Genomic DNA, 72,089 nt, shown 5'->3' on the forward strand with positions numbered 1-72,089 from the left:
ATATGATAAAAACCCGAAGGAAAGGAGCTTTCAGCCTGGTGATAGAGCCATAGCTCTCTTGACAATACCACAAAATCTTCTTCAGGCCAAGTATTATAGTCCCTACACAGTTGACAGGAAAATAAATGATTTAAATTAAATCATAAAGACTCCTGGGAGGCGTAAACAAAAATTCTGTCACACAAACATCCTAAAAGAATATATTGAAAGAGATACCAGGTTAAACATGCAATTAATGTAGTTGTACCTGTCCCCCTCACTGAAGATTTAAGTGAAGGAATATCATCGGATTCTATTGAAATTGGAGTGACGAATCTTTGGAATTCAGAAATTATGAAAGATCTGGACCAGAAACGTTCACATTTGCAAGAGCAAGAAAGAAATGAAATGAAACTATTATTATTTGAATTTGAGCACTTATTTCCAGATGTTCCTACAAAAACAAACAAAATTTTCCATGACGTTGAAATTGTAAATTCCAAACCTGTAAAACAACACCCGTACATGATGAACCCTCTCAAACAGGAATACTTGAAAAAAGAAATTCAGTATCTTCTGGAGAATGATTTAATCGAGTCCAGACAAAGAGACTGGACTTCACCATGCATACGTGTTCCAAAATGAGATAAAACTTTTCGCATGTGTACTGATTATAGGAGGGTGAATAGTGTGACAAAAACAGATTAATTCCCAGTACCAAGAATTGATGACTGTATTGATAAGATCGGGGATGCCAAGTATGTTACCAAACCTGACCTTGTGAAAGGATTTTGGCAAATTCCACTAACGGAAAGAGCAATGGAAATGTCGGCATTCATGACTCCAGATGGTCTTTATCAATATAAAGTGATGCCATTTGGGATGAAAAGTTCACCAATTACTTTTCAACGATTAATGAATATGATCGCCTCCAGTCTAGATAAGTGTGATGCTTACATCGATGATGTCAACATCTACAATAACACCTGGAAAGAGCTTTAGCGACAATTTGGAAATTCTTTGACAGACTCACTGTTGAAGTTTGACAATTAATTTATCCAAAAGTGAGTTTTCTAGGACATATCGTGGGACATGGACAAGTTAAACCAATAGATGATAAGGTCAAGGCTATCTTTGAGTTTCCCGTGCCTGTAAATAAAAAGCAACTGATGCGAGTTTTAGATATGGCTGGATACTATCGGAAATTTTGTTCCAATTTTTCTATAACTGCTGAACCCCTGACAAATGTATTAAGAAAAACAATTTCCTTTGGACTGAAAAATGTCAGGAGGCTTTTGACAAGTTAAAAGCCATGCTTAAAAGCGCGCCAGTTCTTACAGCTCCAAATGTCAGCCAATCATTTAAACTGTCTGTTGATGCTAGTGATGTTGGGGTTGGAGCAGTTTTGATTCAAGAAGATGAAAATGGTATTGATCATCCAGTGTGCTATTTTTCTAAATAAAATTAAAAAAACATCAAAGAAATTACTCAACAATCGAGAAGGATTGTTTGGCTTTGATATTGGCATTACAACATTTTGAAGTTTACTTTAGTTCAGTTCCTTCTTCGACTATTGTGTTCAGGGACCACAACCCCCTTACTTTCATCAGCAAGATGAAAAGTAAAAATCAAATACTTAGGTGGAGTTTGTTGTTACAAGAATATATTCTTGACATCAGGCACATCAAGAGAAAAGATAATTTAATAGCAGACGCACTTTCCCGTGTATAACAATGTATCATTTCATGTACACTGTGTGTAATTTGTAAGAGTTTTTTTAGCCTAGTGTAAAATTAGTCTGTGGAAAAAAGAAAGCTTTATCATATAAATCTTTGTTTTTTATGGGTGGGGGTGTTATGTATATCTGATTAAATTTGTTTCTGATTTAATTGTTTGTAAGTTTAAAAATCTTTCTATTTTTTATTATTTTATTATATGTCAAAATAATGTAGTTCTGTTTACTAGGAACTCCTACTTTTTCCAGAAAATAGTTTGACTTTGACTGTTCATTTCTGTAAACAAAAGGCTGACCTGGTTCCCAACCGTAACTCAAATTTAGTAACAATCATGTCAACAAGCGCTTTTTTTATTTATTTTATTGAGGGACTAATAAGAGTGAGATTGATGCTGTATTGGATACGTGACCCCAGGCTTGTAAATAGTTTTTAGGGAAGTAAACAACCTTTTTTATTTTATTCTTAGAGATTGGCTTTGATCAAGTTCTTACTGTAAACATGATCACGTGATCCTGTTTCATAGTTCAGGCATTTCCAAATTGCGCATTAGTTAGTGTTAATAAGTGATGCTTAGAGAGAATTTAATCAGTCAGGGCTTAAAAACGCTTGATGTCAAGTTGTTTCCTACTGTTGAAGCCAGTTTTCGATTTATATGTTAATTTTTCTTCAGACTATTTGATTCAAAAGGATTAATTCTTTTTTCCTGGAAATATATGTGTGCTCATACAGAATTCTTGAACAAAGATATTTCTATAAAAAAAAATATTTGGATTTCTAAACCAGAGGATTATTTATTATGTTTCTACAAAGAACTGTAAACAACAACATTGAACAGGATACAGCATACATCATCGACTTCCATCTTAAATTCTTGGTCGGGACTCGAACTTGAAATCTTCAGAACTTTTCAATAATTCTAAAATTGTATTCTTGGATTATTTTTAGATTTGATTCTTAAAACCGTAAGTTCTTATTTTTTTCATTTTTACAGTATTTTTCCTAGGAAATAAATAATTTGTTAAATTCTTTCAAAGCTTGTTGTTTTCACTCTTTCTTGTTTTACTGTTTATTCGAGCCTAAACACGTACCATTAGAATATGAATAGGAGAGGATAAACTAACCCAAGGGATATAATTTAACGAGTCTGTGGTACAAATCTCACTTGCTAAGGATACGCTGTCCTCGCCCCCTCCCCCCCCCCGAAGAGTCTTGATTTTATTCATCTACATACCAGAAACAAGTCATATATATATATATATATATAGAGAGAGAGAGAGACAGAGAAAGAGAGAGAAAATATCCATGTAAGACCAAAACCCAATGAGACCAATTAGATATTTTGCTTTTGTAAGGGTTTTTGGTTTACTTAGCTTTAAAATTTCAACTGAAATTAGATGGAATCAGTTATTTGCCTTTAGTCACCAGATGCTGTGTATACCAATTGTCTACCATTTGTTTTATCAATTAAATGATCTGCTATCTACTGAAATTTGTAATGTATTTACACTTATTTTGTTTCAACACATACATTTGCAATTTTTAATTTTTTTTACATGGATGTTTATTTTTAGTCTTTGCAAATATGTCAAAAGTCAGGATAAGAGCTTGGTTTTAATTTTTAATTAGGATTATTAATTAGGTGTATAAAATAGATGCCTGGCAAAGAATCTCCTTTAATTTGCCAACCATTGGCATTATATTGCAATTAACTTTGCAAGCTGTCACTTCAGTCTCTTGTAAAGACTAATGATTAGCTTACTGCTAACACTGGCTACAGTCATTGTCATTGTGAGTTCTGGACTTTGTTTTATTTCATCACGGCCCTATGCTATTTCTGGATACCTAGTGGATCTCAAAACTATGACCTGGCACCAAACTGGCCAATTTTCACATAAGTTTTGGTTTTATTTTGTTTATTTCTATTTAAATATGAAACTTGTAATTCAAAATATGTTTAAATTTTAGAGTAGAAGGATTTTGGTGTAGTGGATACTTTTTACGGAAATTGCAAAAAAAAATTGAGACCAGAAACAAAACATTTTTGGTTATAAGAAGATTTTGGATTAGTGAACATTTGATCCTGAGAGGTTTCACTGAATATGTCTTTGCATATGCAATATCTTTCCACAAAACATATAGCAAAACATTAGAAGACTGCATACAACTTCTGGTTAACAATATATGCATAGACGATGTCAAATGATTGCTAGCTCATCAACTTATCTACCCCAAGAGTAAGACCAATTTATCTAGAACAGGAAACAATCTGAGCACTGGAAGGTGGAGGGGAAAAAAAGAGAATTTTCTGATATAAATAAAGAAGAAATGATAAAACATTGATGATTTATTAGGTCAGCTTCAAAGGCATATGCTTCAAATTACATTTTCTTTTCACTTTTATTTACAATATATACAATAGTATTAAAATTCCATTCATAAAACTATTTTACAGCTGGTTACAAAGTATCATTAATTAACATCTACAAGTTTGCAAAATATCAATTAAGGAATTTAACATTTTGTACCAAGATGTACAGTGGCATTTATGTGTCTGCATATCAGAGCATCCTATCATGAGCTTTGTTCTCTTATGATATAAAAAGAATGTTATGAAACATAAAATGGTATAGTCTGCATATACCTCCTTGTTTGTACCCCTTACTCATTTAAAAGATGAAAAGCACAAATGAGATTAAAGACAGAAAGAACTTAGTTCATTTACTCATTTATAATTTCAAACCTGATTATGACCAGGTGGGCCCCTAACACTGTTAACGTTCTGCATGTTTGATTCAAAGTGAAGTTTTCAGTGCAAAAGATGGCCTTCCTGGACACGTCAATTTGCAGCAAAGGGTGTATACACAACTACACATGTAAGCAGAAGGAAAAATAATATTTTATCGGCTTCTGATAATTACAATGTCGAATCAAGCAAAGGAAAAGAATGACAATTACAAATTTGCCTTTCATGTGGACTTAACAAGTGGTGTCATTTCTATGTACATGTTTGCAAAGAAAATAACTCAGACTGACAACATTATGATAACTGACGGAATTAACTGGCAGTTACCTAACAGGATGAACTAAATCATAATGTCTGAAGAAATCAACTTGCTCAGTGTACACAACATGGTACCATGTTAGTATGGAAAGTCCAATAAGCATGACAGGAGCAGAGAATGCCAGTATTAGGGCCACTCTGGTCACATTCAGGTCAGAAATTATAAATGAATGAGTGAATTGACTAAATTCTGTGCACTTTTTATCACATTTAAGTTTTCCATTATTGAAATTGGTATGGGGTACAAAAAAAATGGGGAGGTATAGTCAGACTATAAAGATTCATAGTTGGCTTGAAAAAGTTTAGCGTTTTTTTTTTTAAAAACATTTTTTACACAGACCATTTAAAAATAGTTTCATTTATAAAATGTCTTATCCAGTCCAGTTAGATCTCAAAACATGAAAAAAATCAAATAGTTGACTTTTTTAAAAGGAAAATTTAATGATAATGTGAACATGAGATCATTATCATCTGTTCCTAAGTATAGACTGTATTATCAGCTTTATCTGATAATCCATTAAAAAATCATCATCAACAATTTTTTGGGTAATACTGAAATTCTGAAATGAATATTCCTGTACTTGTAATATAAAACCCATGATTCTTACCTGACCATTTTCAGACCATATCTACGTTATTGGGTGTATGTATCAACTTCAACAGGAGATACTAAGGTGTGATCTAGTCAACCCAGCTTTCATCTATACAAGAACAGCTTTTACGACCAAGATTGTAAAATGACCAGTAGAATTATAAAGGATAGGAAGCACATGTTATTTTTTTAAGTTGGTGGAGCTTCAATATCTCACATATTAAACAAATCAACACCATGTTTAATACCCAACACCAACTATCTGATCTACTGTTACTCCAAGTGGTACTTTGAGTTGCAAGTTAATCACCCTCTACTGTGATATGGATATGATATCTAATAGGTCTCAAGTTTCAACTGTCAATCATGGTGTTAAGTAGTGAACAAGCCAATGAGATCTCAATATGAAGCAACTTTCCTTGATGACAGCTAAGTTCACACTGACCCAAGGTTAAATTTGCTCCCTTTATGGAGTAGTCACTTTCTTTAACACATCAAACATAGAGTGTAACTAAATGGATTTATTTAGATCAGATCTGTTAATTTGATGAGGAATTATATAATGTTTTAAAGGGTCATGAATTGAGCCAGATTTAAGAGTCTTGACCAGAGTGGACAAAATACTGCCCATGCCTAGTTTTATCTAAACTTACTTCATAGGGAGTGGCATTAATAATCACTTATCTAGCCCGCACTGGGTAGAAGTTGTGCAGGTCTAGATTATACTTACAAGAACAGTTAGGATGTACGATGGTACTTGCTTGGAAGACATCTTTGGGAAGCTAATAGTCAAATTCCAAAACTTTGTATACTGCTGTGGAATACCCAATGAAAAATGTACAACTATTGTGCATAATAAGGCCAAACTATAATAATATATATATATATATATATAGTTAAAAACCAACTACTTATGAGTCTGTCTTTATTCTCCTTTTTCCCGGGCTATTCCAAACAATTAGGAAGACAGTGATATGCCACAATGTGTATGTGGATTTTAATACATCATTATTAAACCACCCATTTAAGTTGCACAACGTCACAACTTATCCGTGTCCATCAAACCTGGACTAGAAAAACCTCATTGCTGGGCAAGTGACATTTTGTGTTATAGGACCAATTTTTACCTAGAAAAAAGAACAAAACTCCCAGTATAATCCATGCAGAGCTGGTAGGTAAAAATTGGGATTGTTGCCCAAAGCAGAAATTGTTTAACAGTTCTTGAAAGGTCAACTACCCAACTTTTAAACTTTCTGTATTTTCACATGACTGATCATTTGAACTGGACCACATAAACAAGTGCCCATGTAACAAGAGTTTTCACAGCTGGCATACAATAGTCTTTGGGTAATCACCTGAAGAGAGAAGATATGTTCTGTGGAACATAGTGTAAAACTTGTTAGTGTTGTTGTCATGACATGGCAGCACAAAGTTTAACTGAATACAGCAACCGATTCAAAAGATATATTACTTTATAAAACTTTAACATAGGAACAACAATTGATGCCACTCAGAAGTGACACATACCAATGGCAAGTCCTTCGAAGCAAAATAATAATGGGGCTGCTTCAAGTCAATGGTAGATTCTTATTTTGATAGAGCAGGACACAAACTTCTAAGTCAAATAAAATTCAAAATTCCAAAAATAATCAATTCAAGGGGATCAAATAAAAACATATTTTTGAGAGCTGTAACTTATAACTTTCAGCTGGTTAAAGACTGTCCAAACTTGTGAACTATGAACTCAAATTTGAATACTCTACAAATTTGGAGAAAATTGTGCTGCCTTTTGATGCATTCATTTTTTTATAGGACAGGTTAATTTGCTTAGTGTACTTGGTGCTGGAAGACTAAAATGAAAGCAAATTCAATGAATTTTAATCCCCTGCCTAATTTGGTGATGTCACCAAATGTATATCAATGAAATCTTGATGTGATCTTCGTGGTTTGGTTTGGTGGATTTAACGCCATTTTTCACCACATGATAGGCTATACATGGTGGCCAGTATACTTGGTGAAGAAGAACCTCTGACCCACATGAAGCTACTGGAAAGCTTTCTCACACAGCTAATGAGGTATGCACTACACCTTCTAATGATAATGTACAAGTATGCCAAGTTTAAGTCCTTATTCTCAGATAGATCAAAAATTATAAAGCAGTATAAAAAGTGTAACAAAAACTTAAATTACATTGACATTGTTAATTCCATTAATAAAATGAAGTATTTCATGGCACTTGAAATATTATTAATCTAAATTCAAAATTATAAATATATGTCAACATTTTCCAGGTTTTATATATATATATATATATATATATATATATATATATATATATATATATATATAGACTACATAAATAGTAAGAAGAAAAAAAGGTTCAAGATCCAGTCTTCATAGTACATTGTTGCAATTAAAAGATCAGTGCACAAAAACAAATTCTATTACAAAAATTTAGTGCCTACAAGCTCTCTGTTTCACAAACACTATGTTTTCAACAGATAGTAACAGCTGCCACATAGTCCAACCCTGTGCTAAAACCTATATACAGTATGTGGCCCCTTTCAAAAATCCTTGACTCCCACATTAAATGACATTTTTTTTCCTTCAAATTACGTTCATCCTCAAAAGTATTTAGGTGTATCACTATGTATTTACCAATATTTGCAGGTAAACAAAGGGATTTAAAAATGAAATGTATTTTGGTTATTTAATAGTGGTTTAAAGATTGTGATCAAATACATGGACCATAAAAGATTTAGAAAGGTTAAATCACCACTGGCATCCATTACATAAAGATGTGTCCAATTTTGTCATAGGTTTTGTTATCAATATGCATTTTCATAAGTTTCTTTTTAATTTCCTATGGAGTTGTATTTTCTATAATAATAAACCATTTGGACTGATGGGCATATATATATATATATATATATATATATATATATATATATATATATATATATATATATATATATATACACATACACATATATATATATAAAGAATGAAATGTTCTTATCCAAAGTCTGCACTTAAGAACACTAGCTTACAAAAGATACATCAATCGAAACATATTGGGAATAAAAACTTCAAAACCTGCTCCACTTTTAAGAGACAGTAAACTAATCTCATCGGATGGGTGTAAACATACAACAGCCTGTAAAATCATGTATTTACTTGCAATCAAGAACTTAAATTAGCATATCAAAGAATAGAATCATGCAGCTTTGCATCTTCACCCATTTAAAAAATTCTTTACATTCTGTGTATGTACAAAAGTATATCACAGACCTGTGTATGTTTATAAACAATGTATAAATTAAAAAAAACATGCACACGTAAGCATTCCCAATATCCAATCATACAGTAAGCATTTATACACAGTGTCCAGTGGCATGAAAAGGATACAACAAAATGACAGAAAGTAATTGGAAATTTTCAAGTTCATAATCATGTCACAGGTCCTGCAAAACTTAAACATGAGAAATAAGGAATATTTTCCAATATTCACAATCAATGTGTTTTAGCACACAAAAAACATGACTCTTAAAAATACAAACTGTCCAGCACAATGGTAATCAAACTAAACTTCATCCATTAACAAATATTCAAAGCACACTATATGAAACGTTTGCATACACATATGTTTCTCTTGTTTATTTTCAAATGCACCTTTAATTAATTAGACAAATTAACATGTTTGACACTGGGAAAATTGGTTTGCAGTATTGCAAAGTTTAACAGTGTGATGTTAATGATTTCTGGAATACAAATGTTCAAACTTTGGAATTCTCGGAGAAATAACTTATAAATAGAAAATGCTCCGAGCACATTGTTGTCATAAATCTGAGCATACTGTCTATTGCACATTACTTGTATTTCCTTTGCATTATTTACAAAACCATGTAATGTGAACACCATTTCTTCACTATGTGGCATTTACAACTGTAACAAATCAAGCCTCAACAAATGTATCTTCCAGCCAGCAAAGAAACACATGCATATCATTATGAAAGCCCATATTCTGTACTGAAACAAAGGACTTGTACAAAGTACATAAACCTTCCCAGGACTAATGAGGAGTTTCTACTAACATGGCAATTATCTTCTGTTGCCAGGCAAAATAAAGTGTGGATGGGGTGCATTATCATGGTCAATCAAGGGCAATAACTCTAATTATACCCCCACAAAAGGAAAACCCTGAAGAATGTCAATAAACCTAAAGAATACACATTATTAAAGAGATAAACTTTGAAGCAATACAGGCAAAATGTGCTCATCTTTAAATGTTTTATGATAAAATTTTACATTAAATCTGGTTGAAATCTATTAGAACAATGTGATGTGCTAACAAGCCTGTACACTGATGGATGGGCAGAAATATTTGCAGCTGGGGAAGAATTTTTGTTTTCAATCAGCATTAGAAACTATTGCAAATTTAGTGAAACCTGTGCAATCTTGCTATGAACTAAATCAGACAGAACTGTGAACTTTAATATTCATTGTTCAATTCAAGATTGCATCTGAAATGCTGAAGCATCCTGAAAACATGCATGATTGGAATGAACTGATTCCCCTGCATAAAATCAGAGGGCTGTTGGTTGAAATCTTGTCCAGAACAGTCTGGGTTGGCCACTATTGAGTGTCCCTTGGCAAGGCACTTTACCCCATTTGCCACAGCACTTAATAGTGTTTCAAGTGCCACATGTCAATGCACACCAATGAAAAACAGTTAAAATCTATGGCATGAAGCAATTTTGACATTTATATCTACAAAAATATAGTCATACTGGGCAAGGATGAGTATCATTTCAATATGAACTTTCATCATTTCTTAAATCATATATGCAATGAAACAAAATAGAAAACACTGTTATGTCACTTATACATTGTGTAAGATTAATCTTCATATATATTCACAGAGATTTTGAACCAAAATTCAATTCACCTGCAATTATAAAGTTGAGAGATAGGAAAATTCCACCCAAAGGGTCGGAATTTACAAGCACAGAGTTTCTGCTAACAAAGTGTAGCCTTGGCCATGAGGGTGGGGTTTATCTATTCCACACCTGTGCATATAATGTATTAATGTTCTCTCTCATTTCTCAGCAAAAGAAGCATTCTAACATAAGCTGGTGAAATACAGGCAGGGATGCAGACCAACAAATACAGTACACCATCAAAACATTTTATGCCATTTGATGGAGCACAATAGATTTGATTTACAAAGTGTTTGTTATACCCATTTAACACTACTAAAACTGCCAGAAATTTTGGGAGACTCCAACAGGCAAGTGCTGTGATCTAGTGTCAGTAAGTACCTTTACATGGACAAATTACATGTTGCACAGAAACAAAAATGAGAAAATTTAAATGACTTCCAAAGACTTATGCTGAAATACTTCATTTGAAAAAAAGGAGGGAAAAGAATGATATTGCAAAAATAAATTGGGATACAAAATTAGTGATTTACATTGACATAAAAAGAAAAAAATCATTTGAACATTTTAAGTATTGTGTGTTCATTTTCCACTGTTGATAATAAATACCACTAGCACTAGGTGTCTGTAGAAATATGTTCTGTGCATGATAGTGTTTGCCATGAAAATGCTTGTAAATTAATGTATGTAATGGTTTACAAGTCAAGTCTGGCTTCTAACTGCACAGACCCAGGTCTGCTATTGCACAAAGTGCTGGCAGATCAGGCTCTATGCAGTTTGTTAGGCATCAGTAGTAGAACAAACAAAACAGACCCTGATTTGCTGGCACATTATGTAACAGCAGATCAGGGTCTATGATGCTTGCAGTTACATCTGACTTATAAGTACAGAAGGTATTGAAAATTCATTTATTTTTGTGGATATCATTATTTTTGCATTTGTGAAAAATGATATTTTGGGGTAACTAAAACTCATGGATTGGGAAGAAGTTCAATTTCTTCCACAGAATGATCACTGGTCACTGTATCTTGAAAGTCATTGCTTGAGGCAACTAAGAAATCCATGAAAATGTCCACACAATAAAAAACAATAAATTCATGATATAATTTCAAGATATTACAATGACTTAAGTTAGGATGATGTAGTACAAACAGTTTGGCTTAAGCTTTATATATAATACTACATCTGTCTGTATTTGACAATGAAGGCAACAGTGAAACTTGAGTGAAGCCTCTGGAATAATAACGCACATCTTTTGTCTAAACAATTCACCAAAATTAGTAAGAATGAAAATAAAATATGCTTGAGGATGCAAGACAATAAAATGTGTGATTTCCTGAACCTAACATGTAAACAGGTGCTGCAACACCTGGTAAGACCACATCAGAAAAGGAATATATCTGAAAATGCAGGTCTGCAGTATTAAGTTCAACATAACTTGCTGTGGAATGATAATGGCATCATATCCATCACAAGTGAAGAGGCCATCACAAGTTATGAATTTAGTTTGTTAGGCCACTCCACTCCACTTCACTGTTGTCCCTAAAGAAGCCATGCTGCTAAAAAAAAAAAAAAAACTATTCTATGTCCTGAATTAATAAGGTATAATGTGAAATTGTCAAGCACTTCTTTGAGTATCCCACCACCGACACCAATTGTGTCCTGTGAATCCCTGAATCAATTTGATATCCCATAAACTATGTTAATGTGTGTGTTAAGATGGCTGTAGTTGATCTAACTGTGCTAACTGTGAAGTGTCCTTTATTTGATCTAGAACAGAGACCACATAGCCAGCAACATCCACTTCCTCTTCCTCTGCACACTTTATAAATGGATGCTCCTGAAAATATTTTAGAAAAAAAGTGAAAGATGCATTAATGAATTCATGTATACATTTCAAACTGTGCACAGCTACTTAAGGATTACAGCCAGGTGGAATTTACATGAAGTTGTAAGTCAAATAGGTGAATGAAATGGAGAGAGAGAGAGAGACATAGGAAGTCCGATCAATACATGGATATACAGCAGACAGGTAAGACAGGCAACCCTATATAATCTCTGGTTGCTGTATATTTATGAGAAAGCAGTTGTACCTAGTCACATGAAGCGTGTGGTCACTATGTGCAAGCAAATTTTATAGGAACTGTTAAGCAGACTGAATGGTTCAGTGGGTATATATTTCCTATATGCAGGTGGCTGCTAGGCCTGGTTTGGGTATCTATTTTTTTCAATGATCTAATAAACACATAGCTTGGAGGATTTACAAATACACCTGCCTGGCTCATGTGACAAGCTCAAATTTAGTGTGGGCAAGCATATGGTTGCAAGTCACTTGCCCACAGGCTAGTCCAAAAATTGAGACGGCTACAAGATATAGAAAATTTTATTTAACACTGGCAGTTTGGGTAAAATACAGTTCTGTGGAAGTTATTTTACTGACAAAGGGTCCTGTTTGGTTCTTAAAACTTTTTACTCTGCAAGATTCATACTACGATATCTGGTCACAGTGGTGCATATATCAGCAAATATTTTTATAGCATCTATGTGGCACATTCTTCCTCTGCTAGTTTCTTTAATCTATTGTACGTCATTTCCATCTTGTAATAAATGTCAAGGTCAGTCTCACATTTTCTCATGCAGACAAGATAATGTGAATATATACTATATAAAACAAATTTTGATAAATAAGGAATATTTATATTTTAACTTTTAAGTTACTTTCAACTGTAATATTTGTACATATCCAGGACTTGATAACTTTCAGGTCCAATGTTAGCTGCAGGCAGCTTGTCAGATTGCCAACTCTAAACAATCAGCTTTAAAAAGATTATTTTGATGCATGTCTCTGCTTTTTGTGGTGAGTAGGTGTCAGCTGCTAATAATACAAGTCTTGCGATTTCTTTGACAAGTGTGTATGGAAATAAAAAGCACTCATTTCTAATGATTATCTATCAAGAAGAATTCGTTCAAAATGTGACTGATGTTACAAAAATGTACCACCCACAAGCGTTGTTTATGATACATTGTTTATATGATAAATAAGATTGATACATACTGCTTGGCAAGGAATTAAATGGACAATCATCAGTGTTCTCAAATCATTTTCAAAAGTCTGATTCTCAAACATTTTAAAGCACGTTGCTGATTTCAAGGTGACTAGATGATAACTGTTAAGTAAATAGATAAAACAAGTTTTCACATATCCTTCAGTTAGAAGTATAAATAAATAATTACAAATAGTCAAGCTTTGTTTATTTCTCTCTCTCTCTCTCTCTTACTTAAAAATGTAGCTATTTCCATACCCTTTCTACTTTTGCTCTTCTAACTATATCTGCATTCTAACTCTTTCTAATTTACATATTTATTTACATGCATTATTTACATATATACTTTTTGAAAACTTTAATTACTCACTATGGTTTTAAGATACCAAAAGAGATACAATGAAAAAGAAAGCTTCAATAAATATAATGCAATTTCTTTGAAATATGCCATATGTAACTGTTTTACTAATATTCAGGGCAAACTCAAATTTTCTGAGTTAAAGCCTCCAGTCAGCTTTCCGTGAACATTTATAAAATCTGTAAATCCGTACAACTGAAAAAGAGGAAAACCAAAATGTTCCATCTCATATGCTCTTCTAGTACATGATTAAACAAGAGGTTTTGGGTCTGGAATTGCTCATCTGGATGACATCTTCCTATATGCAAAATGTAAGGGCGGATGGCTATGCAAACTGGGTTAGTATAGTGCTTTTTGACATTTAAAGGTTTCTGTTTCAGAATCAATTGTAAAAATTTTGCAAGGCCTTCTCATCAAGATGCTTTCTGTAAAATTTAGACTACTCTGTGAAACAGTTTGTGAGAACATTTTAAAATAAAAATATTTTTTTAATAATGATGGTCATATCTGACATGTCAATATCATTGGTACAAACCTGACATGTCTTTATGCCAGGATACTTTCTGTCAATTCTGTTTGGCAGTTTAAGGTTGCTGTTTTTCTATACACAAGTTTGGTTGAACCTGGTCCAGTAGTTGTTGAGCAGCCAAACACAGCAACTGTTGCCAAGTGATTGACAATGGAAGTGATTGACAATGGATGACGACCGACTCACTATGCACTCAAGATGCAGGATCATAATATAAACTCACTTGACTGTAGGACCAAGTAAGCTAACAGCCTATAACAGTCACTAGCATAAAAAAAGGCCACAGTCGGTAAACTATTTTCAAAGGTGATTATTCCCATTCTCTGAGATGTTTGTGATTACCAGTCTTTGAAATGTTTGTGTTGGTCAAGTTTGTTGACTGTACAAGTGTCCTTGTAAGAAAACGAGCTAAATTTAAAACTGTAACATAATTGCTAATTAAGAAACAATAGGTCCTTTGACTATTATTGCCGTCAGTAATCAATAGTCCTTACGAGAAATGAATCCACTCAGTTCATAACTAGATATATATACAAAATTTAAAGACACAGATTTACACAAGAAACTTCAATGTTGACATGTGGGCAGAAAAGCAACACATATTTCCCACTTATATGTTCACAGTTATAATACACATAAAAATTTATCTTCACAAATAACACTGGACTTTAGGATAGAGGAGGTAAATAATGAATGGATGGATGGACAGAAAACATCAGTGTTCCCATTCACACAAAAAAAGTACGTGAATCAAGCAATAAAAGCATTTGCCAAGTACAAAACAGTGGATATGTACAGTTCATGTGCAGAAATTAAAAACTGACAGATGCACTAAATTAAGTTTAAGAACTGTGTTTGCAGTTGGGTATTGGTGTTGCTCAATATCTACCAATATCTCAATGGCAGCAAAATAACCCTCCTCAAACATGGCTGATACATTTCTGTGCCCAGTAGAGAATACAGAAATAAACATGGAGATAAATTCTGGAATTGTACATGTAATTTTTGACTTACAAATTAATGGATGCAATTCTAGTTCGTAGTTTTTTTATTTAAGGAAAAACAGGAATAACTTCATTCTGTGTAAAACAAGAACACAGATGTATGCCTGCCAAATTTGTGTACATTAAGTACTTTTTACACAATTTTGCCAATAAGCTTCTACTGGTGTTGGACCAGTGACGGACAATTTTAAATATGTTTTTGATCCGTTCAATCTTCAAAATACCGATATGAAATTTATTTCTTACGACAACAAACCTGGCCATATTATGAGCCTAAAATGTAATGAAAATGTGAAACATACTATAATAATAACTTAGTAACAGGAATAATATATTGCTATCAAATTCAGTCCATGGTGTCCAACTCAGGATAAGTAATGGTCAATGCTATATCTATTGAAATATATTCATACATATAAATTTCTTGCAAATTTGGGTAAAAATAAGTGTAAACTACTTTCTCACTTGATCATTTAACAAATTATATTTTAAAATCGCACATAAACGTGTTATCTCTGCAGCATTTACAATTCTCTTTCAAAATAGCGCAATATGGTCATTGCGCATATGCTTTTGACCATGCCACAGTTTGGTAAAGAGGGTATATAGGGGGTTTTTGGGCACAAAAGGAGACTTTCCATCAATCTTAGATCACCTTCGTGTATCAAACTCTGAAAACAAAATCCCATCCTTCAGTAACACTAATTTTTTAAAGAAGAAGATATCATTTCACATTTAAGTTGTATAATCTATTATGGTACCTTTTAGGAGTCTTTTGCGATATGGTTCTAAATTTGCATTTACAAGATAATGATAAACATTTCCAGTTAAAGAATAAAATATATTACAATTATGCGCTGCTAACATTATGTTTGATTTTTGCATATATTTATACCTAATCCATTATATCTGGAAATGTTCCATTGTAATTATGTTTATTTATGAGGCTAGATCCCCCCAATATACTATTATTATTATAATTATTGCCTTTTGATTTAGTACATACTATTCAATGCTTCAATATTTATTTCATTATTATTTTTTTCCTTTTCTTTCCCCCATTTGCCAACAAGTAATAACAAAAATAATAAGTCAAATTATAACTCAGATAAGCAATAATTTTCAAAGAAAGAGACCCTGAAAAACTAGCAACAAAATCAACAAGTCAGGTACAAACATAACTAAGCATACATTAAAAAAATTCAATTAGTGACATTTGCTTCTGAAACATTACATGGACATTTACAACAGAATTTGATTTTTTTTCTTCTGTTATATGATAAAAATGAATTCAACATGAGGCTTTACCTGCTTTTAGAATGCAAATTTATTAACCTGCAGTCATGTTTCTATTCATCTTTATTAAATGTCCCGTTATTTCGGAAGAAATATATTTTATTTACAAATACCAAGTTTAATTAATATTAATAACCAATATATATTTATCACTTCACATTTTTACACAGCACAGTTTTCACAGATGAAGTAGGATTCAATAGCATCATCAGCACCTTCAATGCCCATACAGACCTGATAGTACCACTTGCTACAATTGTCACATTCTATCCGGAGAATACCTCGTCTTTCATGCCCGATAGTATTGGCTCCTCTTGATTACAGCTTTTGCAAACATTGTTATTTTTCATGTTGTTTCTCAACTCCTGTGCCTTTCTCTGTTTCTCTCAATTTTGATTTCTTTGCCTTTTCTGTTTCTTTTTCCTTCATCCTTTTCTCCTCTCAACTTCAGTTTTCTCCTTTTCTCCTTTTCATCCTTCGCTTCTAACTTCTAAAAATCATCTGTTGTAACAAGCTTCCTTTTGGCTGATACTGAAGGAAATATGTCAGAGAGTGATGGTGGAATCAGGCCTTCTTTCACTAGAGGGTTGCCACCAAGGAAAGAACCACATGTAGCACATGTTTTTATTGCATCCACAACCTTAGGCTGAGTTACTTTTGTGGCTGAAGTGCATGGTATATTTTCAGATGGTGACTTGGCAAAGTGTAATTTTATCAGCTGTACTTTGTCAATAGCATCTGGATTAACTGGGTACATTCCTGTTTTTCTGAATGCTTCCTTAATTCTTGCTGGTGAAAACAACTGATCAATTACATGACTTAAAACCATGGATATTTGTCCTTATTCAAGATCTGATTTTTGTGACTAAAGCCAAGATTAGTTGCCAATGTGCTAAATTTATGTTTCAGTGGACCATTAATGCCAACATCAAGCAGGTGTAGGATGTGTGTTGTATGTGGAGGTAGACCAAGCATTTCAACATTTTCACATGCAACCTTTACCAATTGTTAGTTGATGTGACTGTTGTGATTCTGACTCTTTTTCAGCGAGTTCTCTGTGTCTCTCAGATTTTTTTCGGAACCACCGATCAGATCAACCTCTGTTTCGACTGAACAATGTCTCATGTCCACTTTTTCTAACTAATGCTATTACATACTGCCTGACTATCATCCAAGACATTAGAACGCATTGTTGGGTCATATATTCCAAGTAGTGGACCAATGCAGTCTCCTCTTCCTCAGTTATCATCCTCTTAGGTCCATATTTATGGATATTATTTACACCTCGGACATTGCTCCGGTGGGTTTGTGGTTAGAGCATAGGCCTCAGATGTGGGAGGTCGTGGGTTTGATCCCCAGTCGAGTCATCCCAAAGACTTACAAAAATGGTACAAACAGCTGCCTCGCTTGGCACTCAGCATTAAGAGGTTAGTGTTAGGACTGGTCGGCCTGGTGTCAGAATAATGTGGCTGGGTGGGACATCATGCTACATGTCTGCGGCATGATGCACCAGTGCTAGACATCACTATAAACTGTCACACTGCAGACATCATACCGACATGACTGAAAAATTGTTAAAGCTACATTAAAAATCCAAATCACACACACATACACCTCGGACATGATTGTCAATAGTTTTCCAAGGGATCCCTAAATCCCGGGAAGCTTGAGTTACTGTCAATCTGTCTCTCTTGACTTCAGAACTAGCAGCCTCAAGCTCATCCAATTCATACCTATGCCATTTTTACATTCTGTTTTTGGATGGAAAGAAAACGTAATGTGTGAGATTTCACTTCATTTCAAATCTTAAAATATAGGTGTGTCTTATTTTATTTATTGGTATATGATGCTGAATATTAATAGTTCACTGCTTGTCATAACTAATTCAATGGCTCCAAAGAAGAAAAACACTGGCATTCTTTGATTTACTATTTCCGATTTGTTTGTACCTACATAAAATTTTAGACATTTGTGTATAGACTGCTACATTTTAAACTGCATACATAACTTTATTCTGTGTAAGTCTATCCACAGTGTTACTTGAATATAAATTGTTTGGATATGAATTCATGTCTGCGAGTTTGCAAAGAAGTATTTCAGCAAACTTTGGTAAAGTTACTGATGGATTACCATGGTCATTTGGACATAGTATGTGCAAGGGGAAAAACTCAAACAGGTAGAAGTTAGGTTTTGAAAAGGGACAATACTCAGTATCAAATAATGAAAAAGACTATAGCACAGGAAATGATGCAATTAGTACACGCAAATACAATGTTACAGAAGCAGACAGCACGACAGTATGTGACATAGGAATTTATAAGAAAAAAGACACAAGTGTCATTATTTACTTCAGGATATGGCATGATTGAAGGTAAGAAATTTATTTATTATGTTTGTGCAGGTGGACAAATGATATACTATTCAATGTGACAACTGCAAAACATCAAAGATGGACAAGCAGTGTCAAAAGTCATGACCCCCCATGACAGGAAATATATACAGGGAATAGGGTTCAAATTTTTCTCTTTTTTTCAGCTTACCTGTTGAATTTGGAGCATATATTTATTATTTCAGCACCTGTTTCTTTTCTTCTTCTAAAAATTACCAATCGGAAGTGACGTAATGCACGCGTTCACTTAAAAAATGAGATTGCCCGTCACTGGTCCGATGCCAGTAACTGAAGAACAAAGAGAGAGATGGAGAGGACCAAAAAATGATGTCCTTCTACAAACATTTAGGGCATAAGCATTGCTTACTTACCAAAAGCTTGTTATATTTTGGTCTCTGTCTTTCATCCTTTGTTAAACTAAAAAAAAAAACAAAAGAAAATTTTCAGAAAATAAGCAGGGCATATAATACAAAAATTGCATACCGGTAAGATATTACCTGCTGCACTCCATGCAAACCACGGGATGAATAACAAAGCCAACATCATAAATGAAATATAATTAATGTTAAAATTATTAAATACATTCTGTTGAAAGAATATTTTGCCTGCAAAGCATGTTAATTTAGAATTAAAAGAAAACTAAGTGCTTGTGACAAAATGATTTTATCAAATGTAAAATCTGAATATAAGAATGCCTGCGTCTAAATACGGAAAGAAGCAGAAGCAGAAAATACTATTTAACCAATGCATAAAATTACTACAAGTATGCAGACAAATAAATAACCATAAATTTACAATCCTCTAAATGGACTGTTGAAATTATGTTTATAAAGTGAGTGGCAGCATTGCGAAAATCTCTCCTTCTAAAACTAGAAGAATTCAATTATATGTGCCAAAACCTCCATGCACATTTTGCACTGGTAATCAACCAAATGTGACCAACTTCACAACTATCAAGATATATAATTAAAATTATCAGGCCACATTTTAAAAAATGCTTCTTGATTGGAATAAAATCTGGGTATATAAGGAAATTCACTTAGAATAATAAGATTTCATCTTCATTTAAAGCCAAGAAAGTATCAACATTCAATGAAGGGCGAGTTATAGTTTTAAAAGGGGCATGTAACATATTTTTGAGGTTAATTTCATCCAATGGCACAGGAGATTTATTTTATTTTGAGGCTGAAATAATGGCAAAAGAGGTTCAATTCATGCAAATACACAACTTGTCATTTAATTAAAGATTTGTAAGTTTCAAAAGAAAAATAATTCAGAAAACATAGGCATTTATTATAATAAATGCTGGTAAAAACTAAAATGTACAGAAAGAAAAAATGAGAACAAAATCTTGAATAGAAAATTACATCATGCAGCTCATTTCAGAATAACAAGATATTCAAAAATATTAATGTTGTCTTGAGTTATCTGAGCACATCAAAAAATATTTATTTCAACAATATAAGTATCCAAGGAAAATATGACAGTACAGTGCAGACCACAAATTTAGGGTGGCAAAACTGTTGAAGCAAATAAAATTATCTCATTTTTATAGTACTATTTATGCTTCCATGTACCATTATTTTCTTTGGTCCCTTTAAAAATACTGCATGCCCCCAAATCTGAACTGTGTGGGACAGAGTGGCCTGTACCTTTAGGAACATATCTGCAACACTTCATTCTTCATCAAACACATAACCCAAACACATTAGCATTAGGAAAATATTTAAGAAAATGAAATGGACAAATTATCCTCGAGAAGATATCATGACTTTGGCCCCAATGTGAAGGATAAAACCCCTCTCCCAATGAGAGGCAGCAAAACTAAATTTAAGTGACAAGAGGCTTTACAGAAAAGATAACAAGAAACAATTGGTGTCTTCTTAACAAAGAAAAGTTTCTGGGCAAATTAAGCAAAAGTCAAAAATCCAATGTCCTTAATGAGTTTTGTGTTGTATTAATGAGGTCTAATGACGGTTGTCTAATGAGTTTTGTGTTGTGTTAATGGGGTCTATTGACGGTCGTCTAATGAGTTTTGTGTTGTGTGAATGGGGTCTATTGACGGTTGTCTAATGAGTTTTGGGTTGTGTTAATGGGGTCTATTGACGGTTGTCTAATGAGTTTTGGGTTGTGTTAATGGGGTCTATTGACGGTCGACAAACGAGTTTTGGGTTGTGTTAATGGGGTCTATTGATAGTCGTCTAACGAGTTTTGGGTTGTGTTAATGGGGTCTATTGACGGTCGTCTAATGAGTTTTGTGTTGTGTTAATGGGGTCTATTGACAGTCATCTAATGAGTTTTGTGTTGTGTTAATGGGGTCTACTGACGGTCGTCTAATGAGTTTTGTGTTGTGCTAATGGGGTCTAATGACGATCGTCATACGAGTCGTGAGCAGCCAGCATCAGAGCCATCAGATTCAGCTCCCTTCTCTGTGCTGCAAGATCAGAAAGGTAGAAGCTTTAAAGATTTTACTTGCATGCAAGCTGACAATCTCAACAACACCTCAGATGAAAATGTTTCATTGAAATGCATCGCTTGCAGAGATGGTTTTAACTTCATTAGCAGACATATTCAAGAGGTATATCTGATTAAGTGAGATTTACAGTCTTGCTTCACGCCAATGAAGAATCATTTCTGTTCCCCACAAATAGCTTCCAAGTGCCTGAAGTAGCACCTTAGAGCACAAACCGGGACATGCTGAGCCATATCTCTCAAAGAATCTATCAAGGTGGGAGGAATGAAGGGAGATTGAGACAGAGACAGAGAGCACAAATAATCACTTTCTGGTTACTCACAAATGGCAACCTGTACTTGGCTATAAAACTAAAATGCATCATTATAACAACTGAACCATCTGAATCAAGCTGGAGACACAACTCATGCAATTCACTCACCCTGCAGGCTGATCAAAGGATATTTTAAAAAATAACATTTTCTATGTTAGTTGCTTCAGTGATGTTCTGAATAAGGACTAGAACTCAGATCAGAGATAGGTCAAAACCAATGATGCATGTCCAACAGGTGAACAAGGCAAGTGAACAAGGCCATATCAGATAATAACTGGCCAGCAGGTCTGAAAAACATTCAGTTTCCTTCATATGTCTTCAACATAAATGGCTTTCTAGCTTGTAAGATCCTCTTCAAAATGGAAGTGCTATGTCTTTACACAAGTCCTTCCTGACATGAACCAGGTGTGAAGAGGAAAGCTTGTCTGGACAGGGATGGAAAACCTTCAATCATGCTGCTTAAGAATTTTGGCCTACTGGAGTTTTCCTGGGAAAGTCTCAGAACTGATGGGTTAGATCAATGACCTAGGATATGTCAATTCAGAGTGTGGATTAAAACTTTGCAGGTTTCACCCATTATCTCCTAAATTAGTCTTTAACAAGGCATATCCCCAAATCTTGCCCCAAATGATCCAATCCTCTAGATCTGAATCTCAAACTGAAGAACATCTGGTATTCAAGCTGTCACCTCACTGTGACAAGGGGATATAATTATAGTGGGATATTGAAAGAGTTATGCCCCATATATACTATTTTTAGACTCTATACTGTATACTATTTTTTGCATCTATACTTTATGTAATCATAAGGACATAATTTTTTGACTACTTGGGTGGGCTAGATCTGGCAGGCAGAAGTTAATTCCCAATGTTAGTGTGAATGAGTGATATATTCCACAGAAATTACCACTCAAGTGTCATTCAGTAGATTCATCAGTACACGGACAAAATGTGGTTGGCTTCCACCCAAAATTACACTCTCATGCATGGAACTGTAGTGTTGGACCCAACCATTGCACCAATTCACCCTCAAAAAGCACATGGTCACTATTATTAGACTGGGTGCTACTGATTTAACTCAAACTTTAAAATTGTCCAATTACATTAGCTTTTCATTTTTTGGGCAGTAAAGTCATGCAAAATGCTGTTTGTTTTTCTGGTTTTAATGGCACATGTAACAAATTATTGGCTACACGGAAAGAGATGCTAAGTGCCTTTCCCACAGTCACACCTAATCAGCAGACCCTGTCTGGCCTGGTCAGGTAACGAGTCGGACACTCTAGCAACTAATCTATTGTGGATCCTCTGCAGCAAAGAGATCTCTAAACCTATATCCTGCCATCTACTGAATCTGAGCCAGACAATAAAATTATGGGTGAATGCATCAATAGTTTATAAACTTTACTGAAATAAATTATAAAGTATTAAGGTTCATTTAAAACACTTACCATGTATTAAGGAAATTAACAAAATCTTCAGAGAACCTGCCACTCTCTATTTTGAGCCTTGGAGGTGGTCCTTGAACAACCTGTGTGAGCTGGTCAAAGACACTATTCCATTTGGGATATGGAAATTTCCCTGTTGCTAACTCCATCTTTTGAAGAAACAAAAAACATGACGAAACAATATTGATGAAACATAGTTAATCTGATTTACTCAAAATAGGAAATCAGACAGATTCTCCTTTAACTGAAAAAAAAAACCCAACTCATATTGATTATTTATCTAGGGACTGGCACTCCAATGTCCAAAAAGAATGTATAGGAATATCCAATAAGTATGTTTCTTCCCTTCTTTTATTTTTTCTTGTTGCTGAGCAGTGAAACCATCCCAGATGATTTTTTGAAAAACTCCAATTTACCCAATTTGGTATTTAAAAAATATTTTCATTTATGTTCAAGTTAACATGTTCACAAAGTAGCACTGTTTAAGTTCTTTTTTATCATGGCCTTTGACCTTAAACCTAATACCAAGGACAGAAGGTCAGTGAACTTTTCTCAGGGTTGTTCCATTTATATATTTATTAAACATACATGGGTGTCGTTTTCTTTTAAAATGTATATGCCCAGACTTTAATTACTCAGTTGATAAGACAATGATAAAAATGTTTAAATTGCATCAGATAAAAACCAAGGTCAAGGCTGACAACCTTGATATTGATGTCAGAGTTGGTCAAAATTCATTTGTATATGCTCAGTATTCATCAGCAAATGAAGTATAAATATGCAAGCTGTCTGGTTCTCATACTTATAACTGGTACCATATGAAATCGCATCGAGTTAGCAACATCAGAATAAACATGTGTATGTGTGTGTAATTTGTTGTTGTTGTTGTTGTATGGTTTAACGCCATTTTTCAGCACAAGATAGGCTATACATGGCGGCCAGTATAATTGGTGGAGGAAGAACCCTGGAAAACCCCGGGAAGAACCACCGACCCACGAGAAGCTACTGGCAGGCTTTCTCACGTACCCACGTTAGCCGAGCCTGAGACTCGAACTCACGCAGACAGAGGTGAGATGGCAGTGATCCGTAACGGTGAGCGCTTTAGACCACTCGGGGCCCCGTGTGTAATTTGGACTTTTAACGTAGCTTTTAACAATTTATCAGTCATATCGCTACGATGTCTGCAGTGTGGCAGTTTATAGTGATGTCTAGCACTACGGCATCATGCCACAGACATTGAACATGATGTTCCACCCAGTCACATTATCCTGACACCAGGCTGACCAGTCCTAACACTAAGCTCTTAATGCCGAGTGCATAGAATAAATCATTACCAAACATTAACATGTCATCACATAAATGGAGATGTATTATTTTAAAAGAAAGTCGGTTATTTTACTTGACGACATCTGGTGGGGTGGAGAGGGGAGACTTGCCGAACAATTTTATGTAGAAATAAAACAATTTTATGTAGAAAAGTCTCAAATAAACAACATCAAAACCGATAAGGAGATTATTCCACATCAGTGGGAAAATGGAACAAATGGAAAGAGAATTATATATGTACAAAGATTAAAATGACATTTTTGAATGGTTTTGCAATGTGCATGACAATAATACCCGCTCATGTCAAGAATAAGAACTATTAATGTATATTTAGTTGAAATAAGTCTATTATTATGACAAGAAGAACCTATTAATAATTAATGCTACTTTTAAACGAAGATATTAAATGCTCTGAAGTATGTCGCTTTCAAACTACGTACATTATATATACTTCTCACCAAAAATTTAGCCCCCCTCTGGAAAGGCTACCTGTTTTATAAGGCCACTTTCCCGGTGCAGAAGGGGTGGCTGTATATGAGGGGGACACTGTACATTTGACGCTGGCAAAGACTTTACATTGTAACTCAGTACACTACCAAAGAGGGGGACACTGTACATTAGACGCCAGCAAAGACTTTACATTGTAACACAGTACACTACCACAAACCTTGAATTTTTGGATTACAAAATATCTTGTTTTAAAATGGATATGAAGTGCCATCTCTCAGTTCTTATTGCCTATAAAATCTTTAGCTTTTGCTAGCACCAACATGTATGTGATTGGCTGTGCAATAATGATCGAAGTAAGCTCATTATGAATTCTTTTTCCTCATTAAAAAGCATGGAGAGGTCAAGATCTGCAGGGACCCTGGACAACAGAAAGTGGGAGACCAGTGACCCTGTGCTCAAGGTGCAACAATGGATGTTAATATACCCACAGTGTAATTTTCATGTATGTAACATGTGTAACAATACCTAATGATTTCACAAAATATGTCATAAGGTCATGTAAAGGAAAGCAAAACAACCCTGGCATCTGAATGAATTTCAAAGTCATTTCGTTACACTATTATATGGTTTGGTAAAATAAAATCACTGTTTTTCATAATGCAATAAACAGAATCTTACACATGTAGTCATTTCAAATGAAATCTATGAGACATCTTTAACTGCCAAGGCTCACAAAAAATAGATATTAATGGACTCATTTTATCCACTTCATTCATTAGTAAGTGTGAGGTATTACAGATATACCAGTTTAATGTGATATATTTTTCTGGTGATATGTGGCATTGTACTTTTTCCATCAGTAATGAATTTACAAAAATTCTTGCTACAAATTTAATGCCATCAACAGTATGTTTTTGTTTTACATGACAAATAAATTTTAAAAATTTATTTTAAATCGTATCTGTCACAAATTAATTTTGAATAAACAAATATAATTATATTCATGATCCTTTTAACATGTTTTTAAAATGCATAACATATGCGAATGTGGTGGCTAAATGGGATCATGTTAAAAATATTCACTTCAAATCCAAATTCTGGGAAAAATTTATGATTGTAAAAGAAAAATAAATGTAAATTTTTCAGTAATTGTCTAGCATATGGTAATGTGTTAAGGATAAATATTCCTTTGTAGGACTGCAAATCATCCTATGATTTTCAGGAAGGCTATTGTTTTCTGTTTTAATTTCATGAAATTTCTCAAGACAACAAAGTATTCTCTCATTTCTTTGTGTAACTATGTTTTATGTTTACTGAACCTCTCTGATATGTATCTTGATTGGTTGGCCTCCCAAAGCTTCCCTAATATTTACATTTGCCAATTATATTTTACAAAATGAACCTTAACAGCACTTCTTTCCAGTAACTGTTTGACCCTCTTACTTACAAGTGTGATCCCTAAACTCCATACATCTGACCTGACATCATATCCACTACTGGAAGCTCTTGGATCTATTCTTTCCGGCTATCAAAAGGAAAAGACAAAAAAGATCCAATCAATTAAGCCTGAACTGGTTTACTCTATCGATTGTTACAAATGATAAAGAAATAATTGGTATCTTTGAGAAACAACTAAAATAAAAAAAAAACATGCTAAGGACAGAAACTTAAAAAATCGGCCTAAGTGAATCTGATTGATGAGACAATAAACCATGTGTACTGCAATATTATATCACAGATCATGCATCAGGTCCAAAAAAAATGAAGGGAGAAAGAGGCAGATTTAGTTTCAGTTAGACGATTAGACTGGATTAAATGAGTACAAATGAAAAAGATTATTAAAACAAACAAAAAATGAGTCAATCAACATACATGCAGATATTTAAATTGAACCAAGAGTCCCTCAAAGGGACTATTGCTCTGCTGGCTGAAAAGAATTTCTCAGGATTCCATGTTTAGTCTATTTCTTCTGAATTTATTTCTTTTAACTAATGAGAAGTGTATCCATTTCATATATTCCTGAGAAATTCCAACATATCAGATTCAGCAACAACTGTGTTTGTAAAACATGTCCTCACTGAAGATAACAAAAGTCAAACACGGCTCTAGAGAGGCTGAGTATATGTGTATTTTATAATGACAATTAGAGGAAAAATGCATAAAAAATTTTTTGGATCCATACAAACAATGCAAAACTGCTTAACTGTGCACTGAGTCCAAAAGTTTTCAGCAGATTGCTCCTGCCATTAGCATAAACCACTGTTGGATGGAGTGTTTGATTAAAATGAACTACGTTATATGAATGAGTTCCAGATATTCTGTACACATCTGAAATGAAAGTAGCTGACCAGTGTGTGAGAACAGCCACTCAACTAAAGCCATATAATCAACAACACCCTGAACTAGTCTTGGTGACTAAATCATTGGACATATTAAAAATGGCATGATTAACACTTTATGATTAAGACTCATTCTCATAGCTTACATTGTGTTTCTCTGCATTCATAAAAGACCAAATCAGATTTATGAAATGCAGTAAGTTTCAAAGCTGGAAGTACAATATACAATTTATTAAATTCTAATCTGACCTTCTCATCCAAGTCCCAAACAGTTCATAAATTTAGGAAAAACTTTACACACTCCGCCAATGGCATGAAATCAGATCATGTATATATGCATACAAAGCAAATTTCATTTGTGTACCATAAATTGTCATTGCTTAAGAGGATTTTGGTCAACAACAAAAAAAATGTCCATGGTGGTATAAAAGTGCTCTGACTTATCCCGATTGTCAATTTGGTTTCTAAGATTTTTCAAACTTTAAGAAGCTGTCAAATCAACACCTCAAAATCAAAAACTTTTCAAGGTTGTACAAACCATGACATTTCTCTAAATTAAATATATATTATTGTAAATACTTACAGCCATATATGGTCGACAGCCTGCATCTCGGCTTTTGGCTATGGAATCAACCAGCTGTCCACTAATTCCAAAATCACAGAGTTTGATATTTCCTCGTCTGTCAAACAAAATGTTGGAAGGCTTGACATCTGGAATGAATAAAAGAAAGATTTTTATGTAACATTAGACACAAAATAGATATCTTTCCCATAATAACTTACAATGGATACAACTTTATTCTGTATACTTTTGTTTCTAATATTTGTAGCTGGAGATAAACCGAGACAAAAATTTACATAATAATTTTATATCTAAGCATCATTTAATATTTCTTGATGGTCATAGACTGCTGACATATTTTTACTATACCAAACATTTCTTGGGAACAAAAAAAACACTGAAGTACAGTACTCCCTCACAAGGTGCCACTTTATAAGCAGGTATGGTCGTGGACTATTCCACTGTAAGATTACGTTACACAACATAAAAGGCTGTTCATTTATACGACCTTTATAAGCAGCATTATAATAAAGGAATACTGTAATGTGATCTGGAGGGTGGTATCATTTCAGAGGAGAAATTTGCTCTTTACCAAACCTACACGAATTAACCAATTGTGGCTAAGTTGAGGGTGGGGGTGAACTTATTTAAGAGTTTGTTTTAAGATGAGGTGTTATAGTACATGATTTTTTTCATAATCAGAGAGACAGTTTTCAATTTAAAAGAAACTGAGAAAATAAAATATAACTGTACAAATTAAGAATACTGCAATTTTTAACTAGGTAGAAACTGTAAACAGACAATTTCATTACTTATTTTCAAATTAAACATCCCATGACCTTGAGATCAGGCCCATCAATTGCCAAGGTTTATTCACATGTAATGACCTTGAGATCTGGCCCATCAATTACCATGGTTGGTTCATATCTCATGATCTTGAGATCTGGCCGATCAATTACCAGGGTTGATTCCTATCTCATGATCTTGAGATCTGGCCCATCAATTACATCTCATGATAAATGCAATAAAGTATGAGTTTACAGTTGCAAGTAAAAACAAATCTTAAAAAGGGGGGAGTGAAGTGTGATCTACACAGATCAAATGCAGATGAAAAACAAAGGATGATGCACATCCATGTTTCCTTTATTTAAAATCCACAGACAATTACATCACACCAGTATGGAAATGATTTATTGACGGACATCTAAACTCTGACAATTTTTATGGGGATTGGTCTTCATCAGTACAACATAACAAAACTATGTCACTCCTGCCTTGCCCTTAGAAGCAAACAACATATTCCAAGCTCTCCTGCCTTATCAAGATGGTATATGAAAACTTTCACTTTGAAATGAACCTGACCTTTACCTTGCTTGTGGTTCTCAAGTAGGGCTGAGGTGCAAGAATACTGAAGGACAGTGCTGACTGATTCTTCTCTCAAATATGATATCTTTTCCAGGGTTCAGGACTTCTGATCATACAAAAACACTTAAACCAAAATCTCAAACAAACATTCCAATGTTCCTGACCTCATCAACCTGTCAGATTGAGGGCTGAGGTCTACAGATATGAGGGCAGTGCTCCCTAACTCCTCAGTCCATGTATGATAACAAACCCTACCAGGGAATGGGGCTTTATATGGCCATGCAGAAAAACTCTTAACTGAAAGCTTTGATCAAAGATTTTCAAATGCCCTTGACCTTGTCTGGGGGTCAGTGCAAGGGCAGAGATTACATAGTCTAAATTATGACAGCAATCCCTCTCAGCAGCAAATTACGACTATTAAAAAAAACTTTACTTAAGCATTCAAGACATAAAACATGTAAATGATATGTCACATGGATGCATACATTTTTTTTTAAAATATATTTCTAAATATCTCTTTTAAATTACAGGATTAATTAAATAAAAATTAATGGCATACACTCAGTGAATTTGCAGATTACAAGAAAAGCACAAACATAACCAAATGACTCACCTCTGTGGATAATCTTCAATTTTTCTTTTAAGTAATTTAAAGCTTTCAAAGTCTGAAATCGAAGAAAGGAAACAAAATGATGAAATAAAACTATAACAATTTTAAATCTAAGATATTAACTAGCACTATTAGTGATGAATGCATCACAAGCTCACTCCATTTGCTTGGTAGAGTTTAAACAGAGAAACCTGTGCTGCAAAACTAAAGTTTGGAGAGTGGGCATTTAGGGTATATAACTCCTCCAAATGATCAAACAGAATGCTAGAATTAAATTCATTCAAAGTTTCATCAATATATGGAGCCATAGTAGCTCTGTTAGTATGGCATCTGACACATAATTCAAACGATGCAGGTTCAGTACCTGACCAGACCTGCCTTAGTCAGCTGCCTTGGTGTGTCCCTGCGAAAGGCATTTAATTCCTATTTCCTCTGCGAGATAAAGCCAATAATATGTTAAAACAAGAACAACAACAATGAAAAACTCATCAATATAAAGGTAACTGCTAAATCTGGTTGAACTCCAGCTTTCCTTGGTATACCTATGATGCAGAAATCCAAGTTAAGGTGTGAGGCAAAGGGATATAACTCTTACAAAAATGAATGAAATTAAACTCACTCCAGGTTCCATTAATATAAAGCTGAATGTCAAATCTAACCATCCTTGGTAAAATAGTGCTGCAGAAATTAAAGTCTAGTTGTACAGAGGGCATACCTCTGGAAATTAAGTCTTGAAAAGCTGGAATTAAAGTCTTTTAATGAATTACAAATATAAATCTGCCTGCCAAATCTGACGAAAATCCCCAAAACTTTGGTAAAGTTATGATGCTGAAACCAAAGACAGTATGCTGGACAATACTCCTGTACTTTGCACCACAGAATACTGCAAATCAAAATCACAATTTGTGACCAAAAAAAAGCTGCATGTCAAATTTGATAGAAATCCAATGAACTTGTTAAAGTTATGCTGCACAAATTCAGTAAGAAGGGAATCAGGGGTCATAACTCTTGTAAAATGTGGAAAAAGCCCATAAAAAGCACATCAAGGTCCACAAGACTACCTACCAAATGGCATTTAATTATGCATAAGGTTAGAACAGCTATGATGGTTATAAGAAGTGTGAACAGACGGGCAGAGAAAAAGAATGACAGATGACCAGACAAACAAGGTGATTACTACATAGACTTCTGGATATTTGGGGAAAACTCTATATGCTTATTTATTCATCACATTCCCCCTTACAACATGGTGTAGAAGCTTTTGTCATTATGATGCCCCAGCAGTGATCATCTCCAAGAGGGTGTCATCCTGAACTCCCACCCCTAGGAAGGATTCAAAGGTAAAAAATACAGAAATTTAAATACAAAAACATTTCCAAATATTCTCTGAATGAACTTAGGGTACTCAGTCACAGCAGTGGACATCATGATATATGACATATTCTGTATTATGACCATGTGTATGTGGGGGGGGTGATTACATGTATGCAGTGAAAACAGCGTGCAATTTTTCAGATGCTTTAATTTTATTTTAATAAACTAAAGCATTTAATGGTTGGAGCTTAAAATAATAAATAAAAAGAACCCATTTTTTAGCCTTTAAGCAGTAACCTATTTTGCCAAATAGTTATTCAACGAAATTTTGAGATTCCACAAAAACACAAAAGCTCAACAAATTGGCTTAGGTGGCACATATTATTACATTTAAAAAGTGACAAAAGACTGAAAGGTTTTAAACTAAACACAATGTCTCAAAATGTCATGCTACATTACTTTCTTTTTCAAAACTAATTCATTAGGAATAAATTTGTGTTAAGGTTTTCTTTAAGTGATTCAGGCCCCTTGATTTCTGCAGGAAAAAAAATGAAACAAATAATATAAATGTAAGGCCTTGAAATTGCAGATACTCAATCTAATACGAAGATGACCTGATAAAGTTTTGTGCTTTTCTACTGGAAATTAAAAAGGGATGTTCTACTGATGAAAATGATTACTATCGTAATCCAGAGCGATTCTTTTTTTTAAAATTTACCTTTGGTATGGTAATTGAAAAAAATCAATGGCCTGCATGTTGAATCAATGATAAAAAATATATTTAAAAAAATTGAAGTCACCAAAAAAAAAAACGACAACAACGCCAATGTCACCAGTGAGAAATGCTACCTCTTAACCTTGCTTTACGGCTAGCAAGGACTCCATTCAAACAAGCTAAACTTCTGAAATGGCCTTCGAACAAAACAAAGAGGAATTTGAAATTAAATATGAAGGCATAAAAGAAATAGATTTCTGTTTACATAATATCTATGCCACCAATGCACACCAAAAACATTCTAAGTGCATGGTTTTTTTTAACTTAGACAAATATGACAACTTTATAAAATGGCCTGACAATCGAAAATGATCTTCTAAATATACATGTAAACATCCCAAGCAAATTTCTTTTGCTTCTCTTAAGTGGATTTAGCCTAATCATGTAAACAAGAAAGTCTAGTAAAAACAAGTCTGTCTAAAAATTCTGAAGTAATTATTTTTTTCAGAATCTAATCAGATCATCAACAAATGGATTTCAAATATGCTTTCAAAATTTCAAACATCAATGTGGCATGGTTTCAGCACAACCTTCCTAACAAGCTTTTCAGGGCAAAAGACCTACATATAGACACACGGTCATACATGACCAAATCAGGATGCCACTGCTGCGAGCAAATAATAGAACATAACAATGATAACAATGACAATAATATTAAAGACAATTCATTACTTACGGCTAGTGTTATTTTTCCTAGTATATTTTCTGGTATATGGCCCAATAACACACTATATATAAATTTGTAAAATTTGTCTAGGGAAATGTCCATCAGCTCCATGCAAATCCAGCAGTCACCCTGAATCAGAAAGAGCATTATATTTACGACAAATTCATTTCAACGTATTACATAAATATTGATGATAATAATGAAGATGATGACAATAACAATGATAAAGAAAACAAAAATTCCATGCATTACTTCAGTTCACCTGCAAGTAATGGAGAAGTATTATTACAATCAAAAATGTTAAACTAGCACCCCAAAATTGATACCAATGTCTGCGCCAGGAAAAATGACAAAAATATGCCTAACTACTGCTTAACACTGATCACATCAGCTCAAATTTATAACATACTCAAATGTTCTAACCCTGAAATAGTAAAACTTTTCAACTCGAATTTAAGACACAGAATTATGACAATCAATTAAAAAAGCACTTTATATAGCTGATAGGCTTCGACCAACAAATCAATTTCAAATTCATAATTTTTTTTATTATTTCTAGGTCAAGTGTAATTACTAGTAAATCACATCTGTCAATATGAATAGTCAGCAGTCTATTGGAATTTCATCTCTGCCAAATATAAATTACTAGTAAATCACATCTGTCAATATGAATAGTCAGCAGTCTATTGGAATTTCATCTCTGCCAAATATAAATTACTAGTAAATCACATCTGTCAATATGAATAGTCAGCAGTCTATTGGAATTTCATCTCTGCCAAATATAAATTACTAGTAAATCACATCTGTCAATATGAATAGTCAGCAGTCTATTGGAATTTCATCTCTGCCAAATATAAATGATAAGCTGTGGCAGAGAGGGGAGCTTGATTATTCATTCATTCAGACAGATATAATTAAATGCAAGTGATTCAGCTTTCTACTGGTGTTTATCCTTTGCAGTTTAATAACTAGTACACTACCACATGTACAGACTGTTACTTAAACAATCTGTACTGAACTGGAAATGCTGTGTTTTTGCTCTGAAGAACCACTTGTTTAAACTGAGCACCAAAGTACTGAACAAAAGAAGGTCAATATTAACTATAAGTCCCACCGTTTAAATAGAATGCTGTATTCCTGTACAATACAGGGACAATATCAACAAGTTCCACCTTTTTAAACAGACTGCCATAGTAATGTACAATACTGGAACAATATTTTACCAACTAGTCCCACCTCTTTAAATAGAATGCCACTGTACTGTACAATACTGGGACAATATCAACAATATATCTCACCTCTTTCAATAGAATGACACTGTAATGTACAATACTGGGACAATATTAACAATAAGTCCCACCTCTTTAAATAGAATGCCATAGTACTGTATAATACTGGGTCAATATTAACTTTAAGTCCCACTTCTTTAAACAAACTGCCATAGAACTGTACAATACAGGGACAATATTAACAATAAGTCCCTTCTCTTTAAATAGAATGCCGCTGTACTGTACAATACTGGGACAATATCAACAATAAGTCTCACCTCTTTAAATAGAATGACACTGTACTGTACAATACTGGGACAATATTAACAGTAACTCACACCTGATTAAATACAGCACCACAAAACTGAATAATACAGGTAAAATATTAGAAATAAGTTAAGTCCCCCTTAATTAAATAGAAGACTAGTACATTATCAGAAATAAGTGATGTATCACCTCTTTAAACAGAACACCATAAACTGTACAAGATATGGGCAGTATCAGAAATAAGTTAAGTCCCACCTTTTTAAATAGAATGCCATATATATGTTCAATATAAGGACAATATCAGCAATTTGTAAAGTACCACCTCTTTAATACAGCACCATATAAATGATAAGACTGGGACAATATCAATAATATGTGAGTCCAACCTCGCTAAATAGAATGCCATTGAACTGTACAATATAGGGACAATATCAATAAGTCCCACCTCTTTAAATAGAGCACCATAGAACTGTACAATATAGGGACAATCATTGCTCCTCATTACTGCTTCCAGCTCCAGCAGAAGTTGCCGTTGTTCTTTCTCATCCACAGTTGACCGTATCCTCTGAAATGAGATCACAATGTGTTGTTTTCAACTATTGTAAAACAAATTTTACAAATTATTAGGAAAACATTTTTAATTATATTTTATGTGCAAGCCAAAGACTTAACTCAGATGAGACAATGTTCTATCTTTCATGCAAAAAAAGAATATAAAAATGACAATACAAGTGTTATTGCTGTATGTATCTGATACAAAATGTTATCTTCAAAATCTTGCATGACCAATCCCACTATGCACATCATCCACCCATCCTTTACTTATGAACTTAAAGCAATGAAAGGAAGAAAACTACTTAACAGATTTACTTCGTATTCTTCAAGCTTAAATACACCTATGCACTAACCTAAAGACAGTACTTTATAAAAATCAGTGCAAGTTATGTTGTGTTTCCTGGAAATAGTTGCATCTGAATGAGCTGGGTCTGAATTAAACAACGGGAATTTTAAGTGCGAGTGACCATTCTCGAAACAACTGAACCACACCTAGTTATTGTAATCCTTCACATAAGCAACGAGGTAGTAGATGGCCAGGAAAAAACAGAGAAAATTATTAAGGATTTTCTTAGGGACTACAATAAGATACAATAACAGCTGACTGGTTCAATTAGTACCATGGTACCATAGAATGCAGGCTAAATTTTAAGTATTAAAATATATGCATTTTCATAGGAATAAGCTGTTTGCAAATGGAGCAAACAAAAGGATGAATTCACATAATTCTTAAAAGGCTAAAGACTATGGTGAAACATAGTTCACATTTATTAAATCATTCATTTGCAAAATTCTCAAAGAGAATAGGCAGAATGTACTTGTGGGCAAATGACTGACAAATTAAAGAAATCCACCATGTCAATGGCTTTTCACTGAAAGTCAAGGAGTGTGTGTGCGTGATTTGGATTTTCAACGTGGCATTTTTTAAATTCAGTCATATCGCTATCATGTTTGCAGTGTGGCAGTTTACAGTGATGTTTAGCACTGGGGTATCATGCCGCAGACATGTAGCATGATGTCCCACCCAGTCACATTATCCTATTATAGCATGGTGTCCCACCCAGTCACATTATCCTATTATCCTGACACCAGGCTGACTAGTCACAACACTAACCTCTTAATGCTAAGTGCCTAGTGAGGCAGATGTTAATACCATTTTTTTAAGTCTTTGGTATGACTCGGCCGGGGATCAAACCCACAACCTCCTGCTTCCAAGGCGGATGCTCTAACCACTAGGCCACCGGAGCGGTCATCAAGGAGTGTAGTTTTGTGGAGGAATGTGCTAGGTGACAATGATGATGTAGAAAAATGAAGAAGACACATCTGTAAATGAAGATATTACTAATGCCACAGAGAAGTGACAATGGAAAGCTGGTGAGTTCTCATCAATATAAAGTTGCACACAAAATATAAGTACTACATTAAGTACTCTTAATTCCACTAAACAATAAAACAAGTAAATTAAATTTAAAATAAAAAAAAATTTCAGTTAATATCAATACTGAATAGCACATAAAAATAAATGAAATCCAACAATAAAGGGCAGATTAATTTATGATTATCACACTGAAAACAAACTAAAATATAAAATGAAAACATTTCACTTAAAGATACTTCTTTAATTGGTATTTATTTCATACTGTGTTGCCACCAGTATGCATTTACCAACATTTTCACTGATTAATATTTCATTAAATACTGTATTATTATTTCGAAAATATTTTGTTAATATTATTTATTAAATTTCTTGAAGATTCCAAATTTCTGTGTTTTAACCTCCATTGTTCAGAATACAAAACAATCAAAATATCAAACTTATATTGTTCATGTGAGGCAAATAGGAGACAAATATTTTATTTTATATAAGAAAATTTTTGTATTTTATATAAGGAAAAGAATGAAATCCACACCTGCCTCCATGTTACAAGCGAGTTCACAAGTAATCCAGGTATGCAAAAATGAGGAAGTGATATAATATACTTACCATTCTATATCATCTATTAATATGCAAATATAAAAAATCTGCCAGCACCAGCATATCTGGGTGTATGCAGTCTGTTAGGAGTAATCAGTAGAACAAATAACACAGTAGATCAAAGTTTATGCTGTTTGCAGTTTGACCCATATTTAATTAGCAAGTATATATGGTACCATTTTCACAAAAGAAAAGTGTCACATGCTTGTTACTCAGATCTTTCAGTAATCTGCAACCCCTCACACAATCTTCATTTCTTTAAAGACCAAATTCGGAACTTTTTCCATAAATTCATCACGAGTAAAAAATCACTGAAACAATGAAATTTCTTGAGGAATCACATGCCTCTATTAAATACACTTTTAAAATATTATAATTTGCAAAAATGTATTAAACTTACCTGGTAAAACATGTTAATATAATAAAACCTAATAAAAAAAATCTACCTGTAATTTGCTGGACAATGAGCTTGACATGATATCAATTTAATCTGATATAAAAATAACATTCTCAGAAAAATGTCACGTATGTCAAATTATTATTCTGATGTTGTTGTTGTTGGGTTTAACGCCATTTTTCAGCACTCTATAGGCTATACATGGCGGCCAGCATTAATGGTGGAGGAAGAATCCGGGAAAACCCTGGAAAGAACCACCAACCCTCGAGAAGCTACTGGCAAGCTTTCTCACATACCCACATTGGCCGAATCCGAGACTCGAACCTACGCAGACAGAGGTGAGATGGCAGTGATCCGTAGCGGAGAGCGCTTTAGACCACTCGGCCACTCGGGGCCCCTATTATTCTGATTATCTTGAATTGTTCCTTACCTTTACAGACATGACTGTGTTGCTTTTTACATGAAGCATCTTGTTAACAGTACCATAGTTGCCTCTTCCTATTTCTCCCAAGTCTTTCATGTCTTCTGATGTGAAATCATAAATCTTTATATAAAAAAAGACAAAAACTATAATTACTATATATATATAATATATACTCACTTGTAAGTAGAGTTTAACTGCACAGAATATAGACCCTTATCTACAGCTGCATAATGTACCAGCTATCTGATCAAAATCAGATCTTTGCTGTTATACATGAAGATCTGACAGCGACCACTCAGTTACCATAATTGCTAATTTTATAAACTGATCAGATTAAGTTTTATATCTTCACATTTGGAGAGACAGCACTGCAGATGAAGAGCATCAAAGTGTACCGAACAATTTGATTCACTTTTAGATTTTTGAGAGCTGCATTTCCATTGGCTAATCCGAAGGTCACCAGAACATGACCCTTAAGTGGTTGTCATCTGATCTTCATGTAGGACAGCTGAGATCTTATTTAAATCAGATTGAATGTATTAGCATCTCAGGGTCTATGTTGTCCTCACAAATTGCACAGAACTGGATCAGCTGGTGCATTATGTGATGGTATATCTGGATCTAAGCAGTTTACACTTGGCCTCAACTTATAAGCAAGTAAATATGGTAATACAACAGTGATTTCTCCTGGATTTCATACTGAAAGATAATACCATCACTCCCAACTGTTCTGACATGGTATCAAGGTGTGATGAATGGATGAATGAAAGGATGGATGGGCAAGAGTAACAATACATGTCCCGTTCCACATTTGTGTCCTAGCAGGAGATAAAAAAAAACTTACACCTCACAAGATAAAAAAAGTTTTACAAAAATGCTTTACAATATCCGTTTGTGCCCTCTGATGCTCTAGTGACACCTAAATGTTTCTAGTTAAAGTTGTCTGTCTATTATGTGGATGGGGTAAGTGTTATTAAATCCACTCATATGAAATGTCATGTCAGAAATCTGGCTCTCTATAATTGGAATGACATTTCAAAAGAGGTGAAATAAATAAAATACATGAAAAAGAAGACAAGATAAGAAAAGGAAATTAAAGAAATTACAGAAATAAAGTCAACTTACTGCTGTAATTTTCATAGTACATTTTAAAATAAATTTAGACCAAGGTCGTACAATTTGGTGCAGAAAGTATAGAAACTATTACTGCAGTTTTCTATTATATAAGTTTTTGTAATGATTCTTACACCAAAGTTATATTACTATATTCAGCTAACAGTCTAATGAATTCTTCCAGCAACGCCGCTTTCTGATTGTACTTAATTACTTGACTGCATAGCCCAAATCAATTCTCAAAAACCACAGCAAAAAATCTCTTTACCTGTCCAGGTGAAATCTGAAGTTTTCCAGCTGACTGCAGACCATGAGATCTTAATCTTTCTCTGGAAAAAAAATTAAGGTAATCACAATGGCAAAAATATGAAACAAAAATTATCATAAGGGATTCATTTAATTATGTTTCATATTATGCTATGGCACAATGATTCTGTAGAAAAGCAAGAACAAGTGATAAGTTATTCTGCCAGTGTAGTGTACCGCAGTCATTCGAATGTCAGACTCACAATTACTCTTAGGTTCAATTCCTGCCCTGATTAGTCAGCTGTTCTTGTGTGTCAATGGATGTGGCATGTAACTCAAATCAACTCTAATTGAAATAGCACTAAATAGTCTTTCATGTCCTGGTGTGCCATTACATACAAATTAACCACACAACAAAACAATATCTCATATGTGTACACATTGTTGTATAAATTGGTCAGATTTCTTCTACATTAGCATCTATGTGAAACCATAAAGATTCTGTACACGATTCCTGGCTTTAATACAAGTTCTGGTTCTGGGTGAGTACCTGCTGATAAAAAGTCAGTGTTGTCAAAATTTTTTGTACCAGCATATGTACTAAAAAATTAATCATGTTTACAGGAAAACAAGTATACAATGCACACCCATTCTATATCAATGGCAACCACAATGTGATGTGATGTGATGTGCTTTTGATTTTTAATGTAGCTCTAACAATTTTTCAGTCATATCGCTACAATGTCTGCAATGTGGCAGTTTATAGTGATGTCTAGCACTGGGGCATCATGCCACAAACATTTAGCATGCTGTCCCACCCAATCATATTATCCTGACACCAGGCCGACCAGTCCTAACACTAACCTCTTAATGCTGAACGCCAAGCAAGGCAGCTGTTAGCACCATTTCTGTAAGTCTCTGGTATGACTCGGCCGGGGATCGAACCCACGACCTCCCACATCCGAGGCAGACGCTCTAACCACTAGGCCACCGGAGTGGTTGCAACCACAATGAGCAAGTGGTCAAAATCTAATATCAGGATTTCTTCTTCAGGTAAACAAGGAGCAAATATGTTGATTTGGGTCAAGGTTTTGGAGTTTCCTAAGTGAATTTTACAGGTTATTCTGTTGTAAATAAACAAGGCTCATTAGATCTTTTTAGAAGGTTATTTTCCATTAGGTAATGTTTTTTTAGAAAATGCTAATTGTGACCTCAGGTTAAGTAAAGAACAATATAATCTTGTGATTGTGAGGATTCAGTCATTCATGCTTTAACATCTAGCAATTTCAAGTTGTATTATGACCAGTTTGGGCTGAATTTGATTTTTTTCAAATTACTGAATTCAAGTGATTATTTTCTCTGGAAATACAAAAGTGCTCTGATAAAATTCTTGGATAAAGACATTCACTGGAATTTATAGTATATTCAAACCTGGAATTATATTACTATGATTCAACAAACAACATCATCGCCCTCAGTTTTGGATCTCTTCGTGACTTCTACTGAATTTTATTCAGGACTTTAAATTACTAGGACTTGTGTCTGTAATTCTTGGATTATTTTATATTCTAGGGAAATAAATTATTTGTTAAATTTTACAAAGCTTGTTGTCTTTTAATCTTTTCTGTTACTTATTTTAAGAGCACAGACTCATAACTCACTGATAGAGACAAACAAGGCTGTAAAAGAAATTTTGTATAACATTTTAAGAAATACTGCAAAAACTGGTTCATTGGCAACGCACCATGGTACACATACCAGCTGGACCAGTACTACAATATATGGACACCCAGTCTGCATAAAGTGACACTATCATCATGCAACCGTTTTCCAACATTGGAGGCTTGGGGCTACAGCATTCTACCATGTAATCGGAAACTGTTGAAATATATTTTGGATGAAAATATCACTCCTCAACTCTCCTCTGCTACCACTGGAGACCAATACAATGCAGACATTCCAACCTGATACCACTGAGTGTAATTGGGAAAGGCATTGTACTCCAACTTGATGGAAATCACCATTTGGAGAAGAAGAGCCAGTTGATACTTCGGTCATGAAGTTGCCATTCTAATCAGTGCAAGATGCCAGCAACTTGACTAGACTGCCACAACCGTTTGGAGGGACACTGGATTTTCTTAGTTCAGAGATTAAGTCCCTGATTATAAAACCCGATACTGTATAGTGCATCGAAGAATCATAGTGGAACATAATTTAAAGACATGGTTGTCATTGAATTTTGCAAGGCTAATGCCATGAAACAATAAAAAGAGTTAAATTAATAACAATTTGGTTTGAAAAGTTATATTTTTATCAAACATACTATAATGGAGAAAAATGTCAGCACAAATAAATTCATTCCTAGTGCTCATATCTAATCTTTTACACATTTTCAAAATTTTGTATTACATATAAAACTGGGGTCCCAAGTGGTCTAAAGCACTCACCATTACAGATAACTGCCTTCTCATCTCTGTCTGCTTGGGTTCAGCCAATGTGGGTATGTGAGAAAGCTTTTCAGTAGCTTCTCGTGGGTCAGTGGTTTGTTCCGGGGTTTTCCCGGATTCTTCCTCCACCATTTATACTGGACAGCCTATCTTGTGCTGAAAAATGGCATTAAACCTTACAACAAGAGCAATTAAAACAATAAATGGATGGACCTTAAAAAAAGAAAAAAAACATTTTTCTTAATTAAGAGTGGCCAAAAGGCATTCTCAGAAAGGTTTCCTTCTTTTAAATTTCAAATTTCTCATAATAATATGATCTGTTAGAAAATGTAAGGTACTGGTTGCTATTTCTGTCAATGTACTGACCAGCCAAAAGTGGAAGCAGTAACTGGTGGATGACAGGGTTATGGAGGCAATCCCTCAATCCAATGGAAGCTTACTCTCACCTAACTTCCAATTTGGCAAGGAGATGACATTTTGGCCCTTTTACTGCTACAAGGAAGACTATTTTACATGTTATTTGAATGATAAGCCAAATAAATATAATCTTTACTTTAGAATTATCCTCTAAGACTTTCATGTCTCCAACCATATTCTAATATCAAAAGTCAAAGTTTACAATTCATACCCCTCCAACAGTTTTTGTTGATTTTCAATTTTCATGTGATTTCTTGAGAGTGTGGTATTTTTATTCTTTATTTCTGCCATTGTGGAAAATGATTCTTTTCACAGAAGTCACACTTTTTGTTGGACTTCTGTCTTGGTTTTTTGTGATTCACCAATTTGTTCACAAGTCATTGTATCTATTGCAATTTTTATCACTTTCAGGATTTGAGCGAAACACTAGGGTAAAGAAATCAGTTATCCAACATTCCATATCTACCTATCAGTGAAACTCTGCTGAATGTACAAACAATAAAAGGTTCCACATACCATGTGAATGGAGCACAGACTTATGAGAATAAATGAGACTACAATTTTAATTATTTACTTAATGTTTAAAAACAGGAGTGGAAGTAATCTCAATAAGGTATTTGAATACATTTCAGATCAATCACATGACAAGCTTATTCTAAACCTCTAAACAAGAAAATGTATGGTCTATACATGATTATTTCCAGATGATTTAGAATTTACCATATATGGCATAGGAAAATGGGGTAAAATATACAGTCTGAGCTCAGCAAACAGAGGAATGAAAAAAGACTGCTTGATAGATTTTGCTTCTTTTAATTAAACAAAAAAATCACTGAGCAATTTAGACAGTGAATGACGGGCTAGTACATATGTATCAGAGTAATGGTTTAAAAAAATGCTTTGCTCAAATTTGTTTGCACCACTTTTGGCACATTCTGTGGGACTTGAAGTATATTGTGCATAAGTCCCAGAAAGGCACATCCTGACTAAAACACATTCATGTCTGCATGGACCATTCTGCTTAAATTATTCTCAACTAGCTTGGGTGATAAACATTTGATGATATTTACATTAAATAGCAGGATATATTCCTTGATGGACTGCAGAGAGACTGCAGGATTCAAACTTTTTTTCTCAAAACATGCACGAAAACACAATGAATGTTTGAAAATTTGCCCTTTATATTTCCTAGCCTGACCATCACTTGTTTCATTACAACCCTCCTATCTTCTGAGAATTCCTTTTTGTCAAATGGAAGTGGGGGGGAGATTTCCTTGCTAAATTAAAGGTCTAAAATATGCAATGAAACAATCCTCAACATATACAAGTAGAATTTTTATGATACTCACATCTGTGTCTGATGTCCCATGCTTGCTAATGACATGGAGTTTGTTGGTGACACATCAGTTCCAAATGGAAGCTGTAACTTCTTCCTAAGGTGCATATTTGCTGCTGAAAAGAAAAACCCCATCAAAGTACTGGAAACAAAAGACAGTCCGAACTGACAAATGACCTTAGCTGTAGAAAACACTTGAAAATTCATAAATGTCCCTGAACAACCAGCTTTGCAAATCTGACTGCCCAGTAATTGACTACAGTTTCAACCAAAGTTGCTGTAATGAAGATTATTCAACAACTTTCATGTAAGCACACACACATGCATGCATGCACACACACATACAGTCTTCCAGTCATGTCTATTTAACAAGCTGAATATTTTAACCTTCATTTTTTTTTAAAAACAATTATTCAGGATGGGGGGGGGGGAGACAGAGGTGTCAGCACAATGAATATTTGTTAAACCTCTAAAGATGATTGTTGAAAATAAATTGTCTCACCCATATCTGCTGCCAGGTTTGGTCGCATTGGTTTTGAGGCACTAATGGTTATTTTCTCTGAAAATAGAAATGCAACTTGTATAATTTGCAGACATTGTCTTGTGTTGATTCAAGCTGATTTTGGACATATGCATACTGACAATATTCAATAAGAACCAGTATTTGATGAAACCTAATGTCTCACCTTTGTTCATGCATTGACATATCCCCATTTTACAAAACCTCAAATTCAAAATGCATTTTTCAACGTTCACGATGATGTTGCCACCATAAAAATGATGCTTACTGTATATTTCATCATGCTTAAGCAGTTACGGCAAAAATGCCTGCTTATGCTCAGTATCCTTGAAAACTGTTAAGCTAATTACACTGGACAACAAATTTTTACAAAAGTCATGTTACTGAAATAAAATTAGTCAATTCTTATCAATTTTTATGTGCTGAACACGAATATGACAGTCAAATTGCAAAATTGGCTCTAGTTTTTTTGTAATCTGCAAGAAATTAATGTTTACATAACGAAATGCATTCCAATAGTAAAAGGTCAACTGTAATAGCCTACCTATAAAAAATCAAGTCATTGACTACATCTTAGATTTCTTCGCCTGTCTCTTGTACAGCTGTTCGGGAGCATCTCTGAGGAGTGTCCAGCAGTAGTCAGCCAGCATTGTAGTGGACCATTTTCCCTGGTATCTTTGTTCCATTGTTGCGATATCTTGATGAAAACGTTCGCCGTGTTCATCACTAACAATACCACAGTTGCTAGGAAAGAAATCCAAATGGGAATGAAGGAAGTGAATCTTTAGAGACATATTGCAGCCAAGTTTCTTATACTTCATCAACATGTCTTCTACTAGTTCCTTATAGTTTTCTGCCCTAACATTTCCGAGGAAGTTTGTAGAAACTAGGCGAAAAGCATTCCATGCTTGTTTCGCGTCACCTTCCAGCAAGTTGTTGAACCGGTCATCTTTGAAAAGCTCTCGAATCTGAGGACCCACAAAAACTCCCTCTTTAATCTTTGCTTCGCTGAGTCGAGGGAATTTTTCATGCAGGTATCGGAATGCTGGCAAAGTCCGGTCAATGGCTTTCACGAAGTTCTTCATCAAACCTAGTTTGATGTGAAGGGGTGGTAGCAAGATTTTCTGAGCCTCAACCAGAGCTGGGTGTTGGATATTCTTCTCTCCAATGGCTACATTCTGCCTGCGAGTCCATTCCTTCCTCATGTAGTGCATTTCCCTTGCTCGGCTATCCCACTCGCATAAGAAACACATGTATTTTGTATATCCTTGCTGCAGTCCCATTAAAAGGGCAACTACCTTCAAATCACCACAGAGGTGCCAGCTGTACTTGTTATACTCAATGGAATTCAGTAGCTGCCTTAAGCTATCGTATGTCTCTTTCATGTGGACAGCATACGCTACTGGAATAGATGGAAGAATGTTTCCATTGTGCAAAAGCACAGCCTTGAGACTCAGTTTCGAAGAGTCCACAAATAGTCTCCATTCTTGTGGGTCATGAGTGATTTTTAAAGCATTCATGAGGCCCTCAATATCGGAACAGAATATCAGATTACTTTCCTTTCTGAAGAAAGGCTCCAATTGCTGGTGGCGCTTTCGATATGCAGTAATTGTGACATCTTCTTCTAGAAGATTCCATTGTTGGAGTCTTGATCCTAGCAATTCTGCCTTGTTCTTTGATAAGTCCAAATCACGAATCAGGTCATTTAGTTCTTCCTGTGTTATTCTGTGTGGGGTTGATGATGCACCACAGTGAAAATCTGGATCACTGCATGCTGATGGACCAGGAGAAGAACAGGTCGACTCACCTTTGTCTTCGTCAGATGAATCAAGAGAATATTCTGCTGGAGGTTCTGGAATAGGAAGTCCCTCACCATGTGGAACTGGTCTCAATGCAGACGGAATGTTTGGGTAGACTATTCTCGACTTCTTTCGCTTCGTTATTCCGCCGGAAAGAGGAGGAACCAAGCAGAAGTAACAGTCATTTAGGTGGTTGCTTGGCTCTCTCCACACCACTGGGACTGCAAACGGCATTGATGACCTTTTGCAATTCAACCACTGTGAAAGCTGTGTTGTACATGTAGCACAGCATATATGCGGAGCCCAAGGCTTGTCTTGGTCACCAACCTTGCATCCGAAGTAAAGATGATATGCCTTCTTCACTTGAGAATTGATACTTTTCTTCTGGTTGGCAAATGTCACTTCCCCACAAATATAGCAAAAATTGTCCGCGGTATTAACACACTTTCGAGGCATTACTGTTCTTTATTGTACGTAAATGGATAAAATAATAAGTTTTATGTAACAGTAGCTTGAACTGTCTCGCACAACGTCTAAAATATTTTAAATGCTGAACCTATCTGATTGGGCTTTATATAGTACACTGCTTACGTCAGCTTCAGCAGCCGCCTGGCATTAGTATAATAGGCCTACACATGTATAGTACACTGCTGACGTCAACTTACTTCAGCAGCCGCATGGCATTAGTATTGCATTGCATCAGAAAATGATGCAATCAACTGTGGATGATGTGAGCATGATGGTATTATGCAATGTTACATCATTATTCCGGATGTTGCTGCAGTCCTACTGGAGAAATTTACACAGTGAAACATAGAAAATGAGGTATATGAATATCTTCAAAACGAGAGCCAATACAAATTTTTCACGGTTATATTCGTGTTCGGCACACCAAAATACTACAGATTAGGGCCTTTTCAAGTCAGTAATGATTTCACTGTTGACCAGTGTTATTTAACAAACTTCTTTCATTTATGTTTCATAACACTGAGGCCCTTTTGTTGACAGATCTATCATATTAAACGAGCATTACAAGTAGTGTAAGGGTTCTGCTAGGCCTCAAATGCTCTGAAGATCCATTTCAAGAATGCCATTGGAATTTCTAGGGATATAATATTGTGATATCCTCAGTCTGTTACCACATACCGGTCTAAACAGCTAGGAGAATGAAACAAAAATTGTGAAGTTGCATGTGGGGGATCATTCTTGGAGTCCTTCCCAGAATCCTAGGAGGATGTGGACGAGGAGTGGTAGTGGTTAGATATACAAAAGTTTCAAATGCAATAACATTTTCTAATATTTTTTACGAAACTTATATATGATATATGTTTGGTAAAAAATATGCCGTCATACCAAGAAGATGCATGTGAAATGTGATGGGGTTTTTTTAATTATGACCCCTGAGCCACTTTCTGGGTGTGAGGATGGATGGAAGAGTTGAGGATGTGATTATCATTACAAAATTCAAGAAGAAAGCCTGTACATTTGCTATTACATTCATATGTAATAATACCAGACTATGGCAACTGCAACAGCTCATAATGACAAATTCCAATGTCTCATCAGAGTTGTCGATATCATCTTTTATAAGTCATGTAAAACAGGAAGAACTTCAGATTAATGTCTGCATGCCCCCACACAGATTTAGGCATCTTTTATAAGTTACGTAAAACAGGAAGAACTTCAAATTAATGTGTCTACATGCCCCTACACAGATTTTGGCAACTTACTTTCTACATGCTGTGTTCTTTGTTGTCCATCTTTATCTGTCTTCTTTTCATCACCACCTGGGTCTAAAGATAATATATAAAAAGATGAACAAAAATATTGAGTTTTCCCATTTAAATCTACCAAGAATGGGTAAAATTTCCTATTCAGTGACATATATATACTTTTTATTGCCACCTGGGTCTAAAGATAATATATAAAAAGGTGAACAAAAATAGAGTGGTGCCAGATTATCATGTTCTGCATACACAATGCTTACAATGAAACTGATGCCATATGTTAATCATACTAATATTTGCCTGCTGAACAATCAGATTGCTGGCAAAGATATTAGGCATAACGTAAACAGAGACAAACTGAATACAAGTTGGATACTGAAGTCTAATGTCAGTATATGTCATAGGCAAATTCCAGTGGCTGCAGCTTTAACATTCTTCAAACATATTTTAAGTGAATAGTACAGACTACAAAATTACCATATAATTGTTTATAAGAAAAGTCCTATGCAAACTGCACAGACCCAGATCAGCCATTGCATAATGTGCTGGCAGATCTGGTTCTGTGCAATCTGTTAGGAATAATCAGTAGATCAAACAATATACACTGATCTGCAGGTGCATCCTGAGACAGCAGATCATGATCTGTTGTTGTTTGCAGTTTGACTCAGAAGCAAGTATATACAGCATATGCTAAATCATCTAAGGTAAATGCTAAATAATAATAAAAATTTGGACTTTATATCTGAGGTTATACCAATCTCTGTCATAGCATAATGTAATAATGTTATAATATAACGACTCAAGCTTAGCCAATAACAACACTGGTCATTGGAATTCATAAGATAATGTTTAACTGACAACTAGATACAGTCTGTGATACTTTAATTGACAATTCAAATGTAATGACTTATTTCAAATCAATCATCTTCTTATGTATTACATATACACTTTGACTGCATGACGTTTCATGGGATCATATACTGATATTTACTGATATGTATTATGTGTACACTTTGATTGCATGATGTTTAATGGGATCATATACCTTTGGAGGAAGAAAAACAAACCTGAAACACTCTTTTCTTTCAAAACTTCTTTTTATGACCCCTTGTTGTAGATGAGATGAAACATTTCATTAAATAAATAAAGTAAAACCTTTTTAACTCACACATCAACTACCCGAGTACTCAGTCTCGCTAAAATACTAGTATCTGGTTCATTCAAAGCTTTCACTCTCTTGTAATCTTGAAACCCAATACAAAAACCTCAACAACAAAAAAACATATAAGTCAGTAGCACTTTGAATTATTTAAGTTCTGCTGTTTGTTTTTTTGTATCAAGATTTAAAAAGCATAAAATCTTCACACGTATTTCCAAATAGACTGGAAAATGTAAATGAGATATCTTTGCTCACTTTGTTGCAATGGAATGGGTGGGTGAGGCCTTTTTCACTGCACAATTGCCCATAGTGAGAAAGAACAATTACAATACAACTTTAATTTAAAAACCATATGATTTTGTCCGATTTCCATCTGAAATGTACTATTTTTGTTTTATGTGCAGAAAACACATTAGCAACATCCAGGAGTTTTGGGAAGCATTGCATCTGAAACTGGCCATAAACATGATTGGAATTCAGGGAATAAAAATTTAATTTTAGCTACCTTTGAATAATCAAACCAAATTTTACAGTCTTATATACATATCTTGGTTTAAATAAGCTGGGAAGAGCTCTTTTTAAAAAAATCCACCATTTCTTATTAATGTAATCCAAAACATTAGTGTTTCCCCTAGGGGTACAAGACTGGGATTCAAACATTCCCTTGGTGTCAGAACTGGGAGCCAGATTGAGAAAGAAAAAAGAACAAATATAAAAGCTGAATCAGGACTGGGAGGTTGAATAAATAATGCAGGGGTCTCTGATGCTCAAATGAAGATAAAGGGAAACAATGAAACATCCAATGAACCTGACTGTTGGGGGAAAATATTTGATTTCCAACAGGCTTAATAAGTAGTTCCCAGTCTTAAATTGAAATCAAAGCAATAGTCAGGTCATAAATAAGCAAATTAATGAAATTAGATGCATTACCACAAAATGTAATCTACAGACTTCTTAAGAAAGCAAAAGCTTTAACCTTTTACTTATTGTTGAATAATACCAACAAACAACCCAGCTCCCTGATGTGGATCTGCATATTTTTAAATCGGATTGGGTATTCTGAGAACACAGCAAAATACAAGATTTGAAATTTAATCCATACTGGAATTAATATTAATCATAAAGACATTAATCCTGCATTTAAGAATGCCTCAGATGTTGTTTTGGTTTTTTACCAATTCAGGATCCATTTCTTCTTATGGCTATTTGAGTACATGCTATCATAGAGATCAAGTACAAAGCATTACAAGGAAATCCAGAACTTCCCCTAATGACAATTTATCTGACCTAATGTGCTGTCATTAAACAACGACTGGAACAATCAACTGACCATTTTAGAAAAAATGCTTAAAAACAAATCGTTTTATATAATATGTATTTCTCAACATGTTTGTATGCATTTTTAGTCAAACTGTTTGTTTGCTCTGGAATCTTACAAGGACAAACTTCCAATTTGTGTTTTATTAAAAAGAGTGTAGTAGCTTAAAAAGTTAACATTATATATATATATATATATATATATATATATATATATATATATATATATATATATACCATTCCCTTTTAATAAAATAGACTTATTTTACATGTTCTATATAGCTCTCACACAGATTTGACAAGGAAAAGCATCCAAGCATAAAACAAGGGTGGGGTGAGTGGGTGATAAACACTTCTTTGGTTATTGATTGGATTCCTAGTCAATACTTCTGCGGTAATCACAAATGCTTATCTTGATAACAAGATAATAAAATTAAATATTTCAAAGTCTGCAATCTCGCATACTGTAATTATAGATTTTACTCTGGTGACACAGGTATCCAGCGTATTCTCTGGACTAACAAATCCCTGTAACTTTGGAATGGCACTGTAATGATATTACCTCATCAGTCGAGTTCAATATTTTGAATGGATTTTACTTATGGCGTTGTACGGTTAATATGAATGTACAAAAATGGTCTCTCAATGGCGACATTATCCCACTTCCGTGTTTGACATCACGTATTCTTCTTTCTGCCTTTTTATTCAAAGGGTTTATTTGACAATCATTTTAAAACTCCCTCTTTACGTTGGATGACTAATACGAGAAGTCACAGCCACTCTGATTGTATGTAGCCATGCTACAATATGAGTCATTCAATCCAAAAATAGTGTGACATTTCCGAAACTAGGGATTACCAACCTTGTCCTGCCTCATTCGGTCTTTCTGGGTCCGCCATCTTGAAAATTTACTGAATATGTGTTCGTACGTATTCATTCATATATAACGGGATTTTTTCCTGTCAAATGTCCACTATAACCAGCGTGTGTTGGTCAATCCGATAGCTCGATGGGTTCACGCGTGTTTGTTACGATTAGGTGCTGATGTTCGCTTCTTCTCGATGACTCATCGATGAAAATCTACTAGGGAAAATCCCCGTGACGTCATTACCTCGTCTCACATCACGGAGAACCACGAGCACTGGCGGGAATTAAGCCACGCCAAAACATTTTAAGGTAGCAGCTCCAATAAGTATATAATCGCTATGTATATTTCTCGTACAGAAGATATAGAATGTGTCTGTATTACGATTTTGCTAACAAACTGCACATTCTTTGATAGACAAACAAGTATGGTTTTTCTAAAACAAGATAAAGACATATACATAGACAAGCTTTATTGAAAGTCGGCTTTTCGTTTAAATTGGAAATAATAATAATAATAATAATAATAATAATAATAATAATAATATACATGACAACGAACCCATAATATACGATGAACATTTACATGCAGAAAGAAGCAAACTCATCAAACAGTGATATCGTATAAAATTGATCAAATGATTAAAATTACAAGAAATCCGAACGTTTCTTAAAACACAAAGCATGTGACATACATAGATAAAATGTAAATGGTATGAAGAGAGACTATGGAAGCTAAGCATGGACTGTATGAACGTACAAAAGTTAAAAGTACTTACAGAAGTAAAAGTACAGGATACAAGGAAGAGACTTAACTGTATATAAGCGACAAAGGAAATTTTAACGTACTGAAAATAACAGAAACTATGAACAACAAAGTAGGACATGGAGTAGAACCTGAGAAATAAAATTAAATTAAACTTAAAATCAACACTAATAACATGCAACTAGAGAAGCTGAAAATAACTTATATGAACAGGGCAGCATTAGTAGGATTTGTACTTGTCATTTAAATCTTGAACATCAGCATATACTTAGCCAGACAAAGTTTTTCATTTGCGCCACTGACTTTGATCAAAGGTCATAATGGGAATGCATAACGTTCCTAATTTTGAAAGGAATGAGAAAAAATATGTTGCAAATGGTTCACAATAAAAATACAAAATATGGATGGTTGTTCTTTTGGTTTGCTGACTATGCCAAAACCAATTTGTCCATAATAAAGTACTCTCAGTTTAGAGTAGATTGGTGGAATTTATAGACTTTGCGGAACAAGTAAAGAAACGGCGGTTTTGACACATATACTACTATCTTGAAATTAAAGATGCTTACACACATCTTTCTGTGCCCGGGGTAGCCAAGTGGTCTGCAGCGTTGTCCTCTATCGATCACTAACATCACATATCTAAAGCTTGCCAGTACCTTCCTGTGGGTCGGTGGTTCTTACCAGTTTTCAGGGGTTCTTGCTCTGCCAGTTAAACTGGCCGTCCTGCGCTGAAACATGGCGTCAAAACGGAAACAACAACAACACACCAATCAAATTAAACGGGATGAAATTAAAATAAAATATATACAATTAAGAAATTTGTTAATTTAAAAGTTTATATGCATATTGCACAAGCAAGCTGGAAAAAGCATTTCCCACAGAAAATCAACGTACGCGACCAGTGTCAAGCATATATTGTTGACATGCAAACATAACAATATATAAAAAGGGACACAAATACATCTTCAGAGTGTTAGATGTTTGAAATATGTTTGAAATATACCGGTACATGTGCTGAGATAGTAAAAATAAAAAGATGACATACACGTTTTGCTTTCATATACATCTTTACATAAAGAAATACTGAAATGTTTGATGAGAGAAAAGAGTTTTAAAACAAACGGATCAGAAGTTGCAGGGCAAGGAAACCATTCAATATTTTTTTTCTTCAGTTTATTAGGCGTATGCAATAGAAAGGTATGACAGAACACTCAAAACTAAAATGATTAAGTATTTCAATCAAAGTGCAACCAGAAAATGGGTTAAAATGCATCATATTTTCCTCACTGATAAAATAGCACCAATCACATATCAGTATGCATCACTCCATTTATAGGTCAAAGTTATGAATCACTTTACTTGTATCAGGTTATATGACAACTGATACATATAGTACACCAAATTCAAAACTAGGGAAACAGTTAAAATTACAAAATGCAAAGCAATACTTGCAAAGCACTATCATGCTAACTTCACCTATGAAATATTCTAAATCAGGCAAGCAATAATAAGTAATAATAAGTGATCTAGTAGTTAACAAGCTTGGAGGATGGAGAGGATATTTATGTCAAGGAGCAGGAGTTATCACTATACGACAAAAATGGTTGAAAGATGAAAATACAAAGATGAAAAGATTCTGATATTTTTTCTGCCATTGTTGTCATGTGATGTGAAATCGAATTTTGCCCTAAACCCACAAAACTCAATAACTGACAGAAAGATTAGCTAATTTATAGCAGCTTCCGGAACTTTTTTAAATTAATTTGGGCATATTAAACACATTGTCCTTAGGTTAGATGACGCTCTACAGTTTCTTATTTTGCATAGGGTTAGATTTTTAAAGAACAAATTTCACCGCTTTTCCTCACTGGTTATACTGGTTATTTCAAAAAGACCTTGTATATCTTAGGTTAGGGGTCTCAAACACGAGACCCGCCAAGCCGTATCCTTTGGCCCGCATAATGATTGACGTTACAAGGTGTCATGAGAGATAACAAAGGTGGTGCGACCCTTTGGGCCATTGAGAATGCCATCATGCGTCCCTCGGGGTGGTTTGATTTTGACACTCCTGTCTTAGGTATTGTTAAAAGAACTTTGATGCACTTTGTTTTGATGTATGATTGATTGATGTAATAACGGTTTGTATATTATTTAGCTTGGCCTTACTTCCGATATGCAATATATAAAAAATGCTAGCTCCGCTTAGTCATTTTCACTCCAGGACTTCAGAGATATATTGTAAAAAAGATATTGTTAAAAAAAAAGAGTCGATAACTTTTCCTTCTTCATTTTATATATTTTGTTATTTATTCATAGCACTTTAAGAAGCTGGTATTGTCTAGCCTGTTTAAGTTCACTTTCTCTATTTTAATAACTGCAAAAGATAGTGTTCTTTAGACAATTCAGGCTGATTTTTCGAGCACATAGGAGCAGGCCATTTTTGTTAGCTGTGTACTTTGATCATGTATAATGTTCGCAAGTACAATATGCAAAGAAATTTCAGCCACAGTACATTAAAGTAACATAGAGCTATGCCAATATTCTATCCATTGTGCATGTCGCAAATGCAAACAACTTCACCTCACACCTGTCACTCTCTCAGAAGTCCATAATATCTGCAGTTACTAGTTTTATAAACATAACGTAATCTAAAAGTTGTCTTTCTTGACCAGACTGCACAAATTATTTTTATCCGCTGCCAAATAGCGTCATTCTCATTATATCAACGTATTTGCTGTTCAGCTTGATATAGTGCAATTCATACACCAAGCATTTAGATAATTCGAGCACATTATTTCCACCATAGCTAGGCTTGTATTATTTGATTTCTTTGCTTTTCGTTGTGACGACAGACAGCTCAGGTGGCCTAGTGATTAGAGCGTCCGCCTCGGGAGGTCGCGGGTTCGAACCCCGGCCTAGTCATACTAAATACTTATTAGCTGGTACTAGCAGCTGCCTCGATTGGCCCTCAGCATTAAAAGGTTAGTGTTGGGACTGGTCGGCCTGGTGTCAGGATAACGTGACTGGGTAGGACATCATGCTACATCTCTACGGCATGATGCCTCAGAGCTGGGCATCGCTATCAACTGTCACACTGCTGACATCGTAGCGATATGACTAAAACATTATTAAAGCTACGTTTTATATCCAACACACACACACACACACACACACACACACACACTTTCATAGTGACGAGTACCAAGCCATTATCTATTATTGCCCTCCTGGCAAAGATACATATTTGTGACATTTGAAAAATTTACTTTCAACTGGGCCTATCTTAACTCTTGTCTTTATTCAAAGATTGACCATTAGTTGCACAATAAGTATGGCCTTACAATGATGGAAAAATATGCGTTCTATTGGTGTTGTACAGCAGAGACAACATAATTGAAAATATCTTCCTGTAAAATATTTTCATCACAGATGACGTCCAAATAGAAAGAAACAAACGTTTAATGAGATCTGAATACCCTTTCGATGATGTCGTAGACATACTTTTGCAGCAGGGATATTTCTCCGGAACATGGTAAAAGTCCATTTACAAACATGTTGCTGATGAATAAGAATGGGATACGGGGTAGTAAGGGCATGATGCTACTGAGATATGCTGTATGAAAACAGGGATGCTATATGGACAAACCCAAAATACATTAATAATGGTCCCTTTTTATTTTCATCTTATACATCTGCGGATTATATGAAATGAGCACATGATTTTCGTGGAAACGTTTAGTTTGAATCTGTAATTTTGCTATATCTCGAATTTTTAACCCGTCCCGAAAACTCATTTTGAAAATTATTTAGAAATTTGATTGTTGCCTTTGTTAGAGCTAAATGAATACAATTTTAATTTTCATCTAGAAAACTACCCAATTAAGACTCCACGAAAGTAGTGAAGGGGGCCACTTTACGGACAATGGGAATTAGCATTAAAAACACCCCTGGGCCACTTTACGGACAATGGAAAATTAACATGGCGAAAAATCGTGGGCCACTTTACGGACAAGGGAATTTAACATGGCAATAAATCGTGGGCCACTCTACGGACAAGGGGAATTTAACATGGGATTTTTTTTTTTTTTTTTAAAAATTTTTTTAAAAAAAGGGGTAGGCAATGGAAAGGCTATCTCTTTTCGAGATATATGGCTGGCCCTGAAAAGGGCCTTTGGTTTATGTTAATATGCCCTTAGCATAAAGGGCATTTGCGACATCTTCTTTTCCTCAAACTTCGTCTTACAGCAGGGCCATACATCAGAGTCCTCTTGAGGCAACCTTGTCTCTCTATATAGACTCTTCTTATCCACAGGCTGCTGTTGGTCCTGTGGACAACGGTCCACTTGGATCGGACATACATGAGCATGTCCGTCCTGAACATCATTGTTGACACAAGGGTTGAAGATTCAACGTCGGTCCACATGTTGAGGCTCCGAGAATAGGTGAATCAATGCAGTGAACTGCGCTTATTTATAGGGACAGAAAGGATTGAAACGGATTGAGTTCATTCACCAATCCGAACACGCGTTACAGAATTCAGTCAGCCCACATCCAATCCGAAGAGAGCAGTCTGTGACGTCACGTAGTCAATATAGATTCGCTAGCGCTTGTGTGCAGTCAATCTATGCGACAGTGATTCAACATGACGGAAACTCAGAAAACGATTCAGTGGGGTGCACCAGCAGGGGAGACCGCCCAAGGGAACCCGGACTTACTTTCAGAAGAGGTGAATTGGGATTTTGTGGATTTTCTCTCCTCGCAAGAATTTGTTCCGGAACCTTCGTTACCTTCTTCATTACCGCAAGTGGAGAATTTTAGACAGAGACAGAAAGAAGAATTGGAGAAATTTATACAACGACAAAAGGAAGCGGAACAGGCTTTTCTCCTACAGCAACAAGAAGAAGAGGTAAGAAAAAAACAACAGCAAGAAGAAGTAGCAGCAAAGAAACAAGAGGGTGAAAATCAAACGGTCACGGTACTGTTGGACATTTTAGCGGAGTTAAGAAGTCTGAAACAAATGTATCAGACTTCTTTATCACGACCGAAGAGAATACGACCTTCCCGAGCTAAACACGTCAACCCTGTGACTAAGCCTACCGTACCACCCTTAGTGATTTCAACCCAATCATTATCATCATCATTACGCAGTCCAGAAGTAGGCCTTGGCCGTGGCAAAGGCTTAAGGCAGTTAAAGTTGATTGCTTAAACTCACCCCTTCACCATAAAGAAAAAAGGCCCTTTTCAGGGCCACCCACATTTCTCGAAAAGAAATACAATTTCAATTTGCCAATAACTCAAAAAAAAAAAATAACTCACCCATTTTACCCTTGTAGTACGTGTCTGTGTATGAGTGCGTGAGTGTAGCTTATTTTAAAATCAAAACTCAAAGACTCTTACCTTATATCATTCATTTATTCTTTTCTCCATTTTTTACAATCCAATTCACAATTCACATCACAACACTTTAATCAAAAGTTCATTGATTTCTCCTTGTTTAGTCTCTCTGTGTTTTGAATTTCTTCACCGTCACACTCTTTTCCTCTTCTTCTTCCTCCTCGCTTTCTTCCCTTCTTCTTTTTTTCTCCTGTTTCTTTTTCTTCACCTGTCTTCTTTCTTCCTCAGAAGAATCCCTCTCTTCCTCCGAAGAATCCCTCTCTTCTTCTGAAGAATTCCTCTTTTCTTCTGACTCCTCTTGTTTCTTTTTTGGGCAATCTGGAGACCAATGTCCTTTTTCTTTACAATAATAACAGGTATCTTGACTTTTGTCTTTTTTATCCCCTGTTTTTTTTCTTTTTTGACGGTCTGGACACTCTGAAGACCAATGCCCTTTCTTCTGACAGATATAGCAAGTATCTTGACTTTTATCTCTAAAGGAAGGAGAGTAGTCCGTAGGCTGGTCTGAAGAGAATTTTCTAATGACCCCTCGCAAAGCTCTGACGAAACGTTCCATCTGGTTAGTCTCTTCCATCGTTGTGCTCGGCTTGAGAGTGAAATGAATAGTAAAAGGACAAGACACACACCCTTTTATATACGCTGGTCTGCTATGACTATAAAGTAGTTTATGGTGTTTGAACTTAAGTCATTTGACTTTTTGCTTTCAAGATGAAACGATCCCATTCATTCGAGAAGAAAGAAGAAGAAAGTAAAAGGCAGAAACGTGATTTATCGCCTCGTACCAGGGCTGAAATCTTGGCACAAATTCATGCCAGTGATTTTGAAGAGGACATGAGTGAACCAGAATCCGAACCCTCTAAACCAAGTTCACCACCCTTAGTCAACCCTGAAAAGTACTATTCCATTCGAGAGACGGAAAAGCGCTCCTCTAGAAAATTTAGAACCACGGCTTACAAATACACGGTGAAGTTTAAAGATTTCAAGGCTGAAGTGCCGTTAGAGAAAGCAGAAGTGTTCATCACCGAGGTGTGGGATTCTTTGCTCACTGCACTCAAGCGACAATGTCAACCCAAAGAAGACGATCGCTTGAGACTTTCCATACAACACGACGGTTTGAAATCCCCTGTTTGGATCGAGTTTAGCACCCCTGCAGAATTGACTGCTTCCAAAGTCATGGACAAGATTCAACACGTACAACAATCTAATGATCAGTTTGACATCACCGATGGTAAAGCCACACTTGACATGACCCACGTTTCTCCTCCTCAAGGGACAGGACGCAAAAAGATGTTATTGGTGGACGACCTTCGCAACACCAAAAAGAGTCTCGTTCGAATTAACAACCCTCATGACCAGATGTGTTTAGCCCGTGCCATCGTGGTGGGACGAACCTATGCCAACAAGAACGACACGGTAGAATGGAAAAGAACCTGGGACACTATTCAACGTTCCGACCGAGCCAAACAACGAAACGAAGCAGAACTCCTGTTACAACAAGCCGGATTGCCCAAAGACACACCCTGTGGCATTCCCGAGATGCAAAAATTGCAAGATGTCCTAGCTCCACGCTACACCTTGAAAGTGCACCCTCAAGAAATGCGCGGGCCTCTATTGTTTCGAGGCCAAGACTTTAAGGACGGAAAATACATTCACCTTTATCATCACGATGACCATTTCGATACCATTACCAGTATCACTGGATTCCTGGTATACAGATATTACTGTGAGAAATGTGACCATGGTTATAATAATCGAGAGCAACACAAACATTGTGGATGGAAATGCTCAGGATGTTTGGCCTCTTCACCCTGTCTGAGCGAAGAACCAGTGCCTTGTTCCACTTGTCTGCGCACGTTTGTCAGCCCTACCTGTTACCAACAACATCTGAAAACGCAAGGTTCACAGAAGAAATGCGCTTGTCAACTGCTGAGATTGTGCTCTACGTGTGAACAAGTCATACGTACCAATAATACCAAGGCACACGTATGTTCAGGAAAGAAAAAATGTCACATTTGTCACCACATCGTGGACTTGGAACACCAATGTTACGTGCAAAAATACCAACCCCCACCAGAGAAAGAGGACGGTCACAAGAAGAAAGGCAATTTCATCTTTTTCGATTTCGAATGCATGCAAGAAACCGGCATTCACATTCCTAATTTCTGCGTGGCTCATCGAGCGTGCGAGAAGTGCATTCAAGAACCTATCTTCAGTCATTGCCCTCACTGCAGCAAGATTCCTGGAGGGCGTGAAAAAATCTTTCGGGGACCAAACACGTTAGCCGATTTTGCCCAATGGGTCTTAGACCCCGTCGACAAGACATGGAGCCAAGAGGACATCGAACGTTACCGAGATTGTCATCGTCATGCCACAGTGATGGCTCACAATTTCTCCGGATACGATGGACAGTTTCTTCTCAGATACTATACGGAACAAGGCACCGAGCGTCCTAAAGTGACTTTGAACGGAGCCAAAATCATTTTCATGCAAGTGGGACAAGTACAGTTTAAAGATTCGATGAGCTATTTGGCCATGCCTTTGAGTCGAATGCCTAAAACGTTTGGAATGACAGAAATGGCTAAAGGGTACTTTCCACACTTTTTCAATACGGAAGCCAATCAACATGTCGTTCTACCCCATTTACCAGAGGCTCACTATTACGACCCCGACAACATGCGTACCGAACAACGAGAAGCTTTCTACGCTTGGTACCAGATTCACGCCTCGGACCCTTTCGACTTTCAGGAAGAAATGCTAAAGTATTGTCGTTCCGACGTGGACATTTTACGGCGTTGCTGTGGAAAATTTCGAGAACTGTTCATGGAACACGGAGGGGTCGATCCTTTGAAAGAAACTTGCACCATTGCCAAAGCGTGTTCCTTAGTGTATCGACAACGATTCATGCCTGAAAAGACCGTGGCTGTCATCAGTCCTCAAACGACCCACTTTGTCAAACGTCAATACTCGGTCAAAGCCCTACGCTGGTTACATTACTTGTGCGACAAGGAAGACAAGTGGATTCAGCATGCCCGCAACGGAGGAGGCGAAAAGACCATCGGAACGTATTCGGTCGATGGCTGGGACTTAGAAAACCCCAAGATCGTGTACGAGTTTAACGGTTGCTTATTTCACGGATGTCCCGTCTGTTACCCTGACCGTGGCACTAAAAATCAGTTTTTGCAACGAACCATGGAAGACTTGTACCAGGACACTTGTCAGCGACGCCTAAAGTTAGAACAGCAAGGATACCAAGTGGTGGAAATGTGGGAACACGAGTACGATCACCGTATGAAAACCGATCCCGAGTTTAAACGCCTCGTGGAAAGTTACCAGTTCATGGACCCGCTGAACCCGAGGGATAGTTTGTACGGAGGAAGGACCAATGCCACCTGTTTGCTGTACCAAGCCGACGAAGAGAAAGGAGAAGAAATCAAATACTTGGACGTGTGTTCGCTGTATCCCTACGTGTGCAAATATTGTCGCTTTCCTGTAGGGCACCCGCAATTGCTGACGGAACACATCGACCTGAAAAACATTCGACAATACGAAGGCTTGATCAAGTGTAAAGTTTTGCCTCCCACGAACCTATACCATCCCGTCTTACCTCACCATTGTCAAGGCAAACTGATGTTTCCCTTGTGCCGTACTTGTGCCGAAACGTGCAACCAAGACCAACCTTGCCATCACAGCCAGGAAGAACGGGCCTTGACGGGAACCTGGGTCAGCGTAGAATTGTTCAAAGCTCTGGACATGGGATACCAACTGTTAGAAGTGTACGAAATTTGCCACTTTCCCAAGACACAACAATACCGCAAGGGTGACCCCACGCAGAAAGGCATTTTCGCCGACTACGTGGATGCCTTTTTGAAACTGAAGCAAGAAGCCAGCGGCTATCCTTCCTGGTGTCACACTCCCGAAGACCAAATACAATTCAAAGAGAAATACTACGAACAAGAAGGCATCACTTTAGACCACATCGAGAAAAACGAAGGCAGGCGATCGTTTGCCAAAGTGATGTTAAATTGCTTGTGGGGTAAAATGGCACAACGACCGTGTTTACCCAAGACGGAATATTTGACAGAACCTTCCCGCTACTTCCAGATGATTCACGACAAAACCAAATACATGAAACACGTGGACGTCGTTCGAGAGAATTTGATCTTGGTCAATTACGAAGAAGATCTGGACTTTGTACAAGACGACCCTTTTGGAAATGTCATCATTGCGGCTTACGTGACAGCCCATGCTCGCTTAAAATTGTACGAAGCTTTAGAACTGTTAGAAGAACGCGTCCTGTACTTTGACACGGACAGTTGCATTTACATCCATCACCCGATTCAACATCACCCTAGCATCGAAGGAGACCGTTTAGGAGCCTGGACAGACGAGCATCCCGACGACAAGATTCTAAGTTTCGTCAGTGGCGGTCCCAAAAATTACGGCTACGAATACCGTGACAAACAAGGAGAAGTACACACGACGTGCAAAGTGAAAGGACTGACTCTGAATTATCGTACCAGTCGAGTGGTCAACTTTGGGGTATTGAAAGAAGCCTTGCAATCGGGAGAGGATGGAAACTTTAAAGTGACCACTCACCAACCGAACAAGATTGTACGTTTACCCACTCACCACATCGTCAGTCGACCCCTGGAAAAAATCTATCAAATCGTGTACCAGAAGCGAGTTCGACTTCCCAATCATTTCACCTTACCGTACGGTCACGTCGGTATTGGTCTGTATATAAAAAAGGAACCCTAGGCAAGATCGATAGTTCATTGTGACTACCAAGACCGAGCGAACAAGATGAATACTTTGAAAGAGACATCGTTCCAGTTTGGGGATTGTAAAAAAGCTGTATCTTTCTCTAGTGTGACTAATACTGGATGGATAAGACCCAGACATTGCGACGGAAAATGTCCGGAAGGAAACTGCGATTGTCCATGTGGTTACCATTGTAATTGCGTAACGGAGTTTGCAGACGAGTGCGATTGTGAGCCTTGCGATGGGACCGATGCTGTACCTTGTGACCTGAGCGATGCCGTAAAGCATCATGGGAACTTTAGTGCCCCTACCCCTGTCATGGAAAGTGATGCTGTGCGTGTCAAACCTGTGGGATGCGAAAGCGATGCTGCTCGTCCTCTTGGACATTTTACTGGGTTTCGTTTTAAAGGGGAATGTCGACCTTCACGTTTACCTCCCTACGGATGTCATCCAGCCCTGAGCAAACTCCTGCCCATTTCACTCAACCCTCATCGAAACGAACCTGTGAAAAACGAATATTCGTTTCCTGTGCGTTTGTCGGAATACTGCGACTTTGAAAATCGTCTTCAATCGTTCAAAGGAAAATGGCCAAAGTATCTGGGAGGACCGACCCCCGAAGAATTAGCCAGAGCCGGATTTTTCTACTTGGGCGAAGGAGATAAAGTCAAGTGCTTCAGTTGCGGTGTGTCACTTCACCACTGGGAACCGCAAGATTCGGCCTACGTAGAACATGCTCGATGGTCACCGAATTGTCATTACTTACCTTTAGTGGGACCGAGACATTGAAGTAACTTCTTACCATAATAATCTGTTCATGGATACTTTACAAGAGAACATTTGTGCTTTGCCTGTGGAGTTGAGAGAACGCATTTATCGAGAACTGGTCAAAATACAAGTGAAACGTAAAGAACAATTGCATCCGATACGTCACCGGTGTTTGAACCACTGGTACCTGAAGGCTATACAAGGACTGATTCAATTGAAAGTGTTCCATTGGACAGACATTGATCAACGACCTCCTGGTTATAAAAAGGAATGGTTTGGTATTGACGATTCTATCTACTACATTGTAAACGTACTGCATCGAATTCCAGAGGAAGAGTTAACAAATTACCAACATCTTAAACACAATGTCAACTTGGTGAAAGAGGAAACTTCTGAACGAATTGTAATGTGTAGATTAGTGACTCAACGATTTAAATTCGACACTGAAGTGAAACCATGTTTGTGCAAAGAGTACATTTCTTGTGTCAGACCAAAGAGGATTTAGTATGACTTATTCATGGATACTTTACAAGAGAACATTCGTGCTTTGCCTGTGGAGTTGAGAGAACGCATTTACCGAGAGCTGGTCAAAATACAAGTGAAACGTAAAGAACAATTGCATCCGATACGTCACCAGATCTTTAACCACTGGTACCTGAAGGGTATAAGAGAACTGATTCGTCAGAAATTCTTTCAATGGTCAGACCTTGTTCAAAACTTTGAGGTCGCTAATGATCGACATGTTCATGATTATGGTTACTTCGAGATTCACCTAGTGCAATGCATTGAGGAAGACAAGTTAAAGGATTACCAACATATTTTACGTGGAATCTACTTAGAGGAAGAGGAAACACCTAAACGAACTCTGACGTTTCGGTTACAGTATGCAAGATTTAGATTCCCTACTGGAGAACGAAGATCTCTGGCTAGAAAGTACGTCTATTGCATCCGAAAAAAAGAGAATATAAAAACAGGCTGCCATGCCACGGTTTATGTCACATGTCATCCAACAGATTCCGTGGAAGGAACTCAATGACCATATTCAAACCGTGGATCATTACCATCAATTATTACAAGAACTGTATCCATTCAATTTTGGACGACAAGTGGTGTGTGTCTTAGTGACTTGTTTTCTGGGATTTCGTTTACCAGCCGATTCTTTGTGGACTCTTTACGATCAGTACTTACCACCTCCATGGCCTTAAATGGGCACGAAAAACTCCTTTTGCTCAAAGCCTTGCGTTTTCATCTGGATACTTCTCGACCTCAACAGGAAAAAAAGATTCGTCAACTTTTAGCGACCCAAGACGTGTATGACGATGTGTGTGTAGCTTGTGACTTACACCCTCATTGGACAGATGTTCGTGATTGGAAAAAGGGGGGTTTTGAGGCTTGGACCCAAGAAGTGGCCCAGTATGCACAAGAGTTGTTCAAGGAAAAAAGTTACTTTTCAACCTGTGTTAGTGACGGTGCCAGAAGAACCCGTCACCGAGAACAACCACTCGCTTCAGGACAGGACTGTCATGGACATTCCTGAAAGGTCATTCCGGGAGGACACTTGTGTGACAATACCTCATGTAGAGACTGTAAGAACATTACACACTGTCCCTAGGACATCTTGGTTACCCAAAACATGTTGTACAGACACTTGTTTATATTCCACTTTGATCGCTTTGCTGTGTTTTATATTCCTGTACATCACTATTTGGGTTGTATGTATTTTTGTCTTTCGTGTTCATATTTGAAACATTCAATAAACGTGTTCTGAAAAAGTATATAAACTCTTGTCTTGTTTGTTTTTTCGTGTCACAAGTGACATTTCTCATACCATGGCTACCTCTGCTGTCTCTGCTCCCTCTTCCTCTACTGTCAAAGTCATCGACGAACACTTAGATCGTGCCAGTTGGGAGGCTTTGTATCTTCGCCATCCCTTTAACATGCTCATTGCTGGACCTAGCGGTTCAGGCAAAACCGAATTCGTCAAACGTTTGATCGAACATAAACATCATTTGATCGATCGGCCCCCTCAACGGATCGTGTGGTGTTACAAAGAGTGGCAATCGGCGTACAGCCTCTTGCGAGAAAGTCAAGGCGATTCCATCGTGTTTGTGGAAGGCATTCCTAAAGAAGACGATGGCATCGTCTCTGACTCCCGTCTAACCCATTTGGTCATTTTCGACGACATGTTAGGAGAAGACGAAGAAGAAATTAAATTGTGGTTCACGCGCAAAGGGCATCACCGTAATGCCAGTGTCGTTTACATCACCCAAAATTTGTTTCAACAAAGTAAAGCCCATCGCACCATCAGTCTCAATGCGCATTACGTGGTCTTGTTTAAAAGCCCTCGAGATAAATCGCAAGTGCAAGTCTTAGCCAAACAGTTAGGAACGCCTTGGCTGACTCAGGCGTACGACGATGCCACTCAAACTCCACACGCCTATTTACTCGTCGATTTGAAACCTACGACCCCCGAGGATTTGCGATTTCGTACCCACTTGTTTCACCACTGGTGCCAAGACGGAGGGCCTGTCCTGTACACGTCTCCGTCCTCGACTTCATTTCACTCCTCCCATGAAAAAAATCTATAAAAACCTCAGACCCTTTTTCGTCTGTCTCACACAGTGTGAACATGACGTCCCTTCAGTCGCATCTTCCCGTCAAATTGATTCGTGCCTTGTATGGCATCAGCCGAGAAAAAGATCCACAAACACGAGCTCGTGTCTTAGAAGCTAGTCTCAAAGAAGTCTTACGATGGTTCACGGTGACGGCACGTCAATTACTCCAAGGAATCATTCAGATTCCTCATCAAACCCAACGCTTTTTCGATCGAAACAAAGTCGCTTTGGTCCAACTGGCCGATCCCCGCATCGACACTCAAACCAAAAAACAAATCATTTTGAAACCTGGAGGGAGCGGTACTCTAGGAGGGGTCATCATTCGCTCACTCTTAAGATGGGATCCTAATGCCCCCAAAGTTATCCCTAAGACAAAAGTCCAACGAAGCCCCAAGAAGAAAAAGAAAAAGACCAAGTCCCCAAGAAGAATAACTTCTCCAGTGGCGGGACCCTCCTCTTACCAGACACCACCACCATCACCCCGGAAAAAGAAAAGAAGCCCCCAGAAAAAGAAACAGAGAAAAAGTCCCCAGAAAAAGAAAAGTCCACAGAAGAAAACTAGTCGCAAGAGAGGCACTTCGGCCAGGACGCAACCTTACACTCGCAAGCCACGACCTGCCACAGCGTCTCCGGCAGCCTCACGTTTGTCCACTTCTCCGTTGATGTCACCAGGAACTGAAGAGTACTTGGAGACGTTGATTACACCAAGAACTTCTCCGTTGATGACCCCCAAAAGAACTTCCCCAGTGGCAGGACCTTCCAATTTAGCGGCAGTGGCTGCTGCTCACAAAGTACCTTCTCCCAAAATCAAAGTTCAAGAAAGATCGGGCATGTTACAAAGTTTACTGGATTTGTCCAAGCAAGAACTGGCTCGATTTAGTCCGTTACGTACCCCTGCACGACGTGTCATGCCTGTCCTCAAACTGATAAAACGTAAAGACAATCAGTGGCGACGCGTTCCAGTATAAAAAAGGCCTGTGACCGAGTAGGGTATCAGTGTTTTTAGGTGCTCCTAAAGACTCAAAGATGTCACCCTCCAGAAAACCCCAAGGAAAGAAAAGAAAAGGACTACCACCACGTTTAGCCAAACATGGGGACCTGTTATCTGTCCTGTCCAAAGCTTCTCCACCCCTACGAAAAAAACTCATTCAATCGGCCTCCAAAGAGGTCATCGATACCGTGTGCGAATGTTGTTTGAACGTTTTGAAAGGCACGATCCCTTTGTCCAAACACCAGAAACAATGCTTAGGCAAACATCGTCACGTTCTTCGGAAAATGGTTCAAAAGAAAATTCCCATTCGTCAAAAAAAGAAGATGTTGGTCCAACGTGGAGGCATTTTACCTCTCTTGTTAGGCCCCATACTGAAAGGAGTCTTGGGAACCATGTTGGGAGGACTGGTGGGAGCAAGATAAAAAGGCCTTCGGAAGTCCCAAGATCTCAGAATTGACCCCTGACAACCCCATGGAAGGACGAAAACTAGCTTTAGTGCCTTACAAACGATGGATGGAATACCATCGGTGGCAAGAACAACGCACCCCGCATTTACCTCCCAATCCCAATTTGAGCGAGATGTCCCAGTTACAACACGAATTGCAATCCTTGATGGATCGCCAAGATTTGTCCGAAACAGAAAAATCTCAAAAGTACGGTCAACTCTTGCAACGACTGCAACTCTTTCACCAGAAAACTTTAGACGAAACAGCTTTACCCACTCTGAAAGATTTTAAGACCTTGATGAAAAGTCCAGCACCATCATCATCATTTCCACCACCACTACTGTCATCCCCAACCGTCACCAGAGATGCTACCCCACAAAGACCTGAGGAAGAAGAGACGCGCGAAGTGTTTCAAACACCGTCAGCAGCTCCCATTTCGAGTAAGATTGCAGCATCCTTATTGACCCCGTCCCCCACACCCCAACGAGAAGAAATGAAAGCTTGGGTTAAAAAGATGATGTCCACGCCTCCTTCGACAGAAGTGAAAAAGAAAGAAGGGAAACCAGAAGCGAAAAAAGAAAAGAAAACCAAAGCCATTCCATTGCCACCTCCACCACCACCACCACTACCTTCGACTTCTACTCCCGTAGCCCATCGGACACGTAAATCCGTTTCCAAACCACCCTTTCGACCCACCCAAAGTAGCATCACCGAAGAGTGGGTGACTTATTAACACACCAACACAAAATAAAAAATGGAAAAAGTCTTAGCCAGCATTTACTACGATCCCTCGCATCCTGCAGGTTACGCAGGAGTTCAAAAATTGTATCGTGCTGCCAAAACGCGACTGAAAAGTCTCCGTTTACCTCAAGTGCAACGATGGTTACAAGAACAAGCTACCTACACTTTACACAAACCCATTCGACGCAAGTTTGCCAGAAGTCGCACCCGAGTGGAAGGCATCGATCATCAATGGCAAGCCGATTTAGCCGATGTCTCTCATTTGGCCAGCTACAATCGTGGTTACAAATATTTGTTTTGTGTCATCGACGTCTTTTCCAAATTTGCCTGGGTCGTGCCTTTGACTTCCAAATCGAGCAGCGAGTTAGTGCGAGCCCTGCAACGGGTGTTGAAACAAAGCGGTCGTCACCCTCTTCGATGGCAAACGGACAAAGGTACCGAATTTCTGAACCAAGCTTTCCAAAAAGAATTAAAGAAACGTGACATTCATTTTTTTACCACCGAGAATCCCGAAACCAAAGCCAGCATCGTGGAACGTTTTCAACGCACTTTGAAAGAACGCATGTGGAAATATTTTACGCATCACCACACTCTGAAGTACATCGACATCTTACCGCACCTGGTGCAAGCGTACAACCAATCTTACCATCGAAGCATCGGACGTGCCCCGCAAGACGTGACCCCCGAGAACGAAGTGTTGGTCTTTGAGCGCCTGTTTGGTACGTCCCCGACGAGGGCTGTCCCCAAGAAAAGTGGAGAGTTGACCGTAGGAGATTGGGTGCGCATTGGCAAAACCAAACGCACTTTCGACAAAGGTTACTTACCTAACTGGACGACCGAATTGTTTCGCGTCACTGGACGAGTGCATGGCCGTCATCCTGCCGTCTATAAATTGGAAGACATGAACGGAGAAGTACTCAAAGGAACGTTTTATTTGCCCGAGTTACAACGTGTCACCAAAAAAGAAGACGACGTGTACGACATCGAAAGCATTCTCGAACGCAGAACCCGTAAAGTGGGCAAACGACGTGTCAAAGAAGTCAAAGTACGTTGGAAAGGATATCCACCCAGTTTCGATTCTTGGATCGACGCTTCGCAAGTCATCGACTATAAAAAGAAGAAGTGACCATCATGCCCTTTCACACATCAGACGCAGCTACGTCGACCAGTCCTTCTTCCCCTAGTTCTTCTGTGCAAGATTTACAAAAACAACCCTTGTGGGTGTGGTGTGGAGAACGTGTGCCTAAAACGCAAATCGTCTTTTTCTGCCAAATCTTCGTGGTGTATTGTGTCATCGGGGCAGCCATCGCCAATTTGAGTTTGCAACAAGGAGACAAACAATTGTGGACCATTTTATTGAGCAGTTGCATCGGTTACCTACTTCCCAATCCCTCCCTGAAATTCTCCTCGAACGGGAACGTTGTGTCCAGTGCCAGTGTCAGTGCCAGTCACCACTCCAACCACAACCAGAACCCCATTTTGGGCGGAGACACGCCTCTGACATCCACTAACCCCTCGGACAGCCACAGAACTCTGGAATTATGAGTCACCAAAACCAATTTTACTTAACCTTACCCAGTGACAGTTCCATGGAGGTGTTTCCCAACAAAAAGTTGTGCTGTTACACAGCCAAATTACCTCAGGCCATCCCCTTAGATCACGAAGCCCATTGGGAAGTGGCTTTGGTAGAAATAATTCACCCAACCCAAGTCTTCAATGTCATTGACAATCAAAGTAAATTTACGGTGGAAGTTTATGACGAACAATTGCAAAAGTGGATGAATGAGAATAACAAATATCCCCATAAAACAAAAAACAAAGTCAATCCAAATTGGATGGACTATGAGTTGTTCATTCCCTCGGACTATTATTTTAGTGGTCAACATTTGGTCAGCGCCATAGCCTCCAAGTTAAATGGTGTGTTTGGGGAAGCTTTTAAGACTTTCAAGTCCAAAGCTGTCACCCTGGAATACCACAAAATAGCTCGTCGCTTCCTGATGAAATTTCCTGAGGAAAAAATCATGGGTTTCTATTTTAGTGATAAATTGTTTGACATGTTGGGTGGTGACGTAAAGATGAGGAAGAAAGTAGAACATACACTAAAACAAAAAACCGTCATTTACAGCAACGAGTCTTTTGGCCAGTATTTTCGTGCCCCGGTAGAACTGAACCAAGGACTGAATTTGATCTTTGTGTATTCCGATGTGGTGGAATACAACGTGGTGGGACACACCTCCGTGCCGTTACTGCGTGTCATTCCTTTCAAAGTGGACTCTGCCACGATCGCTGACGAAGAAGGTGGAAACACTTACCACGTTCACCGCGAATTTGTCCATCCTCACTATTTGCCCGTCAGCAAGTCGTATTTGGACACGGTCAACATTACTATAAAAGGAGATTTGGGACAAGATATTCCATTCACCAAAGGAAAAGTCACGGTGAAACTCCATTTTCGAAAACGGTTCTCTCACGACTCGTAAGTAAGTAAGTCATGTATCCAGTGTACCGAGGGGTTGCTCGACAGCGAGGACACGGTTTAGGAGACATATTAAAATCGGCCTTTCGTTCGGTGGCTCCAGTCTTGAAACCGATGGTGACACGAGGATTGCACGCCTTGAAAGATGCGGCACTGACACAAGGCAAAGAATTTCTCCAAAATGTCATCATCGACAAACAAAACCCTAAAGAAGCCTTCATGAGGGCTGGCAAAAATGTCTTGTTGCAAACGGGCAAAGACATTTTAGGCCGACGAGACACGCCTATAAATGCCCTGCACGCTACCGAGTCAAGCATTCAGCAAGGACAAGGCAGAAAGAGACGACGAAGAAGAAAACACCCTTTCACCAGACTTCAAGCGAGAAAGGCCAAAAAAAGAAGAACCGTTCGAGACTTAGACGTTTTCGATTATTGAGACACAGCAGCAACAAAAAATGATGCACCGAGAGTCTTGCGCCTGTTCCAAGACGGAACTGGATCTGTTTGCCATGCCCCCCACCATGATGACGATGCAAGAATCCCAATGGGTGGAATTTCATCCCGTCTCCTCATTGACAGCCTCAGCTCCCATCGAGTTTGAAATCAAAGGACAGCCCGAAGATTACATCGATCTGAATAGCAGTTACTTGTACTTGAAAGTCCAAGTTCTAGATAAGGATGATGGTGCAGTAGAAGACACTGAGATTATAGCTCCCGTCAACAATTTCATGCATTCCTTGTTCAGCTCAGTGGACTTGTACTTGAACAACAAACTGGTCAGCAGCAGCATGGATACTTACCCTTACCGTGCCTACCTGGAAAATCTCTTGACGTACGGACCTGATGCCAAGACAAGTCATCTCAATGCCTGTGTGCTGTGGGTAGATGACGAAGCGGGCAAGTTTAAGATAGCTGACGCAGGTGACAATGACGGCTTTGTGGCAAGACGAAACAGAATCACAGGCAAAAAGAGTTTAGAACTGATGGATCGTTTGCATTTGGACATGTGGTTGCAAGAGAAATATTTGCTGAACGGGGTCAATGTGCGCCTGAGACTGAATCGTAGCAGTGCCGCTTTCCATTTGTTGGCTGATGAAACTGCTCTTAAGGGTGGCAATCCTAAAAGCACAATCCTACAAGCCAGACTCTACGTACGGCGCGTGGAAGTGTTACCTAAAGTGGGAAACGAAATCAGTCAGACGTTGAGCAGAACGACCGCCAAGTATCCCATACGACGTGTGGAAGTGAAAACGTTCACCATTTCTACTGGACTGAAATCCATAACCGAAGATCATCTGTTCCAAGGACAGTTACCCAAACGTTTGATCCTTGGTATGGTCTCGAATGCAGCCTTCAACGGAGCCTTCGCTGAAAATCCTTTCAACTTTCATCACTTCAACGTAAAGAAAATCGAAGTCAGTCGTGATGGCAAGACCTTGTGTACCCGACCTTTCGAACCTAGCTTTGAGCCCCCAAACATAAATTACTTGAGATCGTACTTGTCCCTGTACGAAGCCACCGGCCAGTTAGGAACCAACACCAGTCACGGCATTGATTACGATGAATATGCAGGAGGCTATGCTTTGTGGGGTTTTGATTTCACTCCAGACCAAGGCAGCGACGAAGGACATTTCCACCCTATAAAATCCGGCCAGATTCGTGTGGAACTTCAGTTTGCAGAAGAACTGAAACAGACAGTGAACGTCATCCTGTATGCAGAATTCGATAATACCATAGAAATCAACAGTTTGAGAGAAGTCATTCTAGATTATTAGAAAGCCATGGAAGACTGTTATCCCTCTTTACCTAGTGGAGAAACTTTGGAGATGGAATGTGAGGAGACCGTGGAAAAAGAAGAATCTCAAGACAAAGACGAAGAAGATATCATGATGAAGTCGAGATGGCCAGAACAAGAAGCCCATTTAGTCTCCTGTTTTGCCAAACACTTGGTCGACAAAATGACAGAATTGATCAAGAAAAATTGCTATGGATGTCAAAACGATCATCCCAGTCAAATTCAACACGATAAATGCCTGATGTTGAGTCAAGAAGAAAAATTGGACGAGTATCTGGACGAAGCTTGGAGTCTCATCTCGAACAAAGACGTGTTGCACCAGTGGTATAAAGACTTGCGTGAACATTCTTGTCCAGCATTAACCACTCAAGAGACCCATCGTATCGAAGCTCTCCTGAATCAGAGTGAGGAAACAGAACGAATAACCGTTTATTCGTCAGACATTTTCAAGCAAAAAGTCAGGATCGAATTGACGACTTATTATTACCTGTGAAGAAGAAAACAAACACAAATCAATGGATACCTGGGAACTTTATTACCTTTTGAACCACAGTTCGTATACGTCTTCTTGGAATCCTGTCGTCTGTGCTAAAGATGAACTCCCTCATCGCAAACCTAAAGACCATCAAGCTTACGTGATCAACACGGACGACAGTCATCTCCCAGGAACCCACTGGGTAGCCGTCTACTTTCCTCAAGAAGGCTGTGTGGAATATTTCGATTCGTACGGATTGCCCCCTTTGGAAGACGATATCATCGACTTTATGAGAAGAAATGCTCAAACCACCCGATTCAATAATGTGAAATTACAAGGCACAGATTCATTGGTGTGTGGACAGTACTGTGTGTATTTTCTGCATCATCGCAGCCTGGGCTATTCCTTAGAACATTTAGTGACTCATTTTGATCCTCGTTCTTCTGCTAGAAACGATGTGAAAGTAGA

At 36.9% G+C, this 72,089-nt stretch overlaps 1 protein-coding gene across 4 annotated transcripts; it reads right to left on the bottom strand.

Moving 5' to 3' along the window:
• Positions 1-4,046: 4,046 nt before the first annotated feature.
• LOC149803088 (dual specificity mitogen-activated protein kinase kinase 4-like) lies at positions 4,047-50,640 on the bottom strand. 4 transcript variants are annotated; one of them, XM_089952672.1, is made up of 14 exons: positions 50,396-50,640; positions 47,061-47,123; positions 43,514-43,570; positions 43,025-43,124; positions 38,834-38,894; positions 37,459-37,572; positions 34,547-34,666; positions 32,576-32,695; positions 29,814-29,865; positions 27,857-27,984; positions 26,382-26,459; positions 23,162-23,307; positions 19,300-19,345; positions 4,047-12,148 (listed from the first exon to the last, which is right to left on the bottom strand). In XM_089952672.1, exons 1-14 carry the CDS (start codon positions 50,430-50,432, stop codon positions 12,023-12,025), a joined length of 1,248 nt encoding a protein of 415 aa, XP_089808798.1. In that variant the 5' UTR covers positions 50,433-50,640; the 3' UTR covers positions 4,047-12,022. The 4 variants fall into 4 exon arrangements, with proteins under 4 accessions (XP_089808798.1, XP_089808797.1, XP_089808800.1 ...); XM_089952671.1 differs by having other exon boundaries at positions 43,025-43,127; XM_089952674.1 differs by lacking the exon at positions 50,396-50,640 and adding an exon at positions 50,096-50,328.
• Between the last annotated feature and the right edge of the window lie 21,449 nt (positions 50,641-72,089).

Source organism: Sinohyriopsis cumingii, chromosome 3, assembly GCF_028554795.1.
Source record: "Sinohyriopsis cumingii isolate HCF-2022 chromosome 3, ASM2855479v2, whole genome shotgun sequence".
In the NCBI taxonomy this organism is placed as follows: domain Eukaryota; kingdom Metazoa; phylum Mollusca; class Bivalvia; order Unionida; family Unionidae; genus Sinohyriopsis; species Sinohyriopsis cumingii.

What these genes read in the sequence shown, in the direction of transcription:
- LOC149803088 (XM_089952671.1), bottom strand. Translation starts at nt 50,432, where the DNA reads ATGGCGGACCCAGAAAGACCGAATGAGGCAGGACAAG. An exon ending in ATGGGACATCAGACACAGAT is followed by an intron (nt 38,895 to 43,024) that starts GTGAGTATCATA and finishes TTTTTTTTCCAG; the next exon opens with AGAAAGATTAAGATCTCATG. An exon ending in TTCAGATTTCACCTGGACAG is followed by an intron (nt 37,573 to 38,833) that starts GTAAAGAGATTT and finishes TTTTATATAAAG; the next exon opens with ATTTATGATTTCACATCAGA.